Source organism: Lissotriton helveticus, chromosome 3_1 (assembly GCF_964261635.1).
Source record: "Lissotriton helveticus chromosome 3_1, aLisHel1.1, whole genome shotgun sequence".
In the NCBI taxonomy this organism is placed as follows: Eukaryota; Metazoa; Chordata; class Amphibia; order Caudata; family Salamandridae; genus Lissotriton; species Lissotriton helveticus.
The window spans coordinates 385,747,392-385,818,571 of record NC_136061.1 but is presented as its reverse complement, the minus strand read 5'-3'; the positions used below and the strand labels follow the sequence as shown (position 1 = coordinate 385,818,571).

The 71,180-nt window shown below is 47.8% G+C and overlaps 1 protein-coding gene and 1 pseudogene across 1 annotated transcript; one reads left to right on the top strand and one right to left on the bottom strand.

Annotated features, from left to right (window-relative positions):
• The first annotated feature begins 39,247 nt into the window (after positions 1-39,247).
• LOC144824558 (mitoferrin-2A-like) lies at positions 39,248-40,001 on the top strand (annotated as a pseudogene).
• A 5,734-nt stretch (positions 40,002-45,735) lies between these two features.
• SEBOX (SEBOX homeobox) lies at positions 45,736-53,501 on the bottom strand. The gene is made up of 3 exons (XM_078683617.1): positions 53,417-53,501; positions 50,876-51,072; positions 45,736-46,371 (listed from the first exon to the last, which is right to left on the bottom strand). Exons 1-3 carry the CDS (start codon positions 53,499-53,501, stop codon positions 45,736-45,738), a joined length of 918 nt encoding a protein of 305 aa, XP_078539743.1.
• Positions 53,502-71,180: the final 17,679 nt, after the last annotated feature.

Here is a 71,180-nt window from a genome sequence, read left to right as displayed (position 1 = left end):
TGATGTGTTCAGTTTAGTCTCCCCTCCCATTTTGTTGAGCAAGCAAATGTTATATACCCATATTAGTCAATAACCATGCTTGTATGTGCCAGGACCTCCCCTTGGTTCTATGCTGACTATGTAACCTATGCATATATAAGGCCCCTGTTCTCTGTACTCCTTAGACTGTCTCCTGCAGTGGCCTGAGGGTACTGTATGAAGCAGTCTCTCTCATATGAGGTTAATAAATGTATTGTTTTTATATTACCGCTTTCGTGCCAATATCTTCTTTGTTTGTTTAAAGGACCAGGTGTATCATTGAACCCCTTAGAAGGTTTCTATTTCTTCAAATGGCGCCCAAATGTGGACCTCATCGGAGAAGCGGCTATCCAAGGGAGTTGTCTTGACAGGAGACAGGAATCTACTGAGGAGGACAGGACAGGAATCTACTGAGGAGGGACCCTGCACACCGAGATTGTTTGTCTTTCTAGCCCAGTATATTTCTGGTCTTCCTTGATATGGCGCTCCAGGAGGTAGCCGCTCCAGACTGAGAACCTTTTTGGCATGAGTATTTTAAAAACGACCGTTGGGTCATTCAGAACTTGGCAGTGAGAGGCTGGAGATTTGTGCTTGATAAGGCCTTCGACGTTTTCTTGTTTGTTTTGGCCAAAAATCTTGGTACTTGCTTGGATATATATGAATTGCAATTAATATAGACAGGTAATGAGGAGATTTTTCTCTAACGTTTTAAAAACTTGAACGGCACACATTACGTTAAGTGCCACTTTGCGAATAATATTGTGTATGCTGCAATATTCTTGGCATGCCTGTTCTTAGCACACTTCGTAGAATGTGTTGCTTTCTTGACGGTACCAATATGGAACTAGAACGAAATCAGCCGGCTCCCCGAGAGGGGATACCTAAATAGGTTTAGGTATATTAAAAAAAGGTATTTCTTCCTTGTGACTAAGTACCCGATGGAACTAAATATTTACAGAAAAAAGGAACCTGATCTGCGCACTTAGTAACATTCATAAGTGGTAATATGCAGAGCGCTTTTTGAGTGTTCTCCTTAGATACATTGTATTAGATATTAAAAGGCATTCATATCATCTGAATGAATTGGTTGTTGCTAAAATACACACCATTTTACAAAACAATAGATTTTGACTGGCTTGAAATGCCTGAATTTTAAATAGACTGTGACCTTGCTTATATTTCAACGCTAGAAAAAAAAAGCTTTCAAACAGCTGTGTTTAAGCTGTCTCACTGAGAAGAAGCTGACTGACCCAACAAACGGAGATTAAACTCTTACAGGACATTACAATATAGCAAAAGGGTTTTTTCCTGAGAAAGGTGCAGAATTTGACGCCTGGTGGTCAGAGCAACAGCTGCGTCAATAACACATGGCTATTCCTGACCGCAGGCCACAGAGGGAAAATGCAGGGTTCACTAGATTTTAAGTTAGTGCAAACACAGTATAAAGGTTTGCATTACAGACTGCTGATTTTAAAAGTAACAAAAGACAGTTTCATTATGTTGGATAAAAGAGAAAAGATTCAAATTAGGGATTTCCTTTCTTAATGCCTTTTTAATAAGCACATCCGTGGTTCTGATGTTAAATATTTACTGTCCTTTAAAAGTGATGCAGACTTTTTATATTTCAAGTAAAGCCTCTGTGCTTAGGGTTATAAATGAATGCATTTAAAGGTGATAGGAAAAACATTTCTGATTCCCCATTCCTGGGATATCTCGGGGAGACCCGGGGGGTCCCTAATATGCCAAAACGTTGTAGGTTATTCATTTTTAAGGGCCCCTATCACCAAAGTCGAATTTGGGCAAAATGTACTTTTTAAAAGCAGTTCTGCCACTCAGAGCAGTTTTCAAACTGATCTCAGTCTTCAGTAATGCACACATGCAAGTACAGAATGAACAGCTGACCTGTACACTGCTAGAAAAGCATACCACACACTGCACACAAATGGAAATAAGTATAAAAACCAGCAGAAGTTATTATCCTACCTTTCAATTATTGTCAAACAGACGGAACAGGACTGCCTTTCAGCTGTGATTCTTCATAGTTGCTTTGAATTGGAAAGTCTGCATGGCATAGCCCTTCCCAGACAGGGAATAACAGGTTTAAAGGTCAAAGGCCAAAGTTTGTTTTTAGAACTAGCCAACCCTACTGAACGTGCAATTTCCACGTAGGGAGCCACTGTGACAGTATGTGATCGCTTTGTATTACTTAAAATATCCTGATTCTCACACTGTAGGGTAAAGCAATATAAGTAATGTTTTAGGTAACATTAGCTAAAGGAAATATTGCATATTTTGTTAGGAGCACATGGGAATATCACTGTTTTCTTGAGATATGATACAAGTGTAGGAAACATGCAGGTGGGGTTATCTATTGAATAACATTATCAAGGGATAGCAGCATTTGTAAGTCATATGCAGAGAATAGCTCTGCCATGTATATAGCACTAATGCTTTCAGTTTGAAAATTACTGTGCAAGGACTGAGATAAGGAGGCAATGGGATTTAATTTGCATTCATTTGCCCTCATGTTACACTAGTGCAAGTGCTAAAGGAATTGGTGGTTGGTTATTATTGTTTTCTAGCTAGCTCAATGTGCTATTTACTTCCTACAAGTTTGTTTGTCCCCAGCTGCCGCAAATAGGGGTTGATAGTGTCGACAGAAGGTAAACCTGTTTTAGGTTTTCCTACTGTCAAAATGGGGGAAGGAGGTTAGCTCCTCTGCAAATTAAGGGTAGGCAAATTTATGTTTTCTCTCTCTTTTTCTCAGTCTCTTTTGAGCCTGTCTAAGCTGTCTGGGAAAAAGCCATGAGACATTTAATTGGCTATTCAGTAATACTGTTTTAAAATTGTTAGCATTAATAAAATGAATAAAAAAATATGCTGTTACTGCCTATCCTGTCTGATGAAATTGTGAAAGGATGAGTTGTCTAGATTGCTGTTCCCTTATTTGACCTTTAAGGGGAACTAGATGTGGGTAGTTTTTGTTCTAAAACCTCAGGTGATATTTTTTTTATTTTATTTTTTTAATGATTTTAACTTTTATTATTCTTCCAACACATATCCAATAAAGAACAGTCAACACGTGTTTCGTCTGTACCTGGTATGTACAATGACTTTCTCAAGGCTAGTGGTTGTTTCTTTTTTTTTTCATAAATCTTTTTATTATTTTAAAACAAGAAGAAGAAATAGACACATCCGGCGCCATACATTCATACACAATAATGGATTGGATAGTTACTTTGACAGGATAGACTTGGAACAAAAGGGGGGGTCCTGATGCGCCTGCCTTGATAAGTCCAAAACAGCTATTTCGACAATACAATCAAGAAACAATTTAAGCACAAGCCATCCAATCCCACCCACAGTATATAAACAGGATAATAGAAGAAGCGAGGCCACCGGACATTAGAATTGAAAAATTATCAGGATATGCCACCAATTATTTTAAAAAGGGAAAGACCAAGAAAGACTTAGAAAAGAGAAACTAAGAAAAGGACACAAAAAGAAAATAATAAACCCATCCCCCCACCCTGCACCCCTGCATATGGCTGTCGCCTAACCCCAACTAGCAGTGTGCCTGTCGCCCCAACTGATTAGGTTCCAAAGATGGAAAAAGAGAAAAACATGGGGAGGGCATATCCGTATAGGCTCCCAGCCCCTCTCCTCCCCTACCAGAGATCGGCACCCCCTATAATGAAAATACAAGTGTATCTGAGACCACAGTAGAAGAAAATTAGGGGAAGCCATAATACACCGCCCAGCCTCACGTAAGTCCAACAGTTGCAGTTCGAACACTCAATTAAGCCAAACCAATCGCCCCGGTCAATCGATCTCAGCCTTGACCCCTCCGAACCATCCCACGAACCCCTCCCAGCGAGACTAACATGCCAACAAGAGAGTCAAAAAGGAAAAGGAATCCAACAGAAATCAGTTCGTTACTTCTCGCAGTCAATGAGTCCACGGGAACTTCAGCCACACAAAAAGGCGCCCTCTTGGATGAAGAGTCCCAATGTAGTTTTTCCCACAATCGTACAGTCACCAAGGAAGGAAAGGATGAAGACAAAGTGGAAGAACAGTCAACAACAAAAGTCTCCAGGAGGGGAACGTCAATCGATACATCCAAAGTCAACAATGATGGAAGGCTTAGCGATATATTCATGTCCTCGGGAATACAGTTCTCCAAAGCACCAAACGAGGGTTTCGACTCTTGTTGCCTCACGGGGTCCTCGCACAGAATCAAAATAGCCGTCGCTTGAATCGCAGCCGGTTGTTGTTCCAGCAGTGTAGCAGGGACCGGTTCCCCGGACACCATCTCAGATAGACCCGTATCCATTTTGTAAATCAGGGCATCCATATACGAATGAAATGCCCCGAGCGCTGCCAGTACTGACCTCAGCGATGGCTCATGTTCCGTTCGGTCCGTTATCTTTCACCCAGTACCCCCCATAATCACCTCCCCCGGTGAGTCAGGTATCTCCGGGGGAACAAACAGGACCAGGAACGGGCAGAGTTGGAGGGTGACTGTTCGTTATATGCGGCAGTAATCTGCCCGTTGACACCGTAGGCAAGTCCCCGAGCCCCCGAACCCCAGCGGGAGCCAAAACCCGGGCCCGCAAGACGGGGACCACAACCCACAGTCGATATCGTACCAAGTCACTCCTCCCTCGATGTTGAGTGGGCAAACGATCGCCGACAAATCCGGGCGAAAAAGAAACCTCCACTTCGATGGACCGGACCCTGCTGGAATCACTCGGCCGATGTTGTTGAACTACGACCCGGCTATGCAGATACTCGAGGCCCCGGCTTCCCCGCTGGACTAGGCCACAAACTTAGACTCGACGCAACTCCGTTAAACAAGCCGATCAAAAGTTCAGGATTACAACATCAGAGTGCGGAACAGTTCATCTACATGGAGGTAGGGCGTTAAAACAGGATAATGGACAGGATCATCTGGCAGGATACGGAGGTCGGCGTAGCCGGGAGCCTAAGCAGCCATCTTGTTTGCCAGCGTATCTCCTCCCCCGATAACACCATTATTGGTTATGTTATTCTCATGCTACATACAGTTTTACAAGGGCATTGCTGGTGTTTTATTAGCTAGTCTGTGTAAATAAGCTGACAGCCCTTATTAGAGCTGATGTTGCATAGTTTGGATCTTGAAAAGTAGAATGCAGGAAAGACGCCCATGTAATCCTCAGCAAACATTTTTTTAAAGAAAATATTGTTTTATAGGAGTTTGTTTGTCACAACATGTTCTACTGGAGACATTTATTTACCCACTATGTTGAAGTTTTTTAAAAGTTATTTATGTAATATGAATCCCTGTTAAATTAGCAGTTTTAGATTTTCCTGCTGTGCCTATAACATGAGAGCATGGTCCTAAGTGCACAATGGAGGTGCTTTTATTAAGAAAAATAATTTTAGAAGTGTCTGCAGTCCTGTACAAGTAATGCAAGGTTTATGAGTAAAAGTGTAGAACATTTCCCTTTCTTGAGGTCTTTCAGATGAATAATATAGGAATACACAAATGTAAGGATGCAGAGTATGTCTGTATTGGTTCTCTATTTTCCACAGAATTTAGTAAATGAACACAGACTTCCTTAGTTGCTTCAAATAGTGTAATAGGTCCAGGGTTTTTTACTCTCAGATAGATGAATGGTTCTTAGGTGCCTTGCTAATATATGGGGCTCCCCAAGACTAGGAAGTATTCTGAAACTATCCTCTCTGTTGATAGATTATTTATATGTATTGTCTAATGACCTTTTGTTCTTTCTTCCAATAGATATTTGCTGCCCTACAACCATTGCCAGAGGGGCCCGGACATCATATCCAGCCTGGAGAGTCAGCACCAGTCCAGCTTGAAGCCAAGGTGAAGGTAACCAGCACAGGCATTGCTGGCAACTAGGACCTCAGCAAAGGCGGAAGCACTGGGACGTGAAGTGTGGACTCCTGCCACTGTCTTGGGTGAAAGACGGCATCATAAATCAGAAAGGAGAAGTCGTGGATCAAGTTTTTGATGCCTAGCTGAGAGAGTCACAGACCAACCAGAACAGCAAGGAGGCTTTTGCTTGAGGTGACCCCTTTTGAAACGAGGATTGCTTCAGAGATCCTAGCATCGGACCCCTGAATCCTGGTCCCAAAGTGAATGAAAATGTTGCACCTTTGTTTGTTGATCAAGAGATACCTGGGCACACTGGGTACAATTTGTGGCCTCAACAAAAGAGCAGTGCGCCAGCAGAGCAATACAGGAGTTAGGGAAGGACTTGAGTTTAGGGTACAGGTGCTGTGTCTCTGGTGCCTGTTAGATCAAAGTGAAGAAAACGGGTGCACTGTCTGAGACACTGGACAGGATAGTTGAGGGCATTTGCCCTGGAAGGTGATTGTCCTATCCTGAAAGAAAGACTGTTTCTTCTCAAACTGGGCCGTGATTGAGTTGCGAGTTGTGCAGCTCCACCGTGGGAACAATAAGAGCCTGCCTGTGAGGCTCAAACGGACACAGGGAGAAGACTCTCCTCTGGCTGGTTGTACAGCGACTTCAATTTCCCAAGGACTTCTTTTTGTTAGTAATGTACCCTTTCAATCGTGCCATTTGTGAGGAGGAGCAGCCCTTTGCGGCTCCTCGTCCTAATTCCTTTGGCGCCCTGTGTGGTCCTCCTGGTCCCCTGGAGCAAGGATTGTTTTTATAATATGTCTAACTGCTTTATTTATTTGCATTAGGAATAATGTTTTTTTCTGCGAGAGAGACATTCTTCTGAGCAGTTGACACATTTTACTTTGCCCTTTACTTGACTATAATGATTGATACTCTAGCCCTCATAAAAGGAACACTGGAAAAGTCTATTGAATTTTTTTTTACATAGAATTGGACTAGATGGTTTTGGGATTTGCTTTCTGCTTACGGTTGAAAAATATCGATAGTTCTGTTTGTGATAATATTCATTACTCTCTCCTGTGTATGTTAATTATGACCCAATGCTCTGTTCCCTTTGTACCCCTGCTTATACCTTATATATACCAGCTTAATGAAATGTCTAGAATGAAAAATGCCCACCTGGCAATGGATTAGGATATTGATGAATTTAAGAGAATAAATGTGCAAAATATGTTCTATTTTCCTACTAGATCATATGGATTTCTTTAGCTCATGCTAAAAGGACTATCTGTTAAAGATTGCAGGAATCACTGTTAGCATGAGCTGAAAGCCATTTTGTTCTTGGCAGCCATTTTAGTTAGCCATGTGCTCGCCATGTGCTTTCTCCCTCTTCCAGAGCCTTGCACATGTTTAGAAAGGCCTAGCTAGTAGAATGCACCTGCTTCTAGCATAGAACTGTCAGGCTATTCTTACTGATGTGTTCAGTTTAGTCTCCCCTCCCACATTGTTGAGCAAGTACATTTTGTATACCCATATTAGTCAATAACCATGCTTGTATGTGCCAGGACATCCCCTTGGTTTTATGCTGATTATGTAACCTATGCATATATAAGGCCTCTGATCTCTGTACTCCTTGGACTGTCTCCTGCAGTGGCCCGAGGGTACCGTAAGACGCAGTCTCCCTCATATGAGGTTAATAAATGCATTGTTTTTATATTACAGCTTCCGTGCCAATTTCTTCTTGGTTGCTTTAAAGGACCAGGTGTATCAGTGAACCCCTTAGAAGGTTTCTATTTCTTCGAGACTACAAAGTGCAGTTTGTGAATCAGGACCTCTATCTATAGTAAATGACACACTGGCTTACTGAAACTGGACCACGTACTCCACAACACAATCCAAGGATACGCCTTGACTTTTTGACCTTGCTACCCCCTGAAAGTCGAAGTCTAAAATGAGGTACTTGAATATTCAGTTAGCTTACAGTGGTCAGTGCATTCAAACTGCAGTATTTGTCAGAATGCCTGCATACTTGCCCTTGTGTTTCACAGACCCCAAATAGCTGGACCAACATATATCCAGCTGCTCCCGAAATATGGGCCCATAATGGCTGTTGCCCCTGTGAACCTTCTGTTGCTGGAGGCCATCTCATACATCAGTAGTCAGTCAGCAGTAGTAGTCAGTCAGCAACAGTAGTTCACTAATTTGAGCCTTGGCTTTGGAAACCAATTGGAGCAGCAACTGGTGTCTTATTGACCTGTGTCCATTGCCCCCTTATCACTGAAAAATTGAGTCCGACTTCCTACATGCTAGCTGAACACTACAAATATGACTTTAGACCAGATTTTGTGTGCAGCCGTGAAACATATTTATTAGTGCGTAGAAATTGTAGGCCACTATTTGTTCGTGGATTTTTGAAATTCAAAGCATTTTGAGGTTGGTGACATTTTTGGCAGATTCCCAGCTGAGTTGTCCTACTGTGCACTCAAGACTGTTGAGAAACTACTCAAAATAGCAAGTATATCATAGTATCTTTGCTATATTGTGAATTCCTTTGGCACTTGTGTCACTGGGAACTGTAAACAAAACCATAGTAAAAGAACTGAGATGATAATGTATCCAGGGGTAGCCTGAGGACACAAACTCTCCAACGATATAATAAAAGTGTTACTTCAGCTCCATGTTATTTGGATTGTAGCATCTCAACATATATGTACCACAGAAATATAATTAGGCTAGCAGCTCCTCTCTTTTTTGGTTAATGTACAGATTATCATTGAAAATGATGAGGATGATCCTGTCTCTGCCTCAAGAGATGCTACGTACTCTTAGAATGTTGTGGTGTTTTTAGCTGCCCTATGTCTCACAGACATAAATAAAATCATGTTTATTTTTTAAAACTCCAGCAGTGGCTGGTGATTGAGTTTACAGTGTATGATTACTATGTGATACCAAATTCAGGCTCTAAACCTTCGAGCACTTCCCGGAATAAGCTTTGAGTGCTCAATTTTTCTATACTTGGAGCGTCAAGTGTACGAGTGATGTAACTTGGACATCGAATTGTAGTGCTATAGTAATAGAGCCCTCACGTGCAGTCAGATTACTCATTGGGGGCTTCATTTACAAAAAATGATGCATCGTGGCACTGCAAGCCATTTTGCTGTGCCGATCTGCGTCATTTTAAAAGCACAGGGGTGTGTCGTATTAAAAACAATATGACGCATCCGTGTGCTTCCCCCTGCACTGGGGCACAATTGGCTGCCATGCGCCCACGCAGGCACCATTGTGTTATGTTGTAAGGGTGCCTGCGTTGTGGTTTTGATTATTTTTGTGCAGGAAGGAACACCTTCCTACACAAAAACAATCATTGATGGCATTTTTCTCTTTGTAAGTGTGCTGCAGAATGCAGAACACATAGAAAGAGGAAAATCAAGGAGAAATAAAAGTATTTCTCCTCGTTGCACCACTCCTATGCCTCCCCAAGGGAGTTATAGGATTCTGACGCATTCCCAGCTTTACAAAACGTTATAAATCTGGGAATGTGTCAGATTCCATGAATGTTGCTTGGGAACACCCATAGCAGCACTGACTGCAGGGTGACTTTACGTGGGCTTTTAAATATGGGCATGCACAGCGCTGCATCAAAAAAGGGATGCACAGGTGGCGCAATGGCTTTGAAAATGAGGCCCTTAATGTTTACTGCCAGTATAGACTGGAAGCAGGCAGGGGTGTATATATTAGTGTTGAAGATTGTGCAGTGGCACTGGGGCTAGAGGAATGGATGGCAGCCCTCTTATGCAGCCGTTTACTCAACAGGTTGAAAGGGAAATGAGAACCTTCAGATAGAGGGAAAAATGGGGAGAGTGACAAATGTAAAGTAGCGAGATTAAGACGGATGCAGGTAGGAAATATATGGGAGTGAAGAGAAGGCATGGTGAGTTAAAAGGGAGAAGGGTAATGCAGGAGAAAAGAGGAGTGAACGACTAAATACAGTGCAGAATGGAAACATTAATGGAGAATGGAAAGGGGAAGGGCAAGTGGAGAGATACAGGTGAGAGTGGGGGACTGTTAAAGGTGGAAACTTTCGAGATAGGAAAAAGGAAAGATGGATACATAAGAATAAAGAAGAGTAGGATAAAGTGAAGAGATCTATGTATGTTTGTATAGTACACTTATATAGCGCAGCTGCCACCCAACGGGTATCCTGGCACTAAAATTACCAGTCAAAAAGCAATGTGCGTAGCAGTGGCGTAACAAAACTTGAGGGGCCCCCCTGCAAACTACATGGATGGTGCCATTCTAGAGCTCTCAGGCCAGGGACCCGCCATACTGCCGGGGACTGGCAGGGAGAGAGACTGACTGAGAGCGAGACTGACAGAGCGAGGGACTGACTGAGAGAGAGAGAGACCGACTGACTGACAGACTGACAGAGAGAGAGAGAGACTGACTGACTGACTGACTGAGAGAGACTGACTGACTGGGAGAGACTGAATGGCGGAAAGAGAGATAGACTGACTGAGAGAGAGTCTGACTGACTGAGTGAGAGAGACTGACTGACTGACAGAAAGAGAGAGATAGAAATTTTTGAAATTCAAAGCATTTTGAGGTTGGTGACATTTTTGGCAGATTCCCAGCTGAGTTGTCCTACTGTGCACTCAAGACTGTTGAGAAACTAGTCAAAATAGCAAGTATATCATAGTATCTTTGCTATATTGTGAATTCCTCTGGCACTTGTGTCACTGGGAACTGTAAACAAAACCATAGTAAAAGAACTGAGATGATAATGTATCCAGGGGTAGCCTGAGGACACAAACTCTCCAACGATATAATAAAAGTGTTACTTCAGCTCCATGTTATTTGGATTGTAGCATCTCAACATATATGTACCACAGAAATATAATTAGGCTAGCAGCTCCTCTCTTTTTTGGTTAATGTACAGATTATCATTGAAAATGATGAGGATGATCCTGTCTCTGCCTCAAGAGATGCTACGTACTCTTAGAATGTTGTGGTGTTTTTAGCTGCCCTATGTCTCACAGACATAAATAAAATCATGTTTATTTTTTAAAACTCCAGCAGTGGCTGGTGATTGAGTTTACAGTGTATGATTACTATGTGATACCAAATTCAGGCTCTAAACCTTCGAGCACTTCCCGGAATAAGCTTTGAGTGCTCAATTTTTCTATACTTGGAGCGTCAAGTGTACGAGTGATGTAACTTGGACATCGAATTGTAGTGCTATAGTAATAGAGCCCTGGAGTGAAGAGAAGGCATGGTGAGTTAAAAGGGAGAAGGGTAATGCAGGAGAAAAGAGGAGTGAACGACTAAATACAGTGCAGAATGGAAACATTAATGGAGAATGGAAAGGGGAAGGGCAAGTGGAGAGATACAGGTGAGAGTGGGGGACTGTTAAAGGTGGAAACTTTCGAGATAGGAAAAAGGAAAGATGGATACATAAGAATAAAGAAGAGTAGGATAAAGTGAAGAGATCTATGTATGTATGTATAGTACACTTATATAGCGCAGCTGCCACCCAACGGGTATCCTGGCACTAAAATTACCAGTCAAAAAGCAATGTGCGTAGCAGTGGCGTAACAAAACTTGAGGGGCCCCCCTGCAAACTACATGGATGGTGCCATTCTAGAGCTCTCAGGCCAGGGACCCGCCATACTGCCGGGGATGCGGGGCTATTGTTACGCCACTGTCCCCAATACAGCCGTTATAAGTAACACTGGATGGTGAAGGTTGGGCTTAGTCTGCCAGCAGGCTATAATAGGTGGTGGTTCATTCATTACAGGGTCCCTGCCATCAGTAGGCCGGGGAAGTTTGCCCAATTTTAGGTGGGTTTCCTGATGCAGACTCCTGTCATGATATACAACATCGGGCCCACTCGTCGTTCAGTTTTGAGAAAAGTGCATCCACTGCTCCTTCTCGTTTCCGTTTTAAAACATTAGACAATGCGACAATGCAGTATTTCAAAAGCAGATGTAACTACAAAGAGCACATTTTGATAATACATTTTTATTAGTAGACAATAGCAATCTTAAGAGGTATTGCATAGCTCCATACATCACAGTCTCTCTCCCTCTCAGTCAGTCAGTCTCTCTCTTTCAGTCAGTTAGTCTCTCTCTCTCAGTCAGTCTATCTCTCTCTGTCATTCAGTCTCTCTCAGTCAGTCAGTCTCTCTCAGTCAGTCAGTCTGTCAGTCTGTCAGTCTCTCTCTCTGTCAGTCTGTCAGTCAGTCAGTCTCTCTCTCTCTGCCAGTCTCTCTATCTCTCTCTCTCTTTCTGTCAGTCAGTCAGTCTCTCTCACTCAGTCAGTCAGACTCTCTCTCAGTCAGTCTATCTCTCTTTCCGCCATTCAGTCTCTCCCAGTCAGTCAGTCTCTCTCAGTCAGTCAGTCAGTCAGTCTCTCTCTCTCTCTGTCAGTCTGTCAGTCAGTCGGTCTCTCTCTCTCTCAGTCAGTCCCTCGCTCTGTCAGTCTCGCTCTCAGTCAGTCTCTCTCCCTGTCAGTCCCTCTGTCTGTCAGTCTCTCTCCCAGTCTCTCTCTCTCTATCTCTCTCTTTCTGTCAGTCTTTCTCAGTCAGTCAGTCTCTCAGTCAGTCTCTCTCTTTCTTCAGTCAGTCTCTCCCTTTCTGTCAGTTAGTCTCTCACAGTCTCTCTCTGTCAGTTTCTCTCAGTCAGTCAGTCTCTCTCTTCCAGTCAGCCAGTCTCTCTCTCTCTCTCAGTAAGTCTCTTGCTCTCTCTCTGTCAGTCAGTCTCTCTCTGGCAGTCTCTCTCTCCCTCTCTTATTCTCTCTCTCTGTCAGTCAGTCTCTCTCTCTCTGTCAGAGTCTCAGTCTCTCTCTCTCTGCCAGTCTCTCTATCTCTCTCTTTCTGTCAGTCTTTCTCTCCCTTTCTGTCAGTCAGTCTCTCACAGTCTCTCTCTGTCAGTTTCTCTCAGTCAGTCAGTCTCTCTCTCCCAGTCAGCCAGTCTCTCTCTTTCAGTCAGTCTCTCTCTCTCTCTCTCTCTCTGTCAGTCAGTCTCTCTCTGTCAGTCTCTCTCTCTCTTTCTTATTATCTCTCTCTCTCTCGGTCAGTCTCTCTCTCTGTCAGTCAGTCTCTCTCTGTCAGTCAGTCTCTCTCTCAGTCAGTCTCTCTCTCAGTCAGTCTCTCTCTCAATCAGTCTCTCTCAGTCAGTCAGTCTCTCTCTGTCAGTCCCTCTCTCTGTCAGTCTATCTCTCAGTCTCTCTCTCTGTCAGTCCCTCTCTCTGTCAGTCTCTCTCTCTATCAGTCTCTCTCTCTCTCAGTCAGTAAGTCTTTCAGACAGTCTCTCTCTCCCTCTGTCGGTCTCTCTCAGTCAATCATTCTCTCTCTCTCGCAGTCAGCCAGTCTCTCTCTCTCAGTCAGTGACTCTCTCTCTCAGTCTCTCTCTCTGTCAGTCAGTCTCTCTCTGTGAGTCTCTCTCTCTCTCAGTCAGTGACTCTCTCTGTCAGTCTCTCTCTCTGTCAGTCAGTCTCTCTCTCTGTCGGTCAGTCTCTATTTTTCTGTCAATCTCTAGGTCTCTCTCTATCAGTCTCTCTGTCAGTCAGTCTCTCTCTGTCAGTAGGTCTCTCTCTCAGTCAGTCTCTCTCTCAGTCAGTCTCTCTCAATCAGTCTCTCTCAGTCAGTCAGTCTCTCTCTCTTAGTCACTATCTCTCTTAGCCAGTGTCTCTCTCTCTCTCTCTCTCTCTCTCTCTCAGTCAGTCTCTCTCTCTGTCAGTCAGTCTCTCTCTCTGTCAGAGTCTCAGTCTCTCTCTCTCTGTCAGTCTCTCTCTGTCAGTCAGTCTCTCTCTGTCAGTCAGTCTCTCTCTCAGTCAGTCTCTCTCTAAGTCAGTCTCTCTCTCAATAAGTCTCTCTCAGTCAGTCAGTCCCTCTCAGTCAGTCAGTCTCTCTCTCTCTCTGTCAGTCCCCCTCTCTGCCAGTCTCTCTCTCAGTCTCTCTCTGTCAGTCCCTCTCTCTGTCAATCTCTCTCTCTCAGTCTCTCTCTCAGTCAGTCTTCCAGACAGTCTCTCTCCCTCTGTCAGTCTCTCTCAGTCAGTCATTCTCTCTCTCTCTCTCAGTCAGCCAGTTTCTCTGTCAGTCTCTCTCTCTCTCAGTCAGTGACTCTATGTCAGTCTCTCTCTCTGTCGGTCAGTCTCTCTTTCTCTGTCAGTCTGTCAGTCTCTCTCTGTCAGTCTCTCTGTCAGTCAGTCTCTCTCTGTCAGTCAGTCTCTCTCTCAGTCAGTCTCTTTCTCAATCAGTCTCTCTCAGTCAGTCAGTCTCTCTCTTAGTCAGTCTCTCTCTTAGTCAGTCTCTCTCTCTTATTCTCTCTCTCTCAGTCAGTCTATCTCTCTGTCAGTCAGTCTCTCTCTCTGTCAGAGTCTCAGTCTCTCTCTCTCTCTCTGCCAGTCTCTCTCTGTCAGTCAGTCTCTGTCTCTCAGTCAGTCACTCTCTCAATCAGTCTCTCTCAGTCAGTCAGTCCCTCTCATTCAGTCAGTCTCTCTCTGTCAGTCCTCCTCTCTGTCAGTCTCTCTCTCTCTAAGTCTCCCTCTCTCTGAGTCAGTCTTCCAGACAGTTTCTCTCTCCCTCTGTCAGTCTCTCTCAGTCAGTCATTCTCTCTCTCTCTCACAGTCAGCCAGTCTCTCTGTCAGTCTCTCTTTCTCTCAGTCAGTGACTCTCTCTGTCAGTCTTTCTCTCTGTCAGTCAGTCTCTCTCTCTGCTGGTCAGTCTCTCTTTCTCTGTCAGTCTCTCAGTCTCTCTCTGTCAGTCAGTCTCTCTCTGTCAGTCAGTCTCTCTCTCAGTCAGTCTCTCTCTCCGTCAGTCTCACTCTCTCTCTCTCTCTGTCAGTCAGTCTCTCAGTCTCTCTCTCTCTTAGTCTCTCACCCTGTCAGTCAGTCTCTCTCTCCCAGTCAGTCTCTCTCTCCCAGTCAGTCAGTCTCTCTCAGTCAGTCATTATCTCTCTACCTCAGTCAGTCAGTCTCTCTCTCTCTGTCAGTCAGTCTCTGTCAGTCAGTCAGCCTCTCTAAGTCAGTCAGTCTCTATCTCTTTGTGAGTCTCTCTCCCAGTCAGTCTCTCTCTCAGTCAGTCTCTCTCAAGCAGTCAGTCTGTCTCGCAGTCAGTCAATCAGTCTATCTCTCTCAGTCAGTCAGTCTCTGCCTCTCTCTCTCAGTCTCTCTGTCAATCAGTCTCTCTCTCTGTCAGTCAGTATCTCTCGACCTCAGTCAGTCAATCTCTCTCTCTGTCAGTCAGTCGCACTCTCAATCAGTCTCTCTCTGTCAGTCAGTCAGTCACTCTCTCAGTCAGCCAGTCTCTCTCACTCTCTCTGTCAGTCAGTCTCTCTCTGTCAGTCTCTCTCTCTCTCATTCTCTTTCTCTGTCAGTCAGTCTCTCTCTCTGTCAGTCAGTTTCTCTCTCTGTCAGAGTCTCAGTCTCTCTCTCTCTCTCTGCCAGTCTCTCTCTGTCAGTCAGTCTCTCTCTGTCAGTCCGTCTCTCTCTCTCTCTGTCAGCCAGTCTCTCTGTCAGTCGCTCTCTCTCTTAGTCAGTGACTCTCTGTCAGTCTCTCTCTCTGTCAGTCAGTCTCTCTTTCTCTGTTAGTCTGTCAGTCTCTCTCTGTCAGTCAGTCTCTCTCTCAGTCAGTCTCTCTCTCAATCAGTCTCTCTCAGTCAGTCAGTCTCTCTCTCTTAGTCAGTCTCTCTCTTAGTCAGTCTCTCTCTCTCTCTCTCATTCTCTCTCTCAGTCAGTCTCTCTCTCTGTCAGTCAGTCTCTCTCTGTCATAGTCTCAGTCTCTCTCTCTCTGTGCCAGTCTCTCTCTGTCAGTCAGTCTCTCTCTGTCAGTCAGTCTCTCTGTGAGTCAGTCTCTCTCTCAGTCAGTCCCCCTCTCTGTCAGTCTCTCTCTCAGTCTCTCTTTCTCAGTCAGTCTTCCAGACAGTCTCTCTCTCCCTCTGTCAGTCTCTCCCAGTCAGTCATTCTCTCTCTCTCTCTCTCAGTCAGCCAGTCTCTCTGTCAGTCTCTCTCTCTCTCAGTCAGTGACTCTTTCTGTCAGTCTCTCTCTCTGTCAGTCAGTCTCTCTCAGTCAGTCATTCTCTCTCTCTCTCTCGCTCTCAGTCAGCCAGTCTCTCTGTCAGTCTCTCTTTCTCTCAGTCAGTGGCTCTCTCTGTCAGTCTTTCTCTCTGTCAGTCAGTCTCTCTCTCTGCTGGTCAGTCTCTCTTTCTCTGTCAGTCTCTCAGTCTCTCTCTGTCAGTCAGTCTCTCTCTGTCAGTCAGTCTCTCTCTCAGTCAGTCTCTCTCTCCGTCAGTCTCACTCTCTCTCTCTCTCTGTCAGTCAGTCTCTCAGTCTCTCTCTCTCTTAGTCTCTCACTCTGTCAGTCAGTCTCTCTCTCCCAGTCAGTCTCTCTCTCCCAGTCAGTCAGTCTCTCTCAGTCAGTCATTATCTCTCTACCTCAGTCAGTCAGTCTCTCTCTCTGTCAGTCAGTCTCTGTCAGTCAGTCAGCCTCTCTAAGTCAGTCAGTCTCTCTCTCTGTGAGTCTCTCTCCCAGTCAGTCTCTCTCTCAGTCAGTCTCTCTGAGTCAGTCAGTCTGTCTCGCAGTCAGTCAATCAGTCTATCTCTCTCAGTCAGTCAGTCTCTGCCTCTCTCTCTCAGTCTCTCTGTCAATCAGTCTCTCTCTCTGTCAGTCAGTATCTCTCTACCTCAGTCACTCAATCTCTCTCTCTTTCAGTCAGTCTCACTCTCAATCAGTCTCTCTCTGTCAGTCAGTCAGTCACTCTCTCAGTCAGCCAGTCTCTCTCACTCTCTCTGTCAGTCAGTCTCTCTCTGTCAGTCTCTCTCTCTCTCATTCTCTTTCTCTGTCAGTCAGTCTCTCTCTCTGTCAGTCAGTTTCTCCCTCTGTCAGAGTCTCAGTCTCTCTTTCTCTCTCTGCCAGTCTCTCTCTGTCAGTCAGTCTCTCTCTGTCAGTCCGTCTCTCTCTCTCTCTCAGTCAGCCAGTCTCTCTGTCAGTCGCTCTCTCTCTTAGTCAGTGACTCTCTGTCAGTCTCTCTCTCTGTCAGTCAGTCTCTCTTTCTCTGTTAGTCTGTCAGTCTCAGTCAGTCTCTCTCTCAGTCAGTCTCTCTCTCAATCAGTCTCTCTCAGTCAGTCAGTCTCTCTCTCTTAGTCAGTCTCTCTCTTAGTCAGTCTCTCTCTCTCTCATTCTCTCTCTCAGTCAGTCTCTCTCTCTGTCAGTCAGTCTCTCTCTATCATAGTCTCAGTCTCTCTCTCTCTCTGCCAGTCTCTCTCTGTCAGTCAGTCTCTCTCTGTCAGTCAGTCTCTCTGTCAGTCAGTCTCTCTCTCAGTCTCTCTTTCTCAGTCAGTCTTCCAGACAGTCTCTCTCTCCCTCTGTCAGTCTCTCCCAGTCAGTCATTCTCTCTCTCTCTCTCAGTCAGCCAGTCTCTCTGTCAGTCTCTCTCTCTCTCAGTCAGTGACTCTTTCTGTCAGTCTCTCTCTCTGTCAGTCAGTCTCTCTCAGTCAGTCATTCTCTCTCTCTCTCTCTCTCTCTCAGTCAGCCAGTCTCTCTGTCAGTCTCTCTTTCTCTCAGTCAGTGACTCTCTCTGTCAGTCTTTCTCTCTGTCAGTCAGTCTCTCTCTCTGCTGGTCAGTCTCTCTTTCTCTGTCAGTCTCTCAGTCTCTCTCTGTCAGTCAGTCTCTCTCTGTCAGTCAGTCTCTCTCTCAGTCAGTCTCTCTCTCCGTCAGTCTCACTCTCTCTCTCTCTCTGTCAGTCAGTCTCTCAGTCTCTCTCTCTCTTAGTCTCTCACTCTGTCAGTCAGTCTCTCTCTCCCAGTCAGTCTCTCTCTTCCAGTCAGTCAGTCTCTCTCAGTCAGTCATTATCTCTCTACCTCAGTCAGTCAGTCTCTCTCTCTGTCAGTCAGTCTCTGTCAGTCAGTCAGCCTCTCTAAGTCAGTCAGTCTCTCTCTCTCTGTGAGTCTCTCTCCCAGTCAGTCTCTCTCTCAGTCAGTCTCTCTCAGTCAGTCAGTCTGTCTCACAGTCAGTCAATCAGTCTATCTCTCTCAGTCAGTCAGTCTCTGCCTCTCTCTCTCAGTCTCTCTGTCAATCAGTCTCTCTCTCTGTCAGTCAGTATCTCTCTACCTCAGTCAGTCAATCACTCTCTCTGTCAGTCAGTCTCACTCTCAATCAGTCTCTCTCTGTCAGTCAGTCAGTCACTCTCTCAGTCAGCCAGTCTCTTTCACTCTCTCTGTCAGTCAGTCTCTCTCTGTCAGTCTCTCTCTCTCTCATTCTCAGTCAGCCAGTCTCTTTCACTCTCTCTGTCAGTCAGTCTCTCTCTGTCAGTCTCTCTCTCTCTCATTCTCTTTCTCTGTCAGTCAGTCTCTCTCTCTGTCAGTCAGTTTCTCTCTCTGTCAGAGTCTCAGTCTCTCTCTCTCTCTCTCTCTCTCTCTACCAGTCTCTCTCTGTCAGTCAGTCTCTCTCTGTCAGTTCGTCTCTCTCTCTCTCTCAGTCAGCCAGTGTCTCTGTCAGTCGCTCTCTCTCTTAGTCAGTGACTCTCTGTCAGTCTCTCTCTCTGTCAGTCAGTCTCTCTTTCTCTGTTAGTCTGTCAGTCTCTCTCTGTCAGTCAGTCTCTCTCTCAGTCAGTCTCTCTCTCAATCAGTCTCTCTCAGTCAGTCAGTCTCTCTCTTAGTCAGTCTCTCTCTTAGTCAGTCTCTCTCTCTCTCATTCTCTCTCTCAGTCAGTCTCTCTCTCTCTGTCAGTCAGTCTCTCTCTGTCATAGTCTCAGTCTCTCTCTCTCTGCCGGTCAGTTTCTCTTTCTCTGTCAGTCTCTCAGTCTCTCTCTGTCAGTCAGTCTCTCTCTCAGTCAGTCTCTCTCTCAGTCAGTCTGTCTCTCTCTTTCTCTGGCAGTCAGTCTCTAAGTCTCTCTCTCTCTTAGTCTCTCTCAGTCAGTCATTCTCTCTCTACCTCAGTCAGTCAGTCTCTCTCTCTGTCAGTCAGTCTCTGTCAGTCAGTCAGCCTCTCTAAGTCAGTCAGTCTATCTCTCTGTGAGTCTCTCTCTCAGTCAGTCTCTCTCTCAGTCAGTCTCTCTCAGTCAGTCAGTCTATCTCGCAGTCAGTCAATCAGTCTATCTCTCTCTGTCAGTCAGTCTCTGCCTCTCTCTCTCAGTCTCTCTGTCAGTCCGTCTCTCTCTCTGTCAGTCAGTATCTCTCTACCTCAGTCAGTCAGTCTCTGTCAGTCAGTCAATCTCGCTCTCTGTCAGTCAGTCTCACTCTTAATCAGTCTCTCTCTGTCAGTCAGTCAGTCACTCTCTCAGTCAGCCAATCTCTCTCACCCTCTCTGTCAGTCAGTCTCTCTCTGTCAGTCTCTCTCGCGTATTCTCTCTCAGTCAGTCAGTCTCTCTCTCTGTCAGTCAGTTTCTCTCTCTGTCAAAGTCTCAGTCTCTCTCTCTCTCTCTCTATCTGCCAGTCTCTCTCTGTCAGTCACTCTCTCTCTGTCAGTCAGTCTCTTTCTCAGTCAGTCTCTCTCTCTCTCTCTCAGTCAGTCTCTCTCAGTCTCTCTCAGTCAGTCTCTCTATCTCTCTCTTTCTGTCAGTCTTTCTCAGTCAGTCAGTCTCTCTCTTTCTGTCAGTCAGTCTCTCCCTTTCTGTCAGTCAGTCTCTCACAGTCTCTCTCTGTCAGTTTCTCTCAGTCAGTCAGTCTCTCTCTCCCAGTCAGCCAGTCTCTCTCTCTCAGTCAGTCTCTCTCTCTCTCTCTCTCTGTCAGTCAGTCTCTCTCTGTCAGTCTCTTGTCAGTGTCTTACCTATTAAATGTTCGCAGGGACGTCATGGATCAGAGGTATGGTCCTCCCCTTCGCCAAATCACCACTCACTGCCGACACTTAGTATATGCCAAGCAGCAATGGTAATCTGGGGAAGAAGGGAAACAAAACAAGGAATAAGGGAGAAGAAACCAAAAAACACTTTCTTCAGCACCCCAGGCACCGTCGTGATGATGAAAGCTGTAAATAGGAAAAGGGCAACTGTTACACTATGATAAAAGATATCTATAGCCTTATTAAATTATGTGCTTATAAAATATGTAACTACCTTCAATTTCCCTTCTTCGTAATGTGATGCAGAATTGCTTTACACTGAGGTATGAAATACTCTGGTGCTTATAGATACGGGCGCTAGAAAAGAAATGTACTCATTAAACCAACAACTCAGATTTTAGTTATCTTACAAATATGAATAAATGTTATGTGTTATTTACCTAATCAACTGTAGCTTGCTGCAGAATCGTCTGCAAGTACTCTAATAAGTAACATAAACTCCTTCTTGCAGGTATTAAAGTATGGCCTTGTTTCTTCTTATTGGCAGAAACAAGAAAAGAGTGGACCCCCAGACCGCAGGAGCATGGGATAAGGTAAGTAAATTCAGTAACAATACAAAAAATAACATAGACAGCGCAGAAGCGCTGTTACAGTGTAAACCAAGTAGAATCTTTGGTTTAATGTCTTTTCTTCTCCTTTTATTTCACTGTAGGTTCAATCGCAAGGGAACCCCAGGAAGCAACAAATCCCCAAGACGTCAGGAACAAGAAATCAAGGGCACCGCAAACCAACCTGGCTCCAGCACCAACCCGACAGAGAGAGCAAAGACGCACAAGGAACCGCCGACCACGGAGCTCCAAAGGACGCCAAAGAATGCCCAGACGCCACCTCCACGCCCGACGCCAAGTCCAACAATGCGCAGCAAACAGGAGGAAAAGCAGGTGCCGGACCATCCGCTAGAACGCTAAGCATTCGCCGCAGGCAGAGAGGCCGGTTATGACGCCTCGGCCCTTTTTCGCGCATGCCCAGTTGCGCCCGTCGGCCATTTTAGTAGTTCTTATTATGTTGCGTTCGCGAAAGATGCCTACTCGCGCAAGCCTGACATCTCTCTCTCTCTCTCTGTTATTCTCTCTCTCTCAGTCAGTCTATCTCTCTGTCAGTCAGTCTCTCTCTCTCTGTCAGAGTCTCAGTCTCTCTCTATGTCTCTCTGCCAGTCTCTCTCTGTCAGCCAGTCTCTCTCGGTCAGTCAGTCAGTCTCTCTCTCAGTCAGTCTCTCCCCCAGTCAGTCTCTCTCTCAATCAGTCTCTCTCGGTCAGTCAGTCAGTCTCTCTCTCTGTCAGTCCCTCTCTCTGTCAGTCTCTCTCTCAGTCTCTCTCTCTGTCAGTCCTTCTCTCTGTCAGTCTCTCTCTCTCAGTCTCTCTCTCTCTCAGTCAGTCAGTCTTTCAGACAGTCTCTCTCTCCCTCTGTCAGTCTCTCTCTGTGAGTCTCTCTCTCTCTTAGTCAGTGACTCTCTCTGTCAGTCTTTCTCTCTGTCAGTCAGTCTCTCTCTCTGTCGGTCTCTCTTTCTCTGTCAGTCTCTCAGTCTCTCTCTGTCAGTCTCTCCCTGTCAGTCAGTCTCTCTCTGTCAGTCAGTATCTCTCTCAGTCAGTCTCTCTCTTAGTCAGTCTCTCTCTCAATCAGTCTCTCTCAGTCAGTCAGTCTGCCTCTCTTAGTCAGTCTCTCTTTTAGTCAGTCTCTCTCTCTGTCAGTCCCTCTCTCTCAAACTCTCTCTCTCAGCCTCTCTCTCTCAGTCTCTCTCTCTATCAGTCAGTCTTCCAGACAGTCTCTCTCTCCCTCTGTCAGTCTCTCTTAGTCAGTCATTCTCTCTCTCTCTCAGTCAGCCAGTCTCTCTGTCAATCTCTCTCTCTCTCTCAGTCAGTGACTCTCTGTCAGTCTCTCTCTCTCTGTTAGTCAGTCTCTCTCTGTGAGTCTCTCTCTCTTAGTCAGTCTCTCTCTCTGTCGGTCAGTCTCTCTTTCTCTGTCAGTCTCTCTCTCTCTGTCAGTCAGTCTCTCTCTCAGTCAGTCTCTCTCTCTCTCTCTCTGTCAGTCTCTCTCTCACCCAGTCAGTCTCTCAGTCTCTCTCTATCTTAGTCTCTCTCTGTCAGTCAGTCTCTCTCTCCCGGGCAGTCTCTCTCTCCCCCAGTCAGTCAGTCTCTCTTAGTCAGTCATTTTCTCTCTACCTCAGTCAGTCAGTCTCTCTCTCTGTCAGTCAGTCTCTGTCAGTCAGTCCGCCTCTCTCAGTCAGTCAGCCTCTCTCTCTCAGTCTCTCTCTCAGTCAGTCTCTCTCAGTCAGCCACTCTCTTTCGCAGTCAGTCAATCAGTCTATCTCTCTCAGTCAGTCAGTCTCTGCCTCTCTCTCTCAGTCTCTCTGTCAGTCAGTCTCTCTCTCTGTCAGTCAGTATCTCTCTGCCTCAGTCAGTCAGTCTCTGTCAGTCAGTCAATCTCTCTCTCTGTCAGTCAGTTTCACTCTCAATCAGTCTCTCTCTGTCAGTCAGTCACTCTCTCAGTCAGCCAGTCTCTCTCGCTCTCTCTCTCTCAGTTAGTTTCTCAGCCAGTCAGTCTCTCGGTCAGTCAGTTTTTTTGTCTCTGAGCCAGTCAGTCAGTCTCTACTCTCTCTCCACTCTCTCTCTCTACTCTCTCCACTCTCTCTCCACTCTCTCTCTCCACTCTCTCTCCACTCTCTCTCCACTCTATCTCTCTCCACTCTCTCTCCACTGTCTCCCTCCACTCTCTCTACTCTCTCTCCACTGTCTCTCTCTCCACTCTCTCTCTACTCTCTCTTTCTCCACTCTCTCTCTCCACTCTCTCTCCACTGTCTCCCTCCACTCTCTCTCCACTATCTTTCTCTCTCCACTCTCTCTCCCTCTCTCTCCACTCTCTCTCTCCACTCTCTCTCTCTCTCTCTCTCCACTCTCTCCCACTCTCTCTCACATAGTAGTGTGCGTTCCATGGGCATCCGCAGAAATGTTTCCAGGGGTGGCACATTTTTAACTTCATCACCATCCCCCTTGCACCCTTCTTCATTCTGCCTTGCAACCATCTCGCCCTCCCCCTTGTACCCTTCTCTCCCTCCCCTTGCACCCATCTCCCCCTCCCCCTTGTACCCTACTCCACCTCCGCCTTGCACCCTTTTCTACCTTGCACCATTCTCCCCTCTGCCTTGCACCATTCTCCTCTCTGCCTTGCACCCTTCTCCCCTCTGCCTTGCACCCTACTCACCCTCCGCCTTGCACCCTTCTCCTCTCTGCCTTGCACTCTTCTCCTCTCTGCCTTGCACCCTTCGCTACCTTGCACCCTTCTCCTCTCTGCCTTACACCCTTATCCCCTCTGTCTTGCACCCTTCTCCCCTCCCTGTTGCACCCTTCTCCCATTTGCCTTGCAGCCTTCTCCCCCTCCCCGTTGCACCATTGTCTCCTCTGCCTTGCACCCTTCTCCCCCTCCCCGTTGCACCATTCTCTTCTCTGCCTTGCAACCTTTTCCTCTCCACCTTGCACCCTTCTCCTCTCTTCCTTGCACCCTTCTCCCCTCGCCTTGCACCCTTCTCTACCTTGCACCCTTCTCCTCTCTGCCTTGCACCCTTCTCCCCTCTGCCTTGCACCCTTCTCTATACCTTGTGTCCTTCTCCCCTCTGCCTTGCACCCTTCTCCCCCCTGCCTTGCACCCTTCTCCCCTCTGCCTTGCACCCTTCTCCTCTCTGCCTTGCACCCTTCTCCCCTCTGCCTTGCACCCTTCTCTACCTTGCACCCTTCTACCCTCTGCCTTGCACCTTTCTCCTCTCTGCCATGCGCTCTTCTTCCTTCTGTCTTGCACCCTTCTCCCCTCTGCCTTGTACCCTTCTCCCCTCTGCCTTGCACCCTACTCCACCTCCGCCTTACACCCTTTTCTACCTTGCACCATTCTGCCCTCTGCCTTGCACCATTCTCCCCTCTGCCTTGCACCCTTCTCCCCTCTGCTTTGCACCCTTCTCCCCTATGCCTTGCACCTTTCTCCCCTCTGCCTTGCACCCTTCTCCCCTCCGCCTTGCACCCTTCTCCTCTCTGCCCTGCACCCTTCTCCTCTCTACCTTGCACCCTTCTCGCCTCTGCCTTGCACCCTTCCCACCCAATGGAGGGGGCTGCCACCTGGAACAATGGCACCATTTCAAAAGCATGATGGACTAGGGCCGGCCCTGACTGGGCCCACACCAGACTCACTGGCGACCCAGGGGGGCACTTCCCCTCCTTACCCACCCTGCGGATGCCCATGGTGCGTTCTAACAAGCGTGCTTACCTGAGGGCACCATTTTGCTGCCTCATCCCTTCTCATATGAGCATTGCCCTGGAGAATGCTGTCTCTGGGGTCCCCACCTCATCCTTGTCCTTGTCTCTTCTCAGAGGAGCAGAGCCCTGTGGGGAATGCTGTCTCTGGGGACACCACCCCACCCCACCCCACCCCACCCCATCCTTGTCCTTGTCTCTTCTCAGAGGAGCAGAGCCCTGTGGGGAATGCTGTCTCTGGGGCCCCACCCCCCTCCTTTTTCCGGGCCAGGCTCTGACTGAAGAGAAACAATGTCAGTTGATACTTTGTTTCTCTTCAGTCAGTGGGAGGGGCTCAGAGCAGGCTGCAGACAGCCTGCACGAGGGAGAGAGGCTTGCTTTAGCGCAAGCCTCTCTCACAGGGCTCTACCGAAGAGCTGAGGGGGTCCCCTTCATTTACTGAAGAGAGTGGGCCCCCCCCCCCGCACCGCGGGGGCTGCGAGGCGTTTGTTACATCCCTGGTGCGTAGCTGAAGATCTAAGAAATGCTAGAGATTAGTTTCTAGGAAAGAGTCTGGTTTTCAAGATCTTTTTAAACTTCAGTAAGGTGTCACTTTGTCTAATCTCAATAGGTAATGAATTCCAAAGCCTAGATGCTGCCAGACTAAATTATCTTCCTCCTAGTCCTCCTTATTGAAATGTGGGATATACATCATATTAGCCGAGGAAGAGCGGAGATTTCTAATAGGAGAGTACCAACAGAATTTCCTCTGCAAAGGCTTAGGCCCCATTGCATGAGCTTCCCTATAAACAATGCAAAGTGCCTTAAACTGGACTCTCTGTGCCAGTGGTAACCTGTGGAGGTCCTTCAAGGCAAGCGAGGCAGAGGCTCTGCGCTGTCTATTTAATGCCAGCTTAGCTACGATCACTTGAATCCTTTGTAGCTTTTTTAGCAAGGAGTCAGGAGCTCCCAGTAGTAGCGCACTGCAGTAATCTAATCTGCTGATGATAATGCATCTTACCACTTGTGGCCTAGCCGAGCTTGGCAAGAAGGGGAGTATTTTTTCAGGGCTTGGAGCAGCGATAGACAGGTACTCACTGTTTTATCCACTTGGGAGTCCAGCTGAAGGTTACTGTCTGATAAGACTCCCAAGTTGTGAACAGTCTTAACAGGCACTGGAGGGTTGTTTACAGAGGTTAGCCAAAAATCCAGCGGGAGAGGACGGGAAATTTTATTTGTGGAGCAGTAGAGTATTTCCGTCTTCTCTCTGTTAAATTGTAAGGAATTGGCTCTAAGCCAGCCTGCTGTTGTCTGCATACAGCTATGAAATCTTTCCAGGGAAATAGCCTTCATACCCTCCAAGGAAAAGACTAGTTGAGTATCATCAGCATAGTTGATGACTTCAATACCAAAAGATTTTATAAGGAATATGAGTGGATACAGATAGAAATTGAAGAGAATAGGGCTGATTGCCGAGCCCTGTGGTACTCCATGTTTTACAGGACAGTTCTGAGAGAAGAATGGTGACAGGGTTATTGCCTGCTGGCTGCAAGAAAGATAAGACTGCAGCCAGGCCAATGCCTTGCCTCTGATGCCATTCTCTTCAAGCCTTTTAACCACTTGGCTGCTAAGGGGTGTGCATGTAGGTCCATTGACTTTCCATTGAAATCAATGGGCCCTACATGACGAGTTACCCTTGTCATTAGCACTGAAGGGGTTAATCAGAATCTTATGATTAACTGTGTTGAATGCGTCCAACATGCCCAGAAGTACTTAAATAGCATTCAGGCCATTGTCGGCCCGCATTCGAAGGTCATCAACGGATCACTGAAATAATATCGAGGGACAGAATATCGACCATCAAAAATATCGTTGACAAAATATCGAGAGACAAAATATCGAGTTTCTATCTACAAACAGGTAAGTACAAAAATATCGAGTAAAAAATATCGTTTACAAAAATATAGTTGTAAAAAATATCGTATTTACTAAAAACAGTGTTAAATTAAATTAATATTAATAATTAATTACTAAAATATACTTAACATTACTTAAATTAACTTATAATAATTAAATAATTAATGAAAGTTAAATAAATATTTTTTTATTTCATATTTATTAAAACATATAGATATAGTAACAAAATATAATAAAATAATACCCAAAAACTGAAAACTGACCCTGAACCCTAAAAATACCCCTTTACCCAAAAACCCAAAACTGACCCTGAACCCTAAAAATACCTCTTTACCCAAAAACTGAAAACTGACCCTGAACCCTAAAAATACCCCTTTACCCAAAAACTGAAAACTGACCCTGAACCCTAAAAATACCCCTTTACCCAAAAACTGAAAACTGACCCTGAACCCTAAAAATACCCCTTTACCCAAAAACTGAAAACTGACCCTGAACCCTAAAAATACTCCTTTACCCAAAAACCCAAAACTGACCCTGAACCCTAAAAATAAAAACGAATTTTTTTACTATCTATATTATATACTTACATATTTTCACTTTCTATATTATTTACAGTCGATATTACTTCACTTACCTTAAAAACGATATTTTGGCTGTCTATATTCTGTCCTGTCGATATTTTGTCCAAACGATATTTTAAACTCGATATTCTGTCCAAACGATATTTTGGAGTCGATATTATGTCTGTGCACCGTCATCAACAACTGTCACCAGAGCAGTTTCAGTCCAGTGTCTCGGGCGGAACCCAAATTGAACGTCATCTAAAAGTTAATTCTCTTCCGCAAATCTCGAGATAGCCTTACTTACTATTCTTTCCAGGACTTTTATTGGATATGGTAACAAGGAGATTGGTCTGTAGTTAGAAGGACACAATGGGTCCAGTGAACCTTTCTTTAACAAAGGAGACACAACCGGCTTTTTCTAGCATTCTGAAACTATGCCATGAGTTAAAGATTGATGGCACAGCTGATGAAAGTACGGAAAAAGCTCCATTCCAAACACTTTCCAGAGCTTGGATCGGGCCCTGGGGAGAGCCAGAGTAGATACCGGCAGCTATTATATTAAACTCCTCTTGAGTCGGGATCTGAAAGATCTCCAAGGTCGATGTAAGTTCTCTTGTGGGTCCTTCCACGGGGGAACTCTTCTTAGCTAATATCTCATCATTAACTGTACTATCCTCCTCTCCTTCAATAGGAGTATTTAGTCCACTTAATATTTTATTAATTTTTTCTTCAAAGAACACGGCCAAGTTCTCACACAGTTCTTATGAGGCCGGTATCTTGTTCTTTGCGCAGTCGGGTTGGACATGTCTTTTACTATATTAAATAAAACTTTCGACTTATTGGATGCATTTAGGATAGTTGCCTCAAGATATTTGGCGTTAGTCTTGCCCACCATATCTTTGTAAATGCGTAATATTTTATTCAGTGCAGCTTTATCTGCTTCCCCATAGTTCCTTCTCCATCTCCTTTCCACCTGTTTACATTCAGATTACGCTAATCAAATGGAGGGGGGGAGAAGGAAAGTACTGATCCCTCAGTTTCCTTGGGTAATTACAACTAATCAAGAGGGAGGGATCACTTGTCCTGCGTGAACCAGGGTATGCAGGAGATCGAACAACGGTGTCTCCAAAATTAAACCCTCATGCACGTGTAGGGTAGCGTGGTAAGCGGTATATCTTGATTCTCCGCTCTTCTGACACGTGTGTGCATAATCATCGGGTTTTTCGGTATGCAGCCTCCACCAGGAGGATCTTACCCTCGGTAAAAACAGTAGTGACCCAGTGATGTGGAGGGAGTGTAGAACAATAAAAATCCCCCGGATACCCAGTAACCGGACTTTTATTAAATCTGGGTTCGGGTGGATCCCATTAGGGGAATGCTCCAATAATGTGCGCTCTGTTGAAAAAGTTAAGTTTTCAGGACGCACTAGCATTCAGAATAGTTTAAAATGGCCAACATGTTTCAGCCCTCTATGCCGTGAATCGGACTTTAGGGCTTTCTTCAGGACCCGTAGTGAAAGGTGATGGTGATGCTAGACTATTATATTTATAGCAAGCAGGTGTGTAGAAAAAGGGAAATTCTCAACCTGTTTCTTGGTTCTCGAGGTCGCGATGTACCTATAGTTCAGACATAATGATAAAAGACATACACAAACATACACAAATACACAAAAAGGGTAAGGGAGACACATAATGTAGTGAATTCACTACTAAACAATGCAGATTGTCGCAACTTAAAATAGCAATACTTCGTAACCCCCAGTAATTGGCAGTGTCAACTCTCTCTTTCTCCAACAGGCTAGTGCATGCAAAAAGTGGTTCATAGACAATGAATCATGCTTATATGCAAATTTGTCCAGAAAATACCACAACACTCAGAAGACTATCGTGATAAGTCATAAGTGGTAATTGTTTGTCATGTGGCATGCAGGCAATGCTCATTCATAAGTGCAATTTCTATTCTCTTTTGCATGAGATCGATTGCCCCGCGTAGTGAAAATCTTTCATACCGCCGTGCTCTGTGCTTCAAAATCATACCTGAAATGGACAATAGTTACACCTCTTTCCGTTGTAACCAGGGCATATATACTTATATGCAAATACCATGACAGTTAAATAATACCTGTCCACTAGGATGACTATAGTGGTGAATCAAGATATGTGGCCTCAACTCCTCACTATTCCAGGGAGACGATGGCTTCTTCTTCTTTTTTTTTTTTTCAACGGCGCCACCTTATCTAGTGTATTGATAATTTGAACACTCAGGTTGTCATAATTCATCTCCACAGTATTGTCACTGTCAACGCAGCTGTCATTTACAAGTCGGGAGAGTTCATTTAGTTTTAGTAATTTAGACCACTCCCTACCCATGCAGGTGTGAGATGGGCTTGAAGTTGGTTTGTGTGTGATATCTAACCCTAGTGAGAAAAGGACCAAGAAGTGATCTGTCCAACATAGCGGAAGATTCTCCCCATAGCTACATCGGAGCTATTAGCAAATATCAAATTCAGTGCATGGCCACCTGAGTGAGTAGGGTGAAGCACCAGCTGCTGTAGGTTTGTATTCTCACAAGCTTGGCATGATAAAGATCAATTTACAATGGTCAGGCGATTTCAGTAGTTGTTTCCTAAGTTAAATTTGCCCGGCGTAAAACGCCTCTAATACCATACGAAGTTATTCAATAAAGAGGCAGGCGCTGGAGACTGGAAGACAGGAAACAAGTTTTATTCCGACGGAGTGGAACACATCAGATCGGACAACAAGGTATCGTCTCGAGGTGCTCTCTCAACCTCTCTGAGACCTGGTCTTTTATACACTGGTTTAAGACATGTGAACGTCCTTTATTACAACAGGGACATTGTAGAGCATGAGAACGACATCACCGGCACTCGCCCCCCCCCCCAGTTCCGGCCCCTTCAAACACATGACAACAGTAGAGACCCTTTCCCCTCATATGATTGGGAGGGGCTATCACGCAGCTGAGTGTTCTGCCGATCTCTTTGGAATGTGTGCGCCTTATCGAATCTCCGGGGGTGGGGATGTCATGATCAATAGTGGCCTCTTTCAGGAGAGGCGAGTGCATACAGTAATGGGCAATAAACTGTATCCTCGGGCTAGAGGATGACCAGCAGTCAGTGCTGACGTTCAGGCTCAGAGGAAGGGGTCATCAAAGGAGGGGTATTCATGGACAGAAAGGAGGTGTTGGTCAGGCGCGGGGTGCGATTCCCTGGGACAGAGTCATGGGAGGGGAGGGTTCATGACTTGTGCATGCGAGTGCGGGGGCAGCCAGGGTGCGCGGGGAAGGCTTGCATGGTCAGGGAAGTGTGCTGACGGGCGATCGTGAACAGGGAGACCATGGTACCTAAAATGGCTGTCGTGTATGCTCGTACGTGGGTCTGCAAGATGGCGTAGATGATGTTCAATACACGAACTAAAATTCCACAGTCCTCCCTTTAACATGTCTCGCCAGCTTGTCAGTTCGGATCGATCCCCATGAGACTACGCACCTCTACCTCGTATAGGGGACTCATGTGCTCAGGTTTAAAGTTCAAAGTCTTCGGGCACATACAGTTGGAAATGAGTGCACATAAAGATGGTAAACATTGAATACCTAAACAACACCCACATAGTATCATGATTGGTATCAATAAAAACGTGAACAGTCTCCATCCCCAGTTCTTTAAAGTGTCCCAGAACCAGCCTCCAAGCGACCATCCTTCCTGTTCCTGGTGAACCTCCGAGGACAGTCTGTGGAGGTGTTCGATTGCTTTGTAGACTGAAGGTGAGTTATCTGGCACGTAGGTGCAACAGCTGGAGCCGATGATGCGGCATGCTCCTCCACGGTCGGCCAGAACCACATCTAGAACAAGACAGTTTTGAAGAGTCACCAGGCGGACTGCCTGAAGTTCAGCCGTGTTGTTGGCGAGGATGCCAGCGGTGATATTAATGGTTGTTTCTAATGCCTGAGTTAGGTGTCGGATTGCGCGGCTATTGGCCATTGGTCCCCACAGAGGAACAAGTCCCTTTGCTGCATCCAGGAACTGTGCTCCGGTGGAGTCGGCTTGTTCAACATCTCCAGCGCGCTTTTGCCGGTGGTGGTTGGCTGGAGCCACATACGTGGGAGGAAGAATGAAGGCGATGTAGCACGTACCTTTCCAGCCTTTTGGGAGCCACGTGTAAGCTTTGGTGCCACAAACAAAGTACATATTCGGGGAAGCAACAAAGGAGGGGGGGTCAGCTGAGGCCAATGTTTTGGTGATGCGGCAAGAACTGTGACCCACCAGCTGCGTTCCTTGTCCTTCGAGGCATACGAGTCCTGTGACATTGATGACAGACAGGGCCACAGTCAGGGTGGCAGCCGTTTGTTTCCGCAGGTGGGAGAAGGTGGATCTGGCTGGATTGTGGAGCACCTGCATTTCGACCCTTTCTTTGGCAGGGATGTTCGTAAGGAAGGTTGAACCTGAAATTGCGGGACAAAAGGGCTTTCCTGTGTTGTTCAGCCAGAACCCATAGTAGAAGTGCGACACTGTCTGACCAGAGGCGGTGTTGTCCTTGTGGCTTTCTTGCATGAGGATCAACCAGGCGAGGCAAGAGCCGTGAACTGAGAAAGGTGAAGGAATAAAGGGGATGGAGTGTCCGGTAGCATGTGGGAGCAACCCACAGATCCAGCAGTTTGTGGCATTTGCAGCAAGGTTGTGCTGGTGCAACAGTTGTACAAAGGAATTGTTCCAGAATTCCCTACGCCTTTCGCGAAGCTGAGGTGAAAGGGTGATCAGGTGGTGCTCTTTCACGGTGGTTGGCTGGACAGTGGTTGGCAACATTTGGTGAGCGGGCGTGCTTTCCTCCAGGATCCAGAAGGAAGTCATGAGGAGGAGGCAGAACAGGGAGATAATGAAGAAAGCGATTGTCTTTGATTTGTGCAAATTGTCAGTTTTTGGATTCCTATAGTGGGTATTTCCTGTTGCTTTCGACGTCTTCTTATCTGGCGCTTCCATCATCTTCTTATCTGGCGCTTCCATCATCTTCATCTTCAAGGTGCTCGGTAGTGGGCAGAACCACAGACTTAGTTTAGCTTCTCTCCAGGTAACCCTTGGTTGCTTTGGGTCACCGTTCTGAGATTTTTAACTTAGTCAGTGGCCTACTTAGCCGAAGCTCCCTCCTTTCGACGCAGGAAATACCCTTCTCGAGATGGCACAGTGGGATCAGAGTGTTTTGCAAGTTCAAGTGCCTCGGTATCAGGATAGCAGTTCAGTGATGGTCGGTCTTTGTTCAGGAGCTCTTCCTGGGTGCTGACGTTGTCTGTCGTGGCCAGGGTCGAGGAAATCTTCTTGCAGTGGTGCGCATGCAGCCAGTTCTTTTTCCCCTCCACTCGAAGAGCCGTCCGAGTGGTGATCAGTACTTGCCAGGGGCCCGTCCACCGGGGTTCCAGACTCTTCGCTCGTTGAAAGTTCCGGATCAGGATATAGTCCCCCGGTTGGATATTGTGACCGGGACCCCTGGAAGTATCGGGGATGGCCTGCTGCACCTGTTGATGAATGACAGACAATGTCTCAGTTAACTTGTACAAATAATCTGACAGCAGGACGTCGGGGACGTCATGAATGGAGGTTGGTTTGGGGGCAGTCCAGAGGTTCATAGGCCGTCCGAACACAACTTCGTAGGGGGTCAAGTGATGCTTAGTGGGGGTGGAGCGCATCGATAGTAATGCCAGTGGAAGGGCATCTGGCCACTTAAGTCCTGTGGTGGCCACTATTTTTGACAGTTTCAGTTTCAGTGTAGCGTTGTGTCGTTCAACCAGGCCAGCGGATTGGGGGTGGAAGACCGCATGGAACCTTTGTTTGACCCCCAACCCCTTCAGGATAAGTTGGATAACTTCAGCTATGAAGTGGGGGCCATTGTCGCTCCATAAAATTCGACAAAGGCCGTAGCGAGGGAAAAACTCCTTCAGTAGTACTTTGGCAGTGGTCATGGCAGTGTTATCACGGGTCGGATAGGCTTCCACCCATTTGCTGAAGGCACATACAATGACTAATACGTACTTCAAGCCTTGGCACCTCTCTAATTGGATGTAATCCATCTGGAGGACCTCAAAGGGGTGGTCGGGGATCCCAAACCCTCCCCGGGGTACCACAGTTCCTTTCCCGGGGTTGTGTTGTAAGCAGATAAGGCACTGTTGGACTAGGCGTTTGGCTGAGTCGGGGATCTTGCCGTTGTGCCAGACTTTGGAAATGAGTTCGATCATGGGGGCAGAACCTATGTGTGCAGGGGAATGTGCCATTGTCAGTATGGGGATCAAGTATGCATCAGGCAGCAACCATTTGTTTGTGTCCTTTGTCCGCCAGCAGCCTTCATCGTCCCTTAGACCCACCCGTGCCCACTCAGTCAGTTCGTGTGGTGTGCGGGTCGATTGGATATCCCTGATCGTTTCCCTAGCGTTGGTCCATTTTTCTGCTTGTGACCTGGTCACATACATGCGTGTCGTGGCCCTATTCTCAGCTGTGGTTCGGGCAGTGATGTCGGCTAGTGCGTTTCCCTGTCCAACTAAATCTGTCACCTTCTTGTGTGCCTGACATTTGATCACTGCTAATCGTGTGGGGAGAAGGACTGCTTCAATCAGGGCGGAGACTAAATCTCCGTGAAGGATGGGTGTACCATGGGACGTCAGGAATCCCCTTTCCCTCCACAGGATCCCAAAATGATGAACTACCCCAAAGGCGTACTGGCTGTCCGTGTAAATGTTCGCCGTGGTTCCTGCTGCTATGATACATGCTCGTGTGAGGGCAATTAGTTCTGCTGCCTGTGCGGATCGTTGTGTGATGCAAGCTGTTTCAACTACTGTTCGAGCAGTTGTTACCGCATAGGCAGCAGAAGTGGTGCCGTCTGGGATTTTGATGCACGAGCCATCTACCCATAGTTCTCCGTCAGGATCTGTGAAAGCAACGTCTCGGAGGTCAATTCTACTCCTAGTCTGCTCGTCTGTGAGAGTCACGCAGTCGTGTATAGGGGGCACATCGGGGTCATTTTCGGGCAAGGGTAACAGTGTAGCAGGATTTAATGTCGTGCATCTCTTCAGAGTGATGTGGGGCGCAAGCAAAGTCAATTCGTATCCTGTCAGTCGTGCACTAGTCAGGTGTTGAGTCTTTGTCTGGTTCAAAAGCGTGTCAACTGCATGGGGTACTAATACTGTGAGAGAGTTCGAAAGTACAATTCCCTCACTCTGTCGGATAGAGACAGCAGCAGCGGCTACTGCTCGAAGGCAGGCTGGTAGAGCTCTGGCGACTGGATCAAGAGTGGCAGAGAAGTAGGCACAAGGGCGCTGTTTGGCGCCGATGGGCTGGGTTAGAACGGACAATGCGCATCCCTCCCTTTCGTGAGTGTAGAGGGAGAAGGGCTTGGAGTACGCTTTCTCATCCCCCTCACCTTGCTTCTTAACAATGGGTAGGATAGGACTATTGCAGACATTACTAACCACTTCCTCTACCACTCCTGCATCTACCAAGGACTGAATAATCGCTACCAATGCCTTCTCGCCTTCGGGCGATATCCGGTACTGTGGGAGTTTCGGGTCTCTAGGGGTCGAATTCCTAGGGGCATTTAACTGGTAGTTTCCCCTATACCGTTCCCTCCCCGTGGTCACTCCCTGTAGTTGTGCAATCATTACTCGTTCCTTTAGGTCCTTTTTCTTTTTCTCAGTTGCCCTTTCGTTCTCGTTCTTTTGGTGTTCGTAATACTGAGCCATCTGAAGGATAGCTGCAGGTTTAGAGGCTCCCCAACTACTTTCGCTAGTCTGTAACTTTTGGGAGACCTCTTGCGATAGCCCCTTTACGTAGTTCTGCACGAATAGGTGTTGTCCGGTTGCGGTGGTCATGTCTTGGCCACTGTAGTCGGAGAACACTGTTTCAAATCGTGAGAAGTATTCTGATACGTCCTCCTGAGGTTTCTGGCGGCAGGCCGTGACTATCGACCAGTCTACCTTCTTTTCTGGGATCAACGTTTTTAGCTTCTGCACTATTTTGTCAGGGAGTTCCAGTATGTCTTTTACAGGTTTCTTTCCGGGCTCTCGCTGCCTATCTAGTTCATCGAGTTTTGTCCAGGTGTGTCCGAACAGATCTGTGTGGTCGGCTCTCCGGATTTGCTTCCACACATCAGCCGGCAGACACAACCCGAAAAACAAATCCATGTCCGCTAGAGTCATTATGGTTGAGCCCAAGGCTGTGCCTAATTCGGTATAGAATGCTGTAGGGTTTTTTCTTAAATCGGGCAGGGTTTGTCTAAAAGTTAAAATATCTTGCCGATCCCATGGTTGGTAAACCCAGTTGTACACAACTCTCCCTTTGGCATCTGCATGGTTGATATCATCGTTTGTTCCCTGACCTCTTGGGGGAACCCAATAGGGGGCGGCTTCTCTGATAGGCATCATGGTGTTGGCTGCTTCTAATGAGGGCTCAATCGTCTCAGGGACTGTGATCTTGACCTCTGGTTTCTGTTCCGCGAGGTGGCGGAAGACCTCAAGCGTTTGCATGAAGAGGTCCGTCTCATCGCTTTCAACCCCATCTCCGACATCAACCCTTCTATATAGAGCCGTCACTTTAGCAGGACCCTTAGTCTGGTACCTATCCTCATACGCGTTCAGGGTGTGGTAGCTGAACCGTAAAATAAAATGCCGTCTGTGACTACCGGCATGCGAGTTGTGCATATTCATCGTATATTCTTCGCTCTCCTTTCGTTCTACCAGGGTTTTTGCTATTTGGTAGATTCCATCCCGCTCATCTTTGCTCAACCTGTTTGGTCTGGCTGTTAGATGCCTGCTGATCTCATGCTCATCTGCTGTTGTTACCAACACGGTTGGTGCGAAGGCCGTAAGAGCCGGGGCACTAGCGCTAGGGTTACCCACACCTGCATTTTGAACTGGTGAGTGTTGTGCTAGAGGTTGGCTGGGAGCATAAGGAGGAGGCATGTAGATAATTGGAGGACCGAGCAGTAACTCGTCATTTGCCCGCTGTTTGGAGGGAATCTCCGGGTAGAGCGCAGCGGTGGTCCTGACAGGGCATTGACCTGTCAGTCCTGATTCTTGCGTTTGTTTAACTGTCTCTCTTCTTCTTATTTCTTCATCTAGTTCTTTTGCGGCTAGATGGGCTGCTTTTCGTAATTCTTTCACTGTTTTTACTTCCTCTCTTTTCCTGCGATGGTCTGCTTCTTTGCGCCACATGCCAATACTAACGAGCATAGTGGGCATTACCTTATTTATTTTTACAGCTGATTCTAGTGTTTTTATTTTATTTTCATCAAAAGAACCTATCAGTGGCCATTGGTTTTTAGGATCCCTTTTTGTATATTTATGCCATAACTTACTATAAGCTATAGCGACTAGTCCTTGCTTAGTAAACATGTCCTTATTAGGGGTGCCCTCCAGTGGAGCTGGATGGTTCATCTCTAATAAGCGGTCCGGGTTGACCCAACTATGAGCCAATGGGGAGAAGATAGGCATGACGGATTACCATGGGGGGCAAAAGCCTGCACTACCTATCTTTTCACTATTTGCAAAGACTGGACAGAATAGTCTATTCTACGCTATTTGCAAACAGAGAATACCTCCAGAAAGAACCAATTCCAAACAGTCAATGTTTGGGCAAACAATCAATCAATGAGGAACGAAATAGGTACGACGTGTTAAAGGTTTGCGTTACCTACCCTTCACTCTCTGCAAAGGGAGAGAGAATATTCCTATTCTTCCCCGTTTGCAGGCAGAGAAGATCCCTAAGAGAACCAACTTCGAACAATTCAATGCTCGATTCAATCAATCAATCAATGGGAAGAAAAAAAGGATAGGCACGACGTGTTAAAGTTTTGCGTTGCCTACCCTTCACTATCTGCAAAGACTAAACAGAGTATGGCGATTCTGTGTTTGTTTGCAAATAGAGAATTTCTCAGAAACGGTCAATAAGTAATACTAGTATTTTCAAACAATCAATCAATCAATTTCGCAATTTGTCGTGTGTCACGACCTTACCCGGACCGCATGGACAGTTTCTCGTCTTCCGCTTCCAGCGCCCGATCGTCCTCTATTCTCTGTTGCTATCGCGGCACTCCTGGTGGTTCCCAGTCAGGACCGTAGATCACTCGGGAGAGGTCTGCTCGGAATCAGTGAAGTTCAGATGATCGGCTGTCAGACGAGGGTCTATCGGACAGGAGCTCTTCCGATCGTTGCAGTCGTTCACTCTGTCGTCGGGACCTCTCCCACTGGATCCACGTGTCGCTGATGGGCCCCGCGTTTGGGACGCCAATTGATAAAGATCAATTTACAATGGTCAGGCGATTTCAGTAGTTGTTTCCTAAGTTAAATTTGCCCGGCGTAAAACGCCTCTAATACCATACGAAGTTATTCAATAAAGAGGCAGGCGCTGGAGACTGGAAGACAGGAAACAAGTTTTATTCCGACGGAGTGGAACACATCAGATCGGACAACAAGGTATCGTCTCGAGGTGCTCTCTCAACCTCTCTGAGACCTGGTCTTTTATACACTGGTTTAAGACATGTGAACGTCCTTTATTACAACAGGGACATTGTAGAGCATGAGAACGACATCACCGGCACTCCCCCCCCCACCCCCCCAGTTCCGGCCCCTTCAAACACTTGACAACAGTAGAGACCCTTTCCCCTCATATGATTGGGAGGGGCTATCACGCAGCTGAGTGTTCTGCCGATCTCTTTGGAATGTGTGCGCCTGATCGAATCTCCGGGGGTGGGGATGTCATGATCAATAGTGGCCTCTTTCAGGAGAGGCGAGTGCATACAGTAATGGGCAATAAACTGTATCCTCGGGCTAGAGGATGACCAGCAGTCAGTGCTGACGTTCAGGCTCAGAGGAAGGGGTCATCAAAGGAGGGGTATTCATGGACAGAAAGGAGGTGTTGGTCAGGCGCTGGGTGCGATTCCCTGGGACAGAGTCATGGGAGGGGAGGGTTCATGACTTGTGCATGCGAGTGCGGGGGCAGCCAGGGTGCGCGGGGAAGGCTTGCATGGTCAGGGAAGTGTGCTGACGGGCGATCGTGAACAGGGAGACCATGGTACCTAAAATGGCTGTCGTGTATGCTCGTACGTGGGTCTGCAAGATGGCGTAGATGATGTTCAATACACGAACTAAAATTCCACAGGCACAGTTCTTTAAGGGCAGTCTCAAGGTTTCCATTCTCCCAAAGATTAAAATCACCAAGAATCATTAGTTTAGCATAGGTATGTGAGAAATTATAAATCCCATCTATTAGTTCTTGATAATAAGGTGCGGCTCCTCCAGGGGGACGATAGCAGAGAATTCCAGAGTACAGGCAGCCACTAGGTTCTTTAAGTGAGAATCCCACCAGCTCAAAGCCCTGTACCTCCTCTATAGCCATAGGGGCCACATTCCAAATTTCTCTATATATAATCCCTACCCCTCCTCCCCTCCCAGTTATCCTTGGTTTATGAAAAATGTTGAAACCTGGGGCGCAGGCTAAGCCAAGTTCAACCTCTCTATCTGGTTGAGTCCAGGTTTCTGTAAGAAACAGAATAGCCACATTTTGTGTCTGCCCGAGGCCACCCGGTGGCCATCAGGAGGGCGGGCCCTTAGTCACAGAGGGCTGCCCCCGCCCCTTGCTGTGGTCTGCCACCACTCCCCAGGGCAGGCGTTGCCCGGTGGAGGTGGGCGGATCCGTGACACGCGTCTGGGGGGCGGCAGGCAGGGAGAGGGTATATCTCTCCCCCTCACCATTGTTGTGGCCTCTTTGCCGCTCCGGACGTCGCGGGTACCACTTCGGGACACTCTTTGCCGGTGGGTGAGGCCTACGGGCTGAGGCCTACAGGCTGTACCCCCCTCCGCCTACTCGCTCCCTTCGGAGGTCGAGCGGGGCTAGGCGGCCCGCTTAGCGACGGGCCGCTGTGGAGGTGGGGGTAACTGGCCATCTGGCCGAACGTACCGGCTGCGCGTGCTGATTTGGGGACAAGCCTGCGGGTCTGCTGTCCCTGGTGCCGCGCTCTCCGTTGTAGGGGGGCCGTGAGGGGCGCATCTCGACTGCTGTTTTGGGCCACGTACATGCTTCTGTGCAGACCCCGGGTGTCCCCAGCCGTTTGGTGATGCGGGGCGCTGGCGCTCCTCCCCCCCCCCCGTGTCCCGTGTAGCCATGTGAGTGCCCCCGATCGAGGGTGCGGGCTTGTGGGCTGTTCGGTCGGGCCGCGGGCTCGGTCCTTGCAGGGTCTGCGCCGGGGTGGTGTACTGGCATCGGACCAGTGTGCAGATGCCTGTATCTCGGAGTAATGTCCGCTCACAGGTCGAGTCAGGCACTGGCCGATCATTGCTTCACAGCCTCCCCTGGCTGGTTGAGCCCCCTCCCCCCTGCCGTGCAGCGCCTGCTTTGCCCCCGGGCGGCGCATGGGGGTGGAACGCGGGGCCGGGTGAGTGGGCTTCACGGTGCGCCCTCACCCCGGCCGTACAATGCCATCCGTGAGCCTTCCTGCCGTGTCGCACCTGTGTGGCCCCTGGGCAGCGCCTGGGGGTGGGAACGTGGGGCCGGGTGAGCGGGCTTGGCGGCGTTTGCTGTATGCCCCGGCCTAGGGCGGATTCGTGGGGTGGCCTTCGTCGAGGTCCCGCAATGCCCTGTGGCATCCCCCTCTTCCCCCCTTGCCTCTAGCGCTGCTCCGGCATATGGCGTTCAGGTGGCCCAGCCGGGGTCCGTTGGGGGATTCAATGGCGCTGTTCCAGGGTCTGCTCTCAGGGTCGGACGATGCTCTTAGACTTTCGGGGCGAGTTGCGGCCATTTCGCCTGGAGCCGCAGGGAAGCGGCCCGCGGACAGTGACATGGAGCTCGAGGCCGTGCTGAAGCAGCGAGCCCCCACCGGGCCTGGAGAGCCGGGCCGCATGTTGGACGGTTGGGTTTGGCGGGGCGGCGGGACTGCAGCTGGGCCTGGAGGGGTCGGGGAGGTCGGGCCCGCCGAGGGTCGCAGAGCCCGGGAGCTCCGCCAGGTACCAGCCCAGCAGGAGCAGGACGACCCGGAGGAGGGTCTGGAGTACGAAGCGCTGCCCGAGGGATCCACCGTCACACCCACATGCTGGCCGGGGCCGTGGCCGGCATCATGGAGCATTGCCTCATGTACCCCGTGGACTGAGTGAAGACCCGTATGCAACGCCTTCAACCAGAACCTGCCGCTCGTTATCGGAATGTGATGGATGCACTGATGCGGATCATCCGAACAGAGGGGTTTTGGAGACCTATGCGTGGATTGAATGTTACCGCCACAGGCGCTGGCCCAGCCCATGCACTATACTTTGCCTGCTATGAAAAGTTAAAAAAGACACTGAGTGGTAAAATCCGCCCTGGGGGCAATAGCCATATTGCCAACGGTGCAGCTGGGTGTGTGGCGACTCTGCTCCATGATGCAGCCATGAATCCAGCAGAAGTGGTGAAGCAGAGGATGCAGATGTACAACTCCCCCTACAGCAGGGTGACGGACTGCATGCTGGCGGTGTGGCGGAAAGAAGGCGCTGGTGCCTTTATCGGAGCTTCACCACCCAACTGACTATGAACATCCCGTTCCAGGCCATTCACTTTATGACTTATACGCCGCGGAGTTACAGGGCAATCCGGAAGCAGAGAGGTGCAACACTGTACTTCAGCGGGCACATAGGGGTGCCAGAGCCTAACCTAGAACCTCATGGGAGGTCCAGGAACCCTGAGTCGGCGCCCCAGTAGTCCTTCGGGCGGTTGTGGGCCTGTGCAACCGGGGGTTTTCCTAGATACGCCCCGCAAGGGGCGTGAGTAGTGTTATTACCATAATGGTGCAGCAGTTGTGTGGTTCGCCACTGTGCTGATTCGCTCATCAGGCGGGCAGGTGGCGAGAATGCGGCCTGCCCTTGGATTGCCCGTAAGATAACCCACCGTGAATACATAATGTTGTATGTAACAATAAACCTGCAGCAACTTTTCCCAATCTTAACACTTGTGTCTGTGTGTTATTTGCGGGATGTTGGATATGTTGGGGCGGGGGGTTCCTGTGGCCCTGATGTTACTATGATCTTCGACCAGTGAATAGATTTCTGAATGATGTTTAACGAGAGATCTAACATTAACCATGCCACATATGAGAGTTTTTGCCCCAGCGTTTTTACGGGCTTTCTTACCTCTGTTCTCGACGATCGTATGCCTCGCGGTACCTAAGGAGATAAGTTCATCCCTGGTATAGGTGAGGCGAGAGGAAGAACTGGCAGCGTGGTGGCACTGAGCGCGACGGGCGCAGACGGGCATACGTGTAGCCACTAGAGCGCTAACCGAGATGGCGCGACTTCCGGTGACCGGCGCTTACAGACCGAGTACACCAGCACACCTTGGTTGTGCTAATACCAGGCGCGGTGCGTCCATTGGGGCGTAGGGGCGAAGCCCCACTAAGCCCCATGGACCCACCACGTCCTCACTAGAAGCCAAACACAATTATTTTTAAAAATCGCGCTATCTGCCGGCCGGGAACCGGGAGACACCCGACCTTCCCGGAGTGCGCAGGGGGGGGGGGGGGGGAAGGATCGGGCTGCTGCAGCTGCGCAAGTGTATTTTTGGGCACAAACATGCCCGCGCATGCGCAGATCGTTTTCTTGTGAATTCCCCCTTAGAGAGAGGACCAGGGGGCGGGCCGCAGCTCCCGGGGTTACACAGGGCGACTGGGCGAGGAGTCATGGTGCCCCCCCAGCCAATCCTGGCGCAGGATTGGCTGGTCACTACATAGCCCGGTTACATAACCCCTGACGGATAGCACGGCCGACTTTGGTGCTGGGAAACCAGGTTCGAGCCTCTTATCGAACCATAAAAATGTATACATGACTTACTTTGGTGTTAAATAAATAGATATTTTAAAAAACAAATAAAAATGATGTTCCGACTAAGGTGTGAAATTGGTGTCGAATAAATACATGTTTTTAAAAACAATTAATATTAATCATGTATCATTGGTGCTGGAGTACAAGGTTCGAGACTGGTATTAAACACTGACAAGCTGTGTGCAAGTTATATGGTCATAAAAATACATGAATGATGGATGCAGGATGGGTGGATGCATGAATGGATGCAGGATGAATGATGGGTGGATGAATGGATGGGTGGATGCATGAATGAATGATGGATGCAGGATGGATGCAGGATGGGTGGATGGGTAGATGAATGAATGATGGATGCAGGATGGATGCAGGGTGGATGGATGGGTGCATGAATGAATGATGGATGCAGGATGGGTGGATGGATGGATGATGGATGAATGATGGGTGGATGAATGGATGGGTGGATGCATGAATGAATGATGGATGCAGGATGGATGCAGGATGGGTGGATGAATGAATGATGGATGCAGGATGGATGCAGGGTGGATGGATGGGTGCATGAATGCATGATGGATGGATGGATGGGTGGATGCAGGAATGGATGCAGGATGGATGATGGATGGGTGGGTGGATGGATGGATGGATGCATGAATGAATGATGGATGCTGGATGGGTGGATGGATGGGTGGATGAATGAATGATGGATGCAGGATGGATGGATGGGTGCATGAATGAATGATGGGTGCATGAATGAATGATGGATGCAGGATGGGTGGATGGATGGGTGGATGGGTGGACACATGAATGGATGCAGGATGAATGATGGGTGGATGAATGGATGGGTGGATGCATGAATGAATGATGGATGCAGGATGGGTGGATGAATGAATGATGGATGCAGGATGGATGCAGGGTGGATGGATGGGTGGATGAATGAATGATGGATGCAGGATGGATGGGTGCATGAATGAATGATGGGTGCATGAATGAATGATGGATGCAGGATGGGTGGATGGATGGGTGGATGGGTGGACACATGAATGGATGCAGGATGAATGATGGGTGGATGAATGGATGGGTGGATGCATGAATGAATGATGGATGCAGGATGGGTGGATGAATGAATGATGGATGCAGGATGGATGCAGGGTGGATGGATGGGTGCATGAATGAATGATGGATGCAGGATGGATGGATGGGTGGATGCATGAATGGATGCAGGAATGGATGATGGATGGGTGGATGGATGGATGGGTGGGTGGATGGATGCATGAATGAATGATGGATGGATGGATGGGTGGATGGGTGGATGAATGAATGATGGATGCAGGATGGATGGGTGGATGGATGCATGAATGATGTATGGATGGATGCAAGGTGGTTCGGGCTCGCTGCGGTGCAATATGCAAATTAGTTTACGCCTCACCACTTTCAAATGTCACCAGCCGCCCCTGGCTAATACTAGAAATATATCTGATTACTGGCTTCTAAATTATCTGTATAGTCAGGTAAGTGAGGCAAGTATAAGGAATTCGGCGTCAGCAACAAACTCACGCTCTCACCATCTCACATCAAGGATGCTGGCAGTACAGTTTAGCCCCGATTAATGCTCCCTTTTAAATAGCAGAGATAGAATGTCAAATCAATAGCAAGAGTTAAAAAAAAGTCCAAAAACGCGCAGCGGGTAATTAATCATTAGATTATGTGGAAGACAAAGTGGAAAGGGGCAAGAGAGACACAGGAAAGAAAGGAGAGATGGAACTGTGCAGAACGTTCAGAGATAGGGTGTGGCGTAACGACCAGAGCTGCCGACTTCGGCGCCGAGTTCAAGACTCTTCGTAGGCTCAACACCCTGTGATTCTGGGCAAATCATGTAATCTCCCAGTGCCTATGAACAGCGCCTAGAGGCCCTCGCTATACAAATCTAAGTATTATTATTATTAGAAGGCATTTGCAGGGGGGAAGTAAAGGGTGGGAGATAGCGATATGGATGAAAAGGAAGAGAAGGTGGATCTGGGGATATTCAAGAACGGATGTAGGAGTACGAAGGTGTGAAGCGATGTGGGGGAGTACAAATATAGCTATCATCAGTGCAGAAGATGTAGTGGCGCTGATGTCCGGGGATGTGCAGGGCCCAATGCACCACAATGTCTGTATGTTTTTAACTAACTAGCCACTGGGATAGTGCATCAGTTTATTTATGTGCATTGGAACCCATTGCAGCCTAGCTACACCTCTGGGAGCAGGCAAGTGAAGTCGGATTTCCAATTTCATTGGCATAGGGTACGCAGGAATTTGCAGTCGCATTTCCTGTTTAATTTTTACTGGTACTCAAGGGTGGGAACAGGCGCATGCAGGCAGGTACAATAGTCATGTTTATATTTTTGCACTTCTAAAGCAGAGTGGGTCCAGGTATGTGTGAGTTCAGTTCAAAGGTTTAGTTATTTCCTGCTAATAACTGCTTACCACTACTGTGGAGTGGGAGCAGGCATACCGCCGGTGCCGCACGATTGTCCGTTTCGTTTTTTTTTTTAACTTCTAGTATATAGTGGGAGCATATATATGTGAGGGAAGTTCCCTGATTAGTAATTTCCCGTTAATCAAGAGTGCGAGCAGGCGCGTTCAGTTTTTACTGCGGGTATAGAAAGGGAGCGGCCACGTGCATGCGCATATGGAGTCAGAGTCGGTCTTTATTTTTTGCTTCTATGACGGAGTGGTAGCAGGCACGTGCTGTCACGCCCCCCCCCCCCCCCTCCAGTTCTTTCTGCTCAGTGGAGAGGGCGGTGTGGAAGCCATGTTTCTACCAGGCCTGCACAGAAGGCCGTGTATGCCCGACCTAACAGATTGATTAATGTTCTGATATCTGTTAAGCCTCTTCTAAAAACTCACTTTAATATCTATCTACATGTAAAAAAACACCATCTCTTTTCCAACCTGGGAATGTAACATGCTGTAGGATTAGGTGAGGCAGCTAAACCCCGAGACCTCTCACAATCATTTGCAAACAGGAGCCTGGATTAAAGTATCGTTTGTTGTTTTTATTTCTGGCAGATTAGTTGGTATTACTGCTGGTTGGGATACTCAGAGCCCCCACGCCGCCAACCCATGGCTGCTGCTCGCTGCATTTTCACATTCACTGAAATAAAAACAACTTTACGGAGTTGGGAGGCCAGTAATACTTTCAGTCCTGAGCAAATGAATACACAAAGATAAGCTTGTGCGTGCCACAGCGATTTATTTTTTCGTGGATTTATGAAATTATCTGTGCAGAAAAGTTTTTAAAAAAAGATATCTATTCTCTGATGTTTTTCCAGGATAGTGTGTCAGTGGGAGTAATGACCATGTCGAGTGCCTTTGGCATATACACAGTATTGCTGTATATTCCGTCAGATTTCGAATGTACACCTATGGGATTCTACCCAAAAGCACATTATACAGTAACTGATTATTAAATTGCATCTGTGGCAATGATCAATCTGCTCTAATGTTCATTTCCTTATGCATCAGCTGCAAAACTAGTGCATAAACGGTGGAGCCTCGCTGCGAGGTTCTTCAATTCTCCTAGAGAAAGATATTTGGAAATGTATTATAGATTTCTTACAGGGGTGCACTTTGGTAGAAGTCAGCCAATTGTTAGCTAGTACAAATCGAAGGTCTGTGTTGGCTTTATTCCTTCTTTTTTAAATTGAATTAGAAGTTCTTTAAGAGTTTACATTAAAAGACTCAACCAATGAGTTTCGTCCCATTTCATGGAACTACTTCAGGACTTATATGGCTTCCTGACAACATAATGCTCCAAGCAAAAGGCGTCTTACTAGAAGGCCTATTCCTTGTGATTAAATCATCCTTATGCAGAGTATAAAAAAAGACTTTAGTTAATAGCTGTAAGAAGTAGACAGATTACTGTACAACAAACAGAAGGCCCTGGTAAGCCTCTAAACAGTTGGGAGCACATGAAAGGGGCAAAACGCATTGGCTGATCTTTTAATGTAGATTCTGGAAAGAATATGAATTCGAAATAGAAAAGAATGAATGAATTCAACACCCAAAGTCAAGACCATTTATTTGTATTTTCTAATAATTGATTGATGTCTACCATAATACATTCGCACCAGAACCTATAACATGATATCATACAGAGTCTTGTCCCAGTGGCATTCACCAGCATGCCTCAAATACTGAAAATAAATGAAACCCAACATTTCTCTTTTTCAGTAAATACAGAGCATGCTTGCGCAGTCTGTGTCCCCTTTGTGTGTCCATGAGACAGTTAATTGTCTACTTTGCTCATACCCGATAGAGAAAATTCCCACTTTTTGGTTTTGTAAATCGGGTAGGTTTGGATCATGAAACACTCCCTCTTCTATGATATTATTTGCCATCACTACCTTTGTAATATTTTTTGATCATTGTTGCAACTTTTTCTCTTGCGCACCTTTACCCCAAATAAATATAATCCCTCAGCAGTATTACACCTCACTGCCCTAAGAATCCCCAAAGTTAGTGACAATGGCGGCATTGTAAATGAGATCCGAGATGAAGCTGAGGGATGTCTGTTGGCCATGCTCAGACCTGCTCTGAGGGAGCACCTCCCAACAAGACATCTGCGTGGAAACCATCTGGTCAAAGTCTGTGAACTCTGTGCCGTACATCTCATCCTGGTACCCAGATATAGACCTCTTCTCTGCACCATCCACATTACCATCAAAAGAGCTGAAGTTCTGCCAGTGGGCTCCACCCTGGCATAAAGATGATGGGGTTTGCTGAGGATGTAAAGAGTTCTCCCCACATATGTGCTGCTCTGAGAGCTCTGGAGGCATGTCTGAGAAGGACTGATACTGGCACTGCTGGAGGGTGGCTCCATGTAGGCTCAGCCCAGGCATATGATGCAATCTGGTATCGCGGTCCTGAATTCTGGGGTCTAAGTACTGCCTCCTGGAGTCTGAGTGCTGCATAGTGGTCAAAGGCTCCCTATGACTGTATCTCTGGTCTGGAAGAGAACCAGAGAAGGGCTGGAGGAGGCCCATCTGAGGGGTGCGGCCAGATGAGCATATCTTGTACATGGACCGGTCCAGCTTCCCTCTCTTCATTCTTCGTGCACGTCTGTTCTGGAACCAGACCTGAAAAAAGTGATACAAGGAATTAGAAGGGTTCTGAAGCTATCATGGGTACAGGTTGAAAATGTTGGAAGCAGGTGAATGGGGAAGTATCGCAGAAGGCAAAACTTGTGGAGAATTCACCACAGGCCATAAAAAACCCTTGGAGAAGACAGATTGTCACACTGGCAGGGTCAGTGCAATGGCACAAATAGAAAACATTCACTATAGGAAACTGAAAATAAAAATACCTTAGTTTCTGTTCAGGAGTGGATTTATTCCTAGTGGAAAAGGAAAAATGTGACTATCTACTACACTGTCTACTTCATTCCAGCAGGAGTGTCTGGGCAGTAGGGCAACAATAGAGCAATAGTATATATTGCACAGTGCAGAGATTGTGTGAATGAGAAGTCCCATGATAGGCAAAGCAGGCAGATATGACAGCACAGCGGAGTAGGCTGGTGGAACTATATTATGACTTGAACCCTGTTCCTGTCTTGAATTTTACCTATGGAACTGAAGTTTAGCGAGATCGAAACCTGTTCCATCGAAAGGAGTTTTTCTACTTCCTTCTTCTTATCCAACTGAATTCACCAAAATACATCCCTCTCCTCTCGCTGAATTACTTATTCACACTAACATCAGGACCTGTAAGGTGGCGCAAACACCCTAACAGCAGCATTGAATCCTTACCAGTCTCCCTCCCTCATTGCAAACAAAACACATTCGACCATTAACATGAATCTCACAGCCACAGTTTACGACCAGTGAAAGCATATACAGATGGGCCAATGAACCAATGGAGAGATGGAAGAAGCAGCTAATAAACAGACCCATTGATGGACGAATGGTTTCATTCTACATTTACATTCAGTGGGTGATGGGCAACTATGTGGATGATTGGATAGATCTTTGCATACATGACTGAGTAGAGATGGATAGCCCACCTCCAAGCACCATGGACCTCAGACTGCTGAACATCTATGCCTTGACTTGCTGCCTTGGAAAGAGTAATCATAGAGGCTTTTGCAATGTGGGCATGCTCTTGCTCTTTTGAAAGGATTTTCAGCATCAGTTCCAGATTGAGCCCCAAGGGAAAATAAGAATGTGCTGCCTTTTCTGGGGTAGTTGACCACAAATAGTGTCAATAGAGGCATAGGCGAAATTTAAAGGATGCCGGTGTAATTCACATAATGTGTATCTCATATTACTCAAAATTCCATCGTACCGCCATGTTCTGTAATTACGCAACCGTTTATGGAAACATTTTATTGCAGGAGCACCGTAACAATGTGACCAACCAGACAGTGAGAGGCTGTTGTTCAGGCAGTTGTCTTTTTTAACTACTGTTTAAGCACGGAATGTGCCTTTTTGTCAAAAATTGACCCACAGGTGTGTTTTGTGCTAAAGTATAGCACTAAATGACAGTTTTGCATTTTGCATAGTTACGAGGAATAGTGTGTATTTTTCCTGAAATTTTCTGTAATGATGCCAAAGAAAATTACAGTAATATTCAGAGTTGGTTAATTGGTGATTGTGATTGGATTTGTTAGACATTGCACTAGAAGAGATGTTTTTTTTTAATTGTTGGAAAGTTCGCTGGCTGTTTGGATTGTTAGTAGATCAGAATTGGCGGAGAGGTGTCTGCAGGGAAGATTAGTAAATCTTAGGTGGTGGACCACAGGTGTTGAGGTGATTGTTATTAAATCATATTTTCCAAATAGATGTGGCTGGTGCAATTGTTAAAAGAAGAGTTTTGGTGTAGCAAAGGTAAAGAGCTGTAGAAACTGTAAGAAAGAGCAGGCAATCTGAAGGCTGGAAATATTAGAAGCTCGTAGTTGGCCGCATGGAAATACAGGTTGGGGTTGTTAGAAGTTTGAAGCTGCCTGAGTGGATGTGAAAAAAATATTAGGAGCCATAGTTGGGGGAATGGAGATGATGGTTGGGATTGTAAGCAGGTCATGGTTGGGAAGGTTAGAATAGGTCAAGTGGAAGTTGTTTGTTTGTTAGTAGTTAATGGTAGGGATCAAATGAAAATGGAACTTAGTATAGTTAACAGGTGAGAGGTGGTAGCCATCAGGATTGTTGGCAGGCCTTAAATACCAAAGAAGAGGTGATTGATGGAATTGGGATACATTAATAGTTGGTGTAGCACTGATCGGGGTTGGAATTGTTAGGATAGGGCTGGAAAAACTGAGGATAATGTTAGAGTTGTTTGGGGGTTGGAGCAGGGAGAGTGCAGGACTGTTAGAACATTAGAACTGGGTCCACGTTGGTGGTTAGTGAGATTTCCACAGAGTTAGAATTGGAAGCCTGGAAATGCTCAACTAGTGTTTGAGTTGGAAGAGGAGAGGTGGTGTTTGAACTGCCTAGGCTAGACGTGAGCTAACTAAAAAGAAGAGAGTGTTGGTTTTGTTAGCTTGCTGAACCAGGAAGAATCACAGCTGAAGTTGTAGTCATTGAAGGTTGACTAGGTAGAGTTGTCATTCTTAAATCTGTCTCAGCAGAGCAAATGTACAAGGATTATTAGTAGGTGGCGTTGGCAGGCTGGAGTTGCCGACATACCTCTGCAGTCTGTTATGTTGTTCTGTACACCTGCTCCTGTAGACTGTGTTCTTTACCAGGGAGATAGCTTTGAAAGTCTCTTTGCTTTTCTGAAAGTAATAGTGTATTTAGGATTACTCTGACTGCTGAGTATTTAAAATTCACAGTCTCCCTTTAAAATGTTGAATTTTGTTTGTATTTTGGCCATGGATTTTTCTCAGAGTTACAGGCAGTATTGAGCTTGGCGCGATTTGAATTCTATAATGGTGAAAATCTGGGGCTCATTACCACTCCTATGACAACAGTAGAGTCGGAATAATGTTTTTCCACTTTAAACAGAATCAAGACATTCCTGAGGAACACCATGATTGAGGAAGACTGAATGCTTTAAGCAATGCTCTCCATAGAGAGAGACCTTGCCAAAAGAATCCCTGACTTTAATGTTCAAGTCATTGAGAAGTTCGCAGCTATTAAAAACACTTGTGCTGATTTTGTCTACAAAAAGTGAACAATATGTTAATCCTAAAATTTCTTGATTGCTGCTAATTTGCGACCGGCTCAGTTGTTTCACATCTGCTGTACGTATGTTGGAGACACTGAAATCACTGGTGTATGCCTGACTTCAATCTGTTTAATGTTTAATTTATGCTTGCTCTGAATGACATGTACAGTGCCTTGTAGGGGGACCTACTACCTTTTTAATGTTTATTCCTTGCTGTCTCGCTGTGTCCAGTCCAACAAATCACAATAGCGTGTATTTGCTTAGTAAATGTAATTTCTAAAGTTATATCAATAAATGAAAAAAATCTGTGAGGTACTCAGCATTGTTATCTCAAAGTCTGTTATGAAGATCTGTGGTTATACTGAATACGCCACTACCTGTGTTATTATATGGCATCTCTTTATTAATGTAATAACTGCACTTTCACAATTGCTTTATTAACCTTCTTGCTTTCTCAAATTTGCTTGAAAATGCACCATTTGCCCACTCTTTTTTCAAAATGTTCTAGGTGGAGACCTCCCCCAAACCCACCTAAGGTTGCTCGGGCTCGCTCGTTGCAGTGCACTCCACCCCACATTTTACAGCACACCACTTTCAAATATCACCAGCCGCCACTGGTCCTGTGCACAGGAGTCTAAGTATCTAGTGGAACGTGGAAGTTGATGCAGGTATTCATATGTGCAGTCATAGGCACTTGACCATTCAAACAACCAGGTTTTTGCTTGTGGTGACACTTGGACTGTGAAGATGTAAAGTGGAGTGAAGTGTGCGCACAATGGGGAATTGTGGATCGATTAATGGATAAATTAACTGATGAGCGGTTGGTTGGATAAAAATCTTTTGACGGCTTGGGGGTTGGAAGGTCAATTGTGGCTGTTGAAGCACACTGTTGTTTTCCAATTGTGGGCACACTTGTAAATGTGCCTGTTGGGCACAGGTTGAATGAGAGGTTCGGCTATAAACAGTGTGGAGATGGGTTAGGGAGTCTCCAGGCTGCCAGTGGCTCTGTGGTCTGCTCTGGTGTCTCTCCAGCAGTCTACCGCTTCTTCTAACTATGTCATGGCCTTGCTGCTCTCACTGTTACTCCTTGTCCTGGCTTCTGACTCTTCTCTCACTTGTGTCCTCTGGCCTCCTCCCTAACGCCCATCCTGCCTCCTCAATCACTATCCCTAGACCACTGCACTGTCCGGGGTGGTGCTGATGAGAGGTGCATTCCACCCACAGGCCTCCCCCATCATTCCCACTATCTTGTTCCACTACCCATCTACTGGTCCCTCTCTGACTCGCCCCTTTCCCTCCCCACACTTGGAGGAGACCTTCGAGCCGTGTAGAGTACTATGGAAATAGAAAAACATTTTTACCTGGCAGGCACAACGCCTTTACCACACATCCTTTACCACGCAATTCCTTTACTGTGTACGTGTTTACCACACAAGCGCCTTATGGAAATTAGTACAGCTAACGCAGGGGTCTCGAGCATACCTGGATTTTAGCCTCTGGGAGCTTTGTGACAGCTGCAAGCTCCTCCCGGGTGCTGATGTCAGGGTAGGGCACCATTGTGAAGACCCTCTCCAGCTCTGCCAGCTGCCCCCTGGTGAAGGTGGTTCGCTTCCGTTTCCTCTGCCCCGGAAGGGATGCAGTCACCTCGTTCTCTGGGTCCTTTCCAGCTCGCCGCACACCTGAGAGGTGAAAAGAGACTCCTGTTACCACGAGGCCGGGTGGGTGTGTGACGTGAGAGCCGGGCGTCTGCTGCATACTACTAGCGCGCGAGCTCTCACACCTGCCAGCCATGCTGCCTGCAGCTAGTGAGCACCAGCCCCTATGCTGGTGTTCTTATGTACTCTGGTGTTACTTTCCACTCGTGTAACAGCAAGCACACTGCTAACCTCATTTATGTGTTAACTGACAACATTTGCGTGTGTATAAATTAGTGACCGCGTGTGTAAATTACGTTCAGAAAGACAGGAAGAGACAGGCAACTTCAAATATGTTGGGGCTCATGTCAAAAAGCACTTCAAAGTTTACCAGTAGCACCCTGGAGTGCTTTATATCTTGCCGCTACCTGCCTGGTGGACGTTTCTAGGAGCTGGCAGTCCCCACCACCCCTTTGGCAGCTAGTACCATGGCTCACAGCAGCTGCGTACCAGGCTTATTCTACCACTGAAATATCACCCCCGCGCCCCAGCATAGCATGACCTCCTTTACGCTAAATGGAGTATTTGAAGGGCGTTTAAAATCCTACAATTCTTGGGTTTGGTGCACTTTATTTTATTTATCCCCACAGACAGCCTTCTTTCTAAACCCATCCTGCTGTCTGCCCAATATATTCGTAAAGTTCGGGCGGTAAACTTTTCGGGAAGGCCAAGCCGTGGCGTGAAAGTGCCCCAGCCGGACAAGGCCTGAATACAATGTCAATGCAAGCCTGGGAGGTGATGAGAGTCGGGGGGGGGGGGGGGGGGGGAGAAAGGAGGGGTGCAGTGTCACCTGCTTCAGAGATTTCAAACTATGAATCCGACTGGCTTCGAGGTGAACCCCGAGTCTATGAGATGACCGCGACCTAGAGAATCCTCTAGGCGTTAAAGTAAACCCCGGGAGTGGGGCACTTTGTCCCTGGTGCCATGGAGTCATCTCGTAGCCTTACCACAGGGAAAATTAAACAGCTATGGACACCGCGCACCCTTGGAATGGTAGATGGAGCCGCACAGAGGGAGAATAGGGACCACCGTGAAGAATCCCAGAAGACTGCAGATTGAAAGAGGCTTGTTGAGAAGCAGGCTGGGCCTGGCAACAGTGGTGTGACCTTGTGGAACACTGTACACGAACAGGAGACACTCTGTCTCCTAGACTGTCCTGGGGCAGCACACATGCCGTCCCATATACACTGTCCCAGACCATGAGTATGCTAAATCACATACTGCGCCGAAACAGGACACATGCTGTCTCAGATACTGCCCCCGAAACAGGACACATGCTGTCTCATAATTGTCCCGGAACAGGAGACAAGACATCTCCTACACTGCCCAGTAGCAGAAGCCAAGCTGTCTCATATAGTGAGGGTTCATGCTTTCTCATATCTAGTCCCGGGACAGGAGACATGCTCTCACATATTTCACCCATGCATTCCCGCACCCTCTTCTCTCCTGACGGTCCTTCTTCCCGAAGGACAGCGGACCCCCCTATCATGAGTGCTTCTCAAGCCCCGGGCCGCACCCGCCCTGATTCGGTTTCAGACCAGCGCCCCGCTTTTCTCCTAGGTGCTTTGCATCCCCATTCCCATGCTGAAAATTCAGTATCTTAAAGTATCTTCTGACAGCCCCGCACCCCGTTCACGCATACACCCACTGCCTGGTCAGGTAGTGATCGCCCTGATGTGCCCGCAGGAGGGTAGTCACTAGGCAGGGGTACACTCAGGATGAAGGTGGCACCCCAAACATACCTGCGCGCTGCTAGGTAAAACGACTGTGTGCACCGATCGGGATAAAAAGCAGTGAAACATTGGGGAGCCCACCGCGTGCAGGGGAAACGTCGTGGGACTATGGGGTAGAAAGTGCCGACCAGAGGGGAGCTGGGGTGATTAAAGTATTGGGAAAGGGGGATGATTGGAGCAGGGAGTTGCAGATGGGGTACAGGGGGGTTGGATCATTAGGGCAAAGAGTTGAGGGAAGGTTGTAGCTCGAGGATGGAGTGGCACTTGAGACAGAAAGTGTAATGGAACGAGGTGTAGACCACAGGTCTGGGGGATTGGTTCTAGGAGAAGATTTGGGGCACAGGCTGTGGTGCTAGGCGAGGAAAAAGTTGGATGTGTCGATGTTCTGCATTAGGGAATGGGGTGTGGCGGAGTGAAGAGTTGGGGCAGGGTTAATGTGTGGTCAGGGACAGGTTGGTATGGCGCAGTTGTGGTGAAGTTAGTTCGGGGTCAGGGTGAAAAGGTGATTCAGGGGTCTTGTCCCCGGACATGGGGCGAGGATGCTTCTTTCGGGTGAGCGGTCCCGGGGAAGGGAAGTGGGGTCTTATCGGTCTTACCTGCCGCGTGCGGCTCCCTCTTGAGGTGCTGGTGGCAGGGCGCAAATTCCACCTGGCTGAAGAGAGCCGTGCCCAGATGTGCCATGTCTGCAGAGGGGGCTCGCGCTGTCTTCAAAGCCCAGGCGAGGGCTGGAGCCGCCCGGTAATTCCTATCCCTGCGTCCGGTAATTCAGGAGGACACTGCCCCGACCGCCCGGTATTCCTAGTGTAGAAAAGCGATTCCCAGCGCTTCACGGTCCAGGGGTCCCTCCGTCCGGTATTTTCTAACTGTGGATCATAGAGTCCGGAAAACCATAAGCAAGGGCTGCGGGCCCTGTCGTGTGGGCCCCGGACCCTGGCATCGGTGCCAGAGTGGTTATTACGGGCGAAGCTGTCCCTGTGCGTGTTGATGCTGCTGCTCCCTGTGCCGCCCGGGCGGCTTTGCACTTTATATCCAGGACAGACACCGACCCATCCGTTGCCCCCACACCTCAGCGGCTGCCTTTGATCCTGGCCCCCACCCCCGCCCGGACTTAGTCTGTCTGACACCTGGAGCGCTCGCCTTGTCCAGCCCAATCCACAGTCAGCGGGGCGCCCCCAGCCTGACAGGAAGGGCTCCCCCCACCCTCGCCAGAACGATACCTCCTGCCACTGAAGGGTGTAGGGGGCAGGAAGCACCACAGACCGGGGGCTGGCGGCTCTCGTATTCATACCGCGTTGGCACAGGGGGCACTGAGCTTTACTGATGATATAGGACAGAGCGCGATAGCACAGATCCAACGTTTCAAGTGTTTAAATACTTTAGATCAACCCAGATCAGCGCTCAGACGATAACACAACAACTCCAAACCTTGCTCCTAAAACCCAGGTCCGTAACTCACAACAGTAGCCAGAAGCCCCACTTTGAAGCGAGCAAGCACAAGCCTCCTTAGAAGAGTTCAGTGCACCATTCGTCCATCTATTTATCCCGCCCTTTCTTCCGTCCACGTACCCGTTTATAATCGTCCTTCACTTCCGCCCCTCCTTTTTATTACCTTTCCGTCCACCCTTCCATTCATTCACATTTTTATTCATCTATCAATAATATCCATTCATCCTTTTGCCCATGTGTTAATCTGTTCATCCATCCACCCGTCCATTCTTCCTCCTATATTTCCTTTCAATTTTCTATCTGACCACCATCCATCAGCTATCTACCCATTCCTTGATTTTGCATCCAATCTACTCTGTCCCCCATGCATCCATCATTGTGCCATTCAGCCCATCCATCCATTCCTATTTCCAACCGTTGGTCCTTTCATCCTTCCAACCAAACTTTCTTCCTTCCATGTACCCATCTTTTCACCCTTGCATCTATCCGAACTTTCACTGTTCCACCGATCCACCGTTATATCATTCCTTCTTTCCACTATTTTTTAATTCTTTCACCCTTCTTTCTTTTTTACCTTTCCTTCCTTTTATTTTTATTCTCTTCTTCTCACCCTTACTTAGTTTCAATATTCCCTTTAATGTCCCTTATTTCCACGTGTATGCATCTTTCTGTCTCCCCATACTATTTTCTTTCTTACCTTTATATCTCCGGCTTCCTCTTACTATTTGCCCCCTTACTCTCTAACCCATTATCACAATTTCTATTTCTTCTTCACTCTACATGGCCTCTTTGGCAGCCTTTGGCCCACACACCTCAGCTCTGTGATGATATTTCCCTCCCTAGATTTGTTTACGACTCGAGGTAGTGGATGTTATCCTTGCTGCCAGACACCCTGCCATGTTGTCCATCTTTGCTGGTACAATTTTGTTGCCAGGTGTGGTGCCCGAGACACTGATTCCTTACCAGTAGGAAGACGGAGTAATCAGAGTAATTTTGCTAATTCTGCGTTAAACTTTGCATAATTAGGAGTCATTTGGGGAGAAAAAGTCCTACTGCATGAGAACATTTTGGGAGCTGCTGCTGTTTATGTTCTGTTGCATTTAGCCCTATTTATTTTAACATAAAATGAAGCCTCATGTCCAGATTGTGACACGAGGGAGCATTTTACATTAAGAAACTAGCTAAATGCTGCTTTTAAATTGGGAAAAAGTCTTACTCCAAGTGGACATTTAGCAAGTGCGAGCGACTGGTCACGCTCACTATTCATGTATTGTTTAGTTTAGTGCTATTTCTTAGTGAAAAATGCATCCTCATCTATTTTGGTTGTGAAAGAGCATTTTTGAGCTAGAAAGTAGCTCTTAATGCAGAATTACTCTTCTCACGTAATCTTGCAGAAATTTTGGGTAATTCCACATGACTACACTACAGGGAATTACGCAGGCTATGCCCACCGCTACTCACAAGCCAAACTTTTCAATTAACATTTGTTTGTTCTTTCCTTAGCTCAGCAAGTCAGTGAAGTGGGCACAGTGAAAGTTCTTTTGTCAGCACTTTCAGCCTTCCTATGTTTTCTGGACCAACCATCCTCGTTTAAATCACCAGTTTTTATGCGCTTTCTCAAAGGTTTGACACATATGTTTCCCCCCAAACCATTTGTAATGTCTCACTAAGAACTTAACCTGGTGTTGACATGCCTACACACCCTTTGAGCGTATGCACATCTGCTCACTAAGGCCCTTGATGCTGAAAACAGTCTCTCTTTTTGTTGGTATATTATGTGATTTAGCTACAGCCACTGTTGCTATAACCACCCTACACTAGATTCTTGTCTGAAAAGTTGATGTTGAGGTCACAGGCGTCTTTCCTCCCCAAGGTTGTGACTCCCTTTCATATTGGCTAACCAGTCACCTTGCCCACATTCTTCACTCTGCCTCATCCTTTGTAAGACGAGCAGAGTCTCTATTGCCTTGATCTGAGGGGAGCATCGAGAGTTTACATCAACCGGATGGAAGATCATTGGAAGCTGTTCATGTCTTCTCAGGTGCAAAAGAGGACTCTGTCTTGGTGGATAGTAATCTGCATAAACATCTGTTAGGCATTGGAAAAAAACAGCCCCAAGGGCCTCAGAGCCCATTCCACCAGGGCCATGGCTGCTAAAGCAGCTTTGACACGAGGGGTGTATATTCTTGATATCTGCAAGGCTGCAACGTGGGCATCAGTACTTACATTAACAAAACACTACTGCTTTGACATCCAGGACCGACGAGAGGGTCACTTTGCTCACTCGGTCCTGCAAGACTTTTTGATTGGAATCCACTCCTCAGAACTTTCACCCTGGAGAGGGAACTACTTTGGTATGTATTCTAAAGGTGAGGAATCTGTGGTTATAAGTATCAGTTACAAGAACAAGTTGCTTATCTTTGGAAAACCTCCTTATGGTGGATACTTTATCCAACTTTGGATTCTTACTGCCCTCCCACCTCCACATTCTGTGGAATGACCGCTTTAAGTGTTAAAGCTGGCCAGATTGGTTAAATATGGGATTCCCCCAACTTTTAATAAATGGGTTAAGCTCCTTTACACTAGACCCACGGCACGGGCCAAAACCGGCACCAATATTTCTGCAGCATATAATGTATATCGGGGTTCGCAGCAGGGCTGCCCATTTTCACCATTGCTGTTTGTGCTTGCTCTAGAACCCCTGACACAACAGTTCCGACATGTAATGGCACCAATTGGCGTCCCGGTTGGTCGGCTATGTCACTCTGTCTCGGCGTAAGCAGACGACATTTTGCTCTACTTTGCAGATTTGCATGTAGATATGGCACCTATCGCCTTATTGTTTGAGCAATTTGGGTCCGTTTCGGGGTTGTACCTTAATGCTTTTAAGTCAGTGGCCTTTTTCTTCTATGATACATATACACTTCCCATGCTACAATGTGGTCCACTGGAGTTTAGAGTGGACCAAGTACCTTTAACTATTTAGGGATTAACATTTACAGAACAACTTTGCACACAATTGATGGGAATGTTGTCCGAGCGCTTAAAAATGTCAAATCCCAAGTAGCATTCTGGGATTTGAATAGTCTTTACCTTTAAGCACTGCGGGTCGAGTGGCCATCTCTAAGATGGTAATGCTTCCTAAACTACTGTATCAATTCGCAAACCTCCCAGTGGCACTTCCTGCTTGGATTTACAAAGCACTGGATAAATGACTCTCTTCCTTAATGTGGGTACAGGGCCGACATAGATTAGCTCTTGGCAAAATACAACTACCGACTACTGAGGGTGGAATGGGTGTGCCAGATTTTAAATTCTATTCTATAGTGGCCCAAGTACAATGGCAGGCTTATTGGTTGTCTGGTCATAATTTAATCAAAATAGGTTATTCGACCGCTCTCTTACGGGCTGGGACGCTCCTTCTTTATTTTCCCCTGAAGTGGCTAAGATGAGAGACCCTCCATTTCTTTTACATATTGCACTCCACTATTGGAAACGGGCACTGAAGTATACTAATATATCGCTGCCCTATTCCCCGAATATACCTCTATGTGGCTGACCCACGGCAGGAGGAATCTTGTCAGATGCTAGCCTGCGAAGTTGGGTGAAATCTGGGGCGACTACTGTAGGGGACTTATTTCTGGATGGAACTTTAATGCCACATGAGGAATTTATTCAAACATATTCGGCCCCTCCTACATTGTTTTTAACACATGCTGCGATCACACATTATGTGCGTAGACACTGCTTAGTGGAACAGAGGGAACCTCCTACCTTCAGGGTACTGCAATCAATACACATAATGGGACAAGGTAGTCATTTGGTTTGATGTCTGTATCGGGGCCTATGGCCCCATCTTTGGAGTCTCCTTACTAGTTCTTCGTCAAAGATGGGAAACAGAGGTGTCCCGGGACATCACAGATAAAGAATGGTCACAGATCCTTGATAATCCCATGCGCGTCTCCAGCAATGTGAGACTAAGAACGATACAACTGTTTGTCCTGCATAGAGCTTATCTCACACCACGGGTGATACACAGTATGTACCCCAATCCTACATCAGAGTGTCCTCGATGCCACACCTCAGAGGCAGACTTTATTCACATGTTCTGGACCTGCCCCGCCCTTGTGGACTTCTGGACGGAGTTTTACAAGGCCTTACACACCTTTCTGAACGTTCCACTTGGCACACCCCGGACGCATGCCTCCTTGGGCTCTTTCCGCTTCCTAAGAAGGCAAAGGTGTTACGCCGTTTTATAAATCTCATTCTCATGCTAGCCAAAAGGCTTATCACACAACAATGGAAATCAGCCAAGGCCCCACATAGAGGGAAATGGCGGGAAGAAGTTATAAAATGGGCTACTGCTGAGAGGGAGGCACTGATCGTGAAGAATATAGGGGGTTGCGAAAAAGGCCAATATCCTTGGATTGGGCACAACGGTTAGAACTTTTTAAGACACACTACATGGATGTCACTGATGATTAATATGCTCCTGTACATGTTTATTGCCCGTTATCCCCTCCCTCCTCCCCCTCCCTGTCACCCCCTCCCCCCTTCTCCTCTCCTACCCCCTTCCCATTCCCCCCCTTACTCGGAGGGCTGCCTGCCCTGCCCTGCTCCTCCCCAAAGGAAATCAGAGTGGACACACAGTTCATAGTAGCATGTTTCTTTATTGTTGTTTATTTCTTTATGTCACAGATTTCAAACTTTATTATAAGACAATCGATAACACGATCAGCATTGAGAGCACAAACTTGTATGTACAGATATACAGCATACTTATTATTGATTATGCCCAGTTTCGCTCATAATTTCTACTTACACAAAATTGTATGCATACAGTTCTATTGTGTAATGGTATTCCTTACAGATTTGCTTTTAGATAAGTAAATTGGACGCTCAACATTGTATTGATCAATATATGTACGTACTGATATGCGATCTATAATGCTGTACCTCAGACTGTATTAAAACTGAAAACTTAATAAAATTCTGTGTTTAAAAAAAGGTTTTAAAACTTTATTTAAACCTTGGAGATACAAATCGCAGATTAATAGAAATATAGGAAATATTATACCAGTATGTAAGAGCAATAAATGATTGGGGGGAAAAAAAGTAAAAAATGGATAGTGTAATATTATAAATATAACATATTAAAGCTTATTTTTGCTTTTATAGGGATACATATGCAACATGAGAAATACAGTCATAAAAACAAAAGAGAAAGTGGTAGGAGAAGAATCGAGAAGGCCTGGATAGAAAAACATGAAGAAACTACGGCACGTAGGGAAAAGAACCATTCCCCAGTGCCATAAGGGGTGAGAGGAAACCTCTAACGGGAGCACGTCCGCCTGTGTTCTAACACCAAGCCACAAAAAGTACCTCACGAGCATGCAAACAAGGTCCACGAGTATCTAAGATTAACCCTGGTAAGTTAGGTATGAGAAGATCCTATGTGAAGTCATGAATCGGTACCCTCTAAGGAGTGGGAAAGGAAACAGTTCTTTTTGTTTATATTACCCTCACACACGGTAGTGGTGTCATGCTTCATCATCGGGTCACCCTGACCCCTAGAAGTCAGGGTGTGCTTGATCGTATTCCAGGGAGCTCTTGATGAGATTGGGCCAGGGGGATTTAAAGATTAAAAATCCGCAAACAGATCCCAGTATCCCTTTATTAGTGGATCTGTCAGGGATATTAAAAACGTCAATAGATAGGGTCAAATGGGAGTATTATGGTCCCATGACCCTAGTGCCAACATGTTTCAGTCCTAGATAGGTATATAACTAAAAAAAGATTATAACCTGCACACCGCAAGTATAAACATCTATTTTATTTAATCAATAGTTTTCCTAATGGCGCCACCCTGTTACCCTGACCAGCTCCTGTCAGGTAAATGAAACAAAGTAACCTGGGAACAAACAACTGTCACATGAATACAAGGTGCGCTTTTCACCAGCCCAAAAATTGGTGCTATATAATTGCAATGATTTATACAAGAAATGTTTTTATAAATTAACATATAAAGTTTCCAAATTATATAATATTGACATCGAGAAAGCAAATCATCAAAAGTTAATCTCATTTTTGCTCCTGCAATCAATGATTACAAAAAGAATAATAATAATGATCTATGGCATCATATTTATTGAACAGTAAATCACAATGTGGATTCTTTCTTCAAGTCTCAGACTCCAGGTAGTGTTTACATATCCCAATGCATTTTGGGAAGACCCTTCATCAGGGGAACACTGAAAGTAACAAAATGAAGACCTTAATCCAAAGACCAGATATAAAGAATCATAATATTTCACTCTGCAGGCTTGTCAGGGAAAGTCCTATGTCCCACAGGCAAACAATGTTTTTTTATTTTTGAAAAAATATATTTGGATTTATTCAAGCTTATCACGCGAAAAATTAAGTGAAAAGACCGAAAAAGGTGTATAAAAAATAAATGAATCTGCGCAGTGCACTGAAACTCTTACACACACTCTCACACTGTTACACTATGATTTCCTTGTGTTTCATCTTTTCTTACAGATTGAGAAAAGAATGAAGTAAAGGATAACTGTTAGAATTGGGGGTCTCTGGTTGGCGCAGGTTTGTACTTGCGACAAGCAGGGACCCTCTCCTCTAAGTCAGGGCAAAGGATTACTCCCAGAAATAACCCCTACTCGCCCTTTAGGTAGTGTGGCGCAAGCAGTCTAGGCTAAACTCTGGAGTACATAAGGTTAAACATTTGCAACATCACACACAACGACCATCAACCCACCACACAATGACACGAGACTGTACTTCTGTAAAAATATCTTCTTTATATATATATCTTTAGATCAGGCTTGTAAATACAGTCTTTGCGTAGTTTAAGAAAAATGGTTCCAGTTACTCTTTGATTATGCCACAGGTCTTTGTATCAGCGTTAACGAATTGTTCTGGTGCTTCAAAAAGGGTTGCGGACTCTTCCCTAGTCCTGGTACGTTCCTTTAGCAAGAACTTCAATCAGCCAGGGCCTCTCTGCGCCCACGATCGGACCCGGTCTGCCCGATCTCACGCTTCTAGCGAGATCGGCGGCCGGGGAGTCACTGCCGGCCTGACGAGCGCGCTGCGCGGCTGTCAGGGGAGAGAGCGGGGGCCCGGGGAGCGCTCACTGCGCGGCTCCGGGGGCTCGGCTGACGTAGATGGCGGTGCGAGCGAGGTGGGACAGCGGCTCGCACCGCGGGACGGGAAACAGTACCTTTGTCTTTCTGCAGGGGTCGGGTGCAGGCCGGCTCGGCGGTTCACGTCGCGGTGTCTTCCTCTCGAGGTTGGAGCGAGCGGCGGCTCGGCTCTGGCTCTTAGGTTGGCGTTGCGGCGCGGGTCGGGTAGACGGCGACACACCTCAGGTCCTGGAAAAGGGGGGCAGAGCCCCGGGTAGCAGCGTGAGGCACACACAAGCCTCTCAGGTCACAGCGGGTACTTGGCTCAGTCCGTTCTTGCGGTGCTTCGCAGTTAGGCAGGCGGTAGGGACGGTGATTAGTCCAGCGAGGCTGGGCCTTTCGGTGTCACCTGGTGCCGGCCAGCTAGCAGATGCGGTGCTCGGCGGGTCGGGGTGCCAAGGGCTTCGTAGGAGGGGCGCAGGGGTTCTTTCACGGCGCGCTCCTCTTTCCTTCAGCAGCTGTGTCGATCAGGTTGCTGGCTCACAGCGGCTCCTTCTTCCAGAGGGACAGGGTAGCGCCCACTGTTCCTGGGGCGCTGGTCAGGGGGCAAGTTCACAGCAAGCCCTTGGAGATCTTGGTAAAAGTTTTAGCACAAGGTGGATAAAAGCAAAGTCTTTCAGTCTTTCTTCTCCTGCTCTCCTTCAGCAGCAAGGCACCCACTACAGGCCAGCCTCTTGGGATCAGAGTCAGTACTTCTCCTTGCAGCGTCCAGGGTCCTTCTCTTCAGGCAGAGCTTCTTCTTTGCGCAAACTGGATCTAATTTACAAGGAGCAGGGCTCCTACTTTTATACACAGTTTCTTTTGTTCTCACTGGCCAGGGGGGCCTCTGCATAACTGCTTCAGTCTCTGAGTACTTGTTGTGGGTTCTTATGACTTCTGTATTCAGTGTGAGGGCAGGCACATCAGCCGCTCCCCAGGGGGGCGGAGCCGGCATTGAGAGGGCAGGAGTGGCCTGAGTACTTTGTTGACAGGCTTCGGTCCTTCCTGGGCCAGGTGCAGGCTGAGTCATCAGTCGCTCCCCAGGAGGGCGGAGCCAGCATTGTGGTGGCAGAGCACAGCCTGATGCATCATTCAGGGGAAACTCCCACCACCCATTAAGGGGCCCTCCTGCTAATCACTACCTGTCAACTCCCAGCCCTGTCACTCACACACACCAGACAGTCAGATCCACATCCAAGCAGAGGCGGGCTGAAATGGTTAGGCAAGCAAATGCTAACTTTCTAAAAGTAGCATTTGCAAACACAGGATATTAAAATAAACTTTACTAAAAGAAGTATTTTATTATTCTGAGTTCAGGCATACTAAACATGAATTTCTACCATGTTCCCTGAGCCTGCTGGGATTATAGAGTGTAATAATTCCAGCAGCCCATCTGGCCTAGAAGGGAACAGGTAGCCTTACAATAGTGAAAAACGAATTTGGCAGTAATTCACTATTAGGACATGCCACACACATCAGGGCATGTTCTACCTTATCCTTACAATGCACCCTGCCCTCAGGCCTACCATAGGGGTGACTAATATGAAGTTTAAGGGAAGGTTTAGGGGCTGGCAAGTGTGTGCACTTGCCCAGCCAGGGTGACAGTACCAGACTGCACGCAGGATCTGCAATGGCAGACCCTAGACACATTTTAAGGCTGCTTCTGTGGGTGGCGCAACCAGCGCTGCAGGCCCACTAGCGGTATTGGCATTCACAAGCCCTGGCACTCCTAGTGCACTTTACTAGGGACTAACAGTAAATCCAATGAACCAATCATGGACATCAATCACATGTACACTTTACAGTAGGGAGCACTTGCACTGCGGCACGGGTTGGCCGTGGCGCAGTGCCCTGAGTAGCAGACACCATCAAAACATTCGAGGCACAACAGCAAAAAGTGGAAGGGAGACTCACGCCAAGGTGCCAGGTCTAACACGTGTCCCCTCCAGCTGAAATGTGGGGAGAACTACCCTTCTCCAGGGAGTTCCTCATCACTAAGGCGGAAAAATCTGGACAGACCATCAGCGTTGGCGTGATCTGTGCCAGGGCGGTGTTCCACCGTGAAGTCCATACCCTGTAGGGAGATGGACCACCTCAACAGTTTTGGGTTCTCACCCCTCATTTGCATCAACCATCTGAGGGGCCTGTGGTCCGTCTGAACCCGGAAGTGAGACCCAAACAAGTAGGGTCTTAGCTTCTTCAGCGCCCAGACCACAGCAAATGCTTCTCGCTCTATTGCGCTCCACCTACTTTCCCGTGGAAGTACCCTCCTACTGATGAAGGCTACGGGTTGGTCCCAGCCCTCCTCAGTCATCTGTGAGAGAACAGCCCCTACACCATGCTCTGAAGCGTCTGTTTGCACTATGAATTCCTTGGAGAAATCAGGAGCCAGGAGCACGGGCGCCGTGCACATGGCAGTCTTCAGGGTGTCAAAAGCCTTCTGACAGGTGTCAGTCCAAATCACATTCCTGGGCTGCTTCTTAGAAGTCAGTTCTGTCAAGGGGGTCACAATAGTGCCATAGCCCTTGACAAACCTCCTGTAATACCCAGTGAGCCCCAGGAAGGCTCTCACTGCAGTCTGGGTCTTGGGGGGTTCCCAAGCCAGGATGGTCTCAATTTTGGGTTGCAAGGGTGCCACCTTGCCACTCCCCACTTGGTGTCCCAAGTACACCACGGAACCCTGCCCAATCTGACACTTGCTTGCCTTGATTGTGAGGCCTGCCTTGCGCAGCGCCATCAACACTTCCCAGAGGTGCTGCAGGTGTTCTGGCCAGGTGCCACTGAACACTGCGATGTCATCCAGGTAGGCGGCACTGAACTCATCCAGCCCAACCAACACCTGGTTGACCAACCTCTGAAAGGTGGCAGGGGCATTCTTCATCCCAAATGGCATCACCCGGAACTGGAAATGCCCATCTGGTGTGGAGAATGCTGACCTCTCCTTTGCCCCATCGGTTAAGGCGATCTGCCAGTACCCAGACGTTAAATCAAACGTGCTGAGGAACCGGGCAGCCCCTAGCCGATCAATGAGCTCATCAGCTCTGGGGATAGGGTGCGCGTCAGTCTTGGTGACTGAATTGAGTCCTCTGTAGTCCACACAGAACCGGAGTTCAGGTGTGGCTCCCGGTGCAGCAGCCTTTGGGACCAAGACCACGGGGCTGGACCAAGGACTGCTGGAAGACTCAACCACCCTAAGAGCAAGCATCTTGGAGACCTCCTCCTTGATGCAGGCCCGGACCCTGTCAGTTACCCTGTAAGCCTTATGCTTCACAGGTAAGCTGTCTCCTGTGTCCACATCATGGACGCACCAATCTGTGACACTAGGAACCAGGGAGAACAGGTCTGGAAACTGCCCCAGCAACTGGCGGCAGTCTTCCTGTTGCTCAGGGGTCAGGGTGGGTGAGAGGTTAACTCCATCCACTGACCCATCCTTCTCACAGGCCACTAAGAGGTCAGGAAGAGGCTCAGACTCCTCCTCCATTCCATCATCAGTGGCCAACAGCATGCCCACTTCGGACCTTTTCAAGTGGGGCTTGAGGCGGTTGACATGCAAGACCCTTAAAGGATTCCTGGGCGTCTTCATGTCCACCAAGTATGTCACTGAGCTCTTGCGCTCCACAACCTCAAATGGACCTGTCCACTTATCCTGAAGTGCACAGGGTTCCACTGGGGCCAAGACATACACCTCTTGACCAGGCTGAAGCTCTACCAGAGTGGCATTCTGGTCGTACCACCGCTTCATCTCCTCCTGGCTAGCTTCCAGATTTGCCTCAGCAAGTTGTCTGAAGCGCCTGGTTTGGTTTCTGAAGGCCAGCATGTAGCTATATACATTCTGGGGAGGTTTCCTGGGAGATTGCTCCCAGCCTTCCTTTACCAAACTCAGTGGTCCTCTCACGGGGTGACCATACAGCAGCTCAAAGGGGCTGAACCCTAGAGACTTCTGTGGCACCTCGCGGTATGCAAAGAGCAGGCATGGTAAGAGGACGTCCCACTTACGCCTCATTGGACCTTCCAGGCCCATGATCATGCCCTTCAGGGTTCGGTTGAATCTTTCAACCAACCCATTTCCTTGGGGATGGTAAGGTGTGGTGAACTTGTAGGTTACACCACACTCTTGCCAAAGGGACTTCATATACTTGGATATGAAGTTGGTCCCTCTGTCGCTCACCACCTCTAGAGGGAACCCCACTCTGGAGAAAATTCCCATTAGTGCACGCCCCACCACGGGGGCCGTCACTGTCCTCAGAGGGATGGCTTCAGGGTACCGGGTGGCATGATCCACCAAGACCAGGATGAACCTGTTGCCCATGGCTGTCTTGGGGTCCAGAGGCCCAACAATATCAATACCCACTCGTTGGAATGGCGTACTGACCACAGGGAAGGGTTGGAGGGGAGCCTTGTTCTTCCCTCCGCACTTCCCACTTGCCTGGCAAGTTGGACAGGTCCTACAATGAGCATCTGAGCTCTTGTGCATTTGGGGCCAGTAGAAGTGGGTGACAAGCCTGTCATAGGTCTTGTCCATCCCCAAATGTCCTGCTAAAGGCACATCATGAGCCAGTCCCAGTAGGAAGGCTCTGAACTTCTGGGGTACCACCAGCACACGGGCTGACCCAGGTTCAGCAGCCTTAGGCTCTGAGTACAGGAGGTCATTCTCCCAGTACACATAATGTGTTTTGGCCTGAACACCATTGGCCTGGTCTGCAGCCTGCTGCCGCATACCCACGAGAGAAGGGCATTCTTTCTGCTCCCTGCAGAATTCCTCCCTGGAGGGGCCTCCTTCTTGCTGCCAATGGGTCAGCTCAGGCAGGTCCCCCAGTTCGGCAATCTGTTCCCCAGTAGGCTCCAGGGCATCCCCCTCAAGGTCTGCTTCCTCCTGGACCGTGGGAACTTCAGGGGCCGGTTTCCCGCGCGCCCTGCGCCTTCTCCCTAAGGCCGGTTCCTGGGCCTCTCCGTCAGGCCCCAGGACCTCTTGCTCACCCCTACTGGCTGCCATTGACCGGGTGGTCACGCACGCCCAGTCAGGTAGACCCACCATCCTCAGGTGAGTCGTTTTCTCCACCTTTTCCCAAGGGGAGTCCTCCAAGTCATTCCCTAGCAAACAGTCAACAGGCATGGTTTTCCTCACACAGACCTGCAGAGTACCAGAGACCCCCCCCCACTCGAAGGGAACTTGAGCCATCGGACACTGACTCTCTGAATTGTCAGCGTTGACAACCCTACAGTAGGCATGGGGTACAACCTGCTCTTGAGACACCAGGTGATGCCTCACTGCAGTCACACTGGCTCCTGTGTCTCTAAGAGCCTCAGCTTTCTTACCATTGATGGTAACCACCTGCCCATATTTTTTAGTGTTAGAGGGCAGGTAGCTTGTAGGGACCATCTCGCTGTCTCCTAGTGAGACTAGGGTCATCTGAACAGGATCTCCACCCCCCGGGACCATCACTTCTCCTCCTAAGTGAACACTGGTCACTTGTCGGGGCGGAGCACCAGTGGGTGCCGGTTTTCCAAACAGGCGACACTTGGGGTCACGGGCTATGTGCCCCGGGTCACCACATTTGTAACAATTGAAGGGCCCCTTTGGAACAGGTCGACCTGTCGGGGCCCCATCCTGCTTAGGGGGTGGGGGAGGCTGAGAACCTTTCTGCTGGTCCCCTTGGGGATTACTTTGGGGGCCTTTTTGGAACCCTTTCTGTTTTCCCTTGTCCCCCCCACTCTTCTGCTGGGGACCCTGCCCACCCTTGGCGGAGTCTCCCACTGGACCCTTGTGGACCCTGGTGCTGAGCCAGCGGTCCGCCTCCTCAGCAAGTTTCCTCGGGTTGGACAACTTGCTATCAATCAGGTGCTGGCGTAACTCAGGAAAACATTGATCAGACAAGTGCTCCCATGCAATTAAATCAAAGAGACCTTGAAAATCATTCACTTTGTTACCCTTCACCCAACCATCCAGTGCTCTGCAAAAAAAAGTCACAAACTCCACATACGTATTCCCAGGCCGCTTATTACACCCCCTAAACTTCTGCCTATACATTTCAGGGGTAAGCCCATACCTGGTCATTAAAGCTTCTTTCATATGGGGATAGGATCTCTGGTCTTCAGTGGGCAAATCTAGCAGGGTGTCCCTTCCTTCGCTAAGGAACCTTCCCCATAACCCCGCTCCCCAATCCTTCTCAGGGACCCGGTGGGAAAGCATGGCTACCTCATATGCCCTAAACCACTGTCCTATGTCATCCCCCTTAAAGAACTCTTTAACTACATCTTTGGGGATGTGCACTCTTGACTCTACCTGCACCGGCGTTGTGCTGCCACCAGAGGGAGGATGATCCAAGGCTTTCTCTTTTAGACTCATCTCCCTCATTTTCACATCAAACTCCAACTGGAGTTTTCGCTCTTCCAGAGCCATCCGTTTGCTCTCCAGCTCCAGTTGGCTCTTCACGTTTAATTCTGCCAGCTTCATTTCATGATTCCTGGTTTCTTTTCTGTCTGCCAGCTCCTCTGGCGACAGGCCTCTGCCAAAGCTATGGACGCTGCCTTCCTTGTCAGGTACACCAGTATCATCAGGTAACTCCTGATCCTCAGGTGCATTCCTAGATTCAATCCAGGCTTTCAGGGCTTTGTAGTAATCCGTCTTGTTCTTGCACCCTGCACGTGGAACCTTGAATCTCTTGGCAAAGAAGACTAGCTCATCTTTCTTGTATTCCTCCAGTTTTGACACATCCCATTCTATTTCCAACACCTCAGAGGTCACAGACGCGGTTTTCTCTACGCTGTTGGTTCCAGGCATGGCTTTAGACAAAAAAGGGATCTTCTTCTAGCAGAGCAAAGTCACTTAAAAAGAAATCTGTGGCTCAGTTACTGGATTGAAATCACTGTGCAATGGTCACTAGTCAATGTATGGACACTGCAAATGTAAATTCGAGATCCTCACCGCTGCGACCAATGTTAGAATTGGGGGTCTCTGGTTGGCGCAGGTTTGTACTTGCGACAAGCAGGGACCCTCTCCTCTAAGTCAGGGCAAAGGATTACTCCCAGAAATAACCCCTACTCGCCCTTTAGGTAGTGTGGCGCAAGCAGTCTAGGCTAAACTCTGGAGTACATAAGGTTAAACATTTGCAACATCACACACAACGACCATCAACCCACCACACAATGACACGAGACTGTACTTCTGTAAAAATATCTTCTTTATATATATATCTTTAGATCAGGCTTGTAAATACAGTCTTTGCGTAGTTTAAGAAAAATGGTTCCAGTTACTCTTTGATTATGCCACAGGTCTTTGTATCAGCGTTAACGAATTGTTCTGGTGCTTCAAAAAGGGTTGCGGACTCTTCCCTAGTCCTGGTACGTTCCTTTAGCAAGAACTTCAATCAGCCAGGGCCTCTCTGCGCCCACGATCGGACCCGGTCTGCCCGATCTCACGCTTCTAGCGAGATCGGCGGCCGGGGAGTCACTGCCGGCCTGACGAGCGCGCTGCGCGGCTGTCAGGGGAGAGAGCGGGGGCCCGGGGAGCGCTCACTGCGCGGCTCCGGGGGCTCGGCTGACGTAGATGGCGGTGCGAGCGAGGTGGGACAGCGGCTCGCACCGCGGGACGGGAAACAGTACCTTTGTCTTTCTGCAGGGGTCGGGTGCAGGCCGGCTCGGCGGTTCACGTCGCGGTGTCTTCCTCTCGAGGTTGGAGCGAGCGGCGGCTCGGCTCTGGCTCTTAGGTTGGCGTTGCGGCGCGGGTCGGGTAGACGGCGACACACCTCAGGTCCTGGAAAAGGGGGGCAGAGCCCCGGGTAGCAGCGTGAGGCACACACAAGCCTCTCAGGTCACAGCGGGTACTTGGCTCAGTCCGTTCTTGCGGTGCTTCGCAGTTAGGCAGGCGGTAGGGACGGTGATTAGTCCAGCGAGGCTGGGCCTTTCGGTGTCACCTGGTGCCGGCCAGCTAGCAGATGCGGTGCTCGGCGGGTCGGGGTGCCAAGGGCTTCGTAGGAGGGGCGCAGGGGTTCTTTCACGGCGCGCTCCTCTTTCCTTCAGCAGCTGTGTCGATCAGGTTGCTGGCTCACAGCGGCTCCTTCTTCCAGAGGGACAGGGTAGCGCCCACTGTTCCTGGGGCGCTGGTCAGGGGGCAAGTTCACAGCAAGCCCTTGGAGATCTTGGTAAAAGTTTTAGCACAAGGTGGATAAAAGCAAAGTCTTTCAGTCTTTCTTCTCCTGCTCTCCTTCAGCAGCAAGGCACCCACTACAGGCCAGCCTCTTGGGATCAGAGTCAGTACTTCTCCTTGCAGCGTCCAGGGTCCTTCTCTTCAGGCAGAGCTTCTTCTTTGCGCAAACTGGATCTAATTTACAAGGAGCAGGGCTCCTACTTTTATACACAGTTTCTTTTGTTCTCACTGGCCAGGGGGGCCTCTGCATAACTGCTTCAGTCTCTGAGTACTTGTTGTGGGTTCTTATGACTTCTGTATTCAGTGTGAGGGCAGGCACATCAGCCGCTCCCCAGGGGGGCGGAGCCGGCATTGAGAGGGCAGGAGTGGCCTGAGTACTTTGTTGACAGGCTTCGGTCCTTCCTGGGCCAGGTGCAGGCTGAGTCATCAGTCGCTCCCCAGGAGGGCGGAGCCAGCATTGTGGTGGCAGAGCACAGCCTGATGCATCATTCAGGGGAAACTCCCACCACCCATTAAGGGGCCCTCCTGCTAATCACTACCTGTCAACTCCCAGCCCTGTCACTCACACACACCAGACAGTCAGATCCACATCCAAGCAGAGGCGGGCTGAAATGGTTAGGCAAGCAAATGCTAACTTTCTAAAAGTAGCATTTGCAAACACAGGATATTAAAATAAACTTTACTAAAAGAAGTATTTTATTATTCTGAGTTCAGGCATACTAAACATGAATTTCTACCATGTTCCCTGAGCCTGCTGGGATTATAGAGTGTAATAATTCCAGCAGCCCATCTGGCCTAGAAGGGAACAGGTAGCCTTACAATAGTGAAAAACGAATTTGGCAGTAATTCACTATTAGGACATGCCACACACATCAGGGCATGTTCTACCTTATCCTTACAATGCACCCTGCCCTCAGGCCTACCATAGGGGTGACTAATATGAAGTTTAAGGGAAGGTTTAGGGGCTGGCAAGTGTGTGCACTTGCCCAGCCAGGGTGACAGTACCAGACTGCACGCAGGATCTGCAATGGCAGACCCTAGACACATTTTAAGGCTGCTTCTGTGGGTGGCGCAACCAGCGCTGCAGGCCCACTAGCGGTATTGGCATTCACAAGCCCTGGCACTCCTAGTGCACTTTACTAGGGACTAACAGTAAATCCAATGAACCAATCATGGACATCAATCACATGTACACTTTACAGTAGGGAGCACTTGCACTGCGGCACGGGTTGGCCGTGGCGCAGTGCCCTGAGTAGCAGACACCATCAAAACATTCGAGGCACAACAGCAAAAAGTGGAAGGGAGACTCACGCCAAGGTGCCAGGTCTAACAATAACGTTATCTTTTTACTACTATCTAAGGAGAAGCTACCTGCCCTTATTTATAAAAGCAGGATAGGGACTTCCCCTTCCTCTTCTGCCCTCAGGAAAGTCCAGGACCTTTCTGGCCTATCTAACACTGAAACAAATAAACCTGGGAACAAACAACTATCACATGAATACAAGGTCCACTTTTCACCAGCCCAAAATTTGGAGCTATATAATTGCAATGATTTATACAAGAAATGTTTTTATAAATTAACATATAAAGTTT

Coding starts and splice junctions, on each gene's coding strand:
- SEBOX (XM_078683617.1), bottom strand. CDS start 53,501: ATGGCACATCTGGGCACGGCTCTCTTCAGCCAGGTGGAATTTGCGCCC. Junction 51,073..53,416: donor GAGGGAGCCGCACGCGGCAG/GTAAGACCGATA, acceptor TTCACCTCTCAG/GTGTGCGGCGAGCTGGAAAG. Junction 46,372..50,875: donor TCCCAGAGGCTAAAATCCAG/GTATGCTCGAGA, acceptor CACTTTTTTCAG/GTCTGGTTCCAGAACAGACG.